Source organism: Malus sylvestris, chromosome 14, assembly GCF_916048215.2.
Source record: "Malus sylvestris chromosome 14, drMalSylv7.2, whole genome shotgun sequence".
NCBI classification, from domain to species: Eukaryota; Viridiplantae; Streptophyta; class Magnoliopsida; order Rosales; family Rosaceae; genus Malus; species Malus sylvestris.
Genome location: NC_062273.1, coordinates 20,712,929 through 20,783,330, shown reverse-complemented (window position 1 = coordinate 20,783,330; position 70,402 = coordinate 20,712,929). Strand labels below are relative to the sequence as shown.

Below are 70,402 nucleotides of genomic sequence, written 5' to 3'. Positions count from 1 at the left end.
GTGAATTTGGATGGATTGTTGTAGGTGAATTTGGGTAGGATTGTTGTAGGTGAATTTGGGTGTATGTTGTAGGTGAATTTGGGTGAAGGTTGTAGGTGAATTTGGATGGATTGTTGTAGGTGAATTTGGGTGTATGTGTAGGTGAATTTGGGTGAAGGTTGTAGTTTTAATGCAATGGTCAACATTTATTTCACTAAAATTTCAATGTTTACAAATGTAATTTTAATGTGATGGCTAACATTTATTTCAACGAAATTTCAATGTCTACAAATGCCCCCACTTCAAGGCGCGTAGTATACATGTGGTTGCCACGTGTAGAAGATGCGTTTTGAAGTCCCTTAATGTAGATGTCGATCCAAGGGTCGTTGAGGCTTGATCTTGAACTGGTCTGGGAGTTTCTTCAAGTGCCGTTAAGGCTTGTTCTTGAATTTTGTTTGAAATTTCTTCAAAGGCCGTTGAGGCTTGATCTTGGATGAAATTGGACCACAAGGAGCCTCACGTAGTAGACGATCCTTGGCTTTGATAATGGATGAATCGGCACGTATTTTGTTGTGCTTGTTGACTTTCCACAGCTTTGATCTTGAACTAGGCTGGAGGAGTTTTCTGGTTTCCTCCAACGGACTTTCCACAGACTTAATCTTGAACTGGATTTGACTCAAGGGTGGTGGACACTTGATCTTGAGTCAGGGTCGTTGAGGCTTGATTTCGAACTTAAACATGACCACGAGCAGTTTCAGGACATGCATGCTTTGAAAGATCAAGGAAGTTCGCAGCATTTTCATATGAACCCTGAGCAGTTTGGTCAACAGTATGATCTTCAAGATTGATGGGCTCTTCTTCCAGTTGGTGACTTGATCTTTAAGGATTATCGAGGCTTTGCTCTTCGGTGACGGTGCCAGCGAAGGGTTGTTAAAGCTTCTCGAGCCTTTTGGTTAGAGCAACGCTGTCCAGCTTGGATCTTTACTTGAACTCATCCGTCTGGATTGTGTGGTTATGCAGGGAAGGGCTTCATGCTTCATGATTTATTCCAGCTCGTTGTATTGCATTCTTCTCTGCTTGTTTCTTTTGCATAGCTGAAGCGGTGTGCAACCTTTTGCCTTTAAATGGTTCTTCGGAGCATAATCTCTCAGCGACTCACCCATGCTTGGCAGCTTCAGTGCAAAGCGCAATGTTAACAGATCCACACTCCTGAAGCATTTGCTGAGGGGATTCGAGACATATCAGCAGTTGAAGATGAGCACTCGAGAGCAACGCTAGGTAAGTAACCAGGCAAAGGTTCCGGGCAATCAGTTCCTGGTCGGACATTTAATTTCAGGTTCCGACTGATTGCATCCTTTCTCCTTGTTCAGCAGGCAAGAGCAAGGGCAAAGGAGAAGATGGGGGAAGAGCATGATATGAGATACCTTTGCTTTCGACCCCAGTGATATGAGATACTTTTGCTTTTGAAGAAGTAGCGGACGATCAGCACATGCATTCGTCGTGCTTGTCTCCATATGCTTCGATGCATCATCTTCATCTGCATCATCTTCACCTGCATCATCAGGAGCTTGAGTGGAGGTTCCGACATATTGCTTTCTTTATCCTTGTCTTCGCAGTGAAGAGGGAGGACAAAGAAAAGGATAGGGAGAAAGCATGCTATGAGATACTCTTGCTCTCAACCCCAATGATATGAGATACCTTTACTCTGGTGTGGCTTGGTTGAAGAGGCGTTTCTAGGGAGGAAGAAAACTGAGTTTTGGTTGCAGATGCCCTCGGCGAGGAAGAAAGGTCAGGCTGGATGTGTTTTCAGGGAGGAAGAAACTGAGTTTTGGTTGCAGATGTCTTCGGCAAGGAAGAAAGGGGTCAGGCTGGATGCGTGTCTTGCTATGGGATGGAGGTCGAATTATATGGTGAGCTCTCAACATCAAGTGGCAGGGCGAGCGTGGCCTTGTCACCCACGCTTGTCGGCAGAAGTGTGGTAGTTGGCATAATGGACCTCACGCGTTTTCAACTTTGTCAGTGATATCTGACAAAGTTGCACGTGATAGCCGAAAGCTGAGATTGTGTCTGAAAAGTGTCGACGGACTTTACGCAGGAAAATCCGGGTTTTGAAATTCGGAGAGTGGTGTCTCTTCGATTTACGAACGAATGGTTGTGCTGCCTCTCATTTTTAAGAGGTGTCAATTGTATTCAACACGCAAAATTTGAAGATTGCCTGCCCGTGAAAAATTATCTCTGCTACTCTTTGCTTCATCCAACCTTTTTCTTTTAGTATTTTTTGAAAATGGCTTCCCCTTTTAACATTTGCTTAGATTTGAGTCTTAGCAGTGACACAGGTGCACCGCGTCAGGGTAATGTATGGCGCCCGTCTTTTTTTTCTTCTAATGGCCCTCTTACAGTTGAGGACTCTGTGATGAGGGATGCAACCACGGCTACGGTTGTAGCTAGAAACCTCATCACTCCTAAAGATAATAGGATACTTTCACGACGGTCCGATGAGTTAGCTGTTCAAGAGTCCCAGGCTCTCAGTGTCCAGTGTGCGAACTCTGTTTCCAACATGGGCCAACGCTTACTTGCTCGAACTCGCCAGGTTGAATCATTGACAGCCGAGGTGGCGGCTCTTAGTCAAGAGATTAGGCAGCTCAAGCGTGAGAATAGAGAGTTGCATGTGCTTGCAAATAGTTATTCGACGAGCATGAAGAGGAAGCTTGATCAGCTGACGGACTCCGAAGGTCGAATTCAAAGTGACCATCGGAAGTTTGTGGATGTATTCCGGAGGCACTTTTTGCCTTCGTCATCTGGAATTCAACCAAGTATTGAGGCTCCGAATAAGCTATCTTCAGTGCCTCCCTCCTTTAGGGTTCCACCGAGTACCAAGGCTCCAAGTACTGAGGCTTCACACAAGTGACATTCGTGAAGGCTTTTTTTTTTTTTTTTTTTCGTGTAATTTCTCGGAGATATTAATGGACATGCCTTATTTTATTCAGTATGTTGTGTTGAAACGCAAACAAAACGCATATCTGACTAAGATGCATTACTTCCCTATGCACCCACTTCCTTTTAGATGGTGACTAGTGCACCCATTTCTTTTTAGATGGTGACTGGAAACATCATTTTGTCATCACCACCCATTTCCTTTTCCATTATTGACTTGCAAATAGTAATACACACTCGTGAGTGGCTTGACGATAGCACAGTTGGTTTTTTTTTTTTGCCTTCCTCACTGCATTGCGTTCTTCTCGCATGCGGACCATCTTTTCACTTGCACAATCACCTTATCACAATCTTCATTGGATGCGGATTGCTTTTTTACACAGTCACTGTATCGCATGCGGATCACTGTTTGCACAGTCACTGCACTACATGCAAACCGGTTTTATTTGCAGCCTGTTGAGACCAATATATATATACACACGCATTCATACACACATGCATACATACATAGGGCATTGCGTAGTCTTTACATAGACACTGTACCAGCTTACTGCCCTGAATCTTAAATGCACTCTCCTGTTTCTTTGCTGCGACGTGCTCTTCTCGTCTGCCGTGTGGTGAGCTCGGTGTTGGACAAAAAGTGGTGCAGCTTCTTCAACCCCATCACCCTGCAGTCGGTCACGTCTATGTTCATCGTGTTCATCCGAAGTCTTCACTGCGGCAGAGGAAAAGCTCACCATCATCAAAATTAGGGCAGCAACAACAAACTTCATTATCCTGCAAGCTTCAGGGAGAGTTGCATGAGAGTATGAGGACGGAAGGATGAAGGACTGCAGCATGGTTGCTACAACCGCTCGGGCTTCCGTTTATCGTCCTCGACGGCGCTGCAAATGTTTCCACCAATGGAGAAGAGGAAGGAGGGCGCTGCCTTCACTCTGTGAGGTATGTTTTATTGCTGAGGACGGTTTGCCGCATATATAAATATATATATATATATATATATTTTTTATTTTTTATATAGTGCTCTGTCAGGCTGAGGTTGCTAAACCGGCGAAGAACCTAGGAAGGCATCAAAAGTCTGCTCTGCTTGACTCGGTCAGAGAAAGTGAATGCGAGTGCAGGTTCGAATGACAAGGCCAAGTTGCTTTCCCCGTCTTCAACCGCTGCAGCTTCATTCTTGTTGCTACAGGTTCGTCTTTGTTGTGGCTTGGAGAGAGAGACGTCGCTGCAAAGGAGAGAGAGAGAAACACCACATCTGGATTCAGATTTTGTGCATCTGCAGGTCTTCCTTTCGTTTGTGGGTGACTGTGCAACTTTTATGAGAGGAAGAAGAAGAGTCAACGGAAAAGAAGGTGTTTGCGGACGAGGTCGCGTGGCTGACTTGGAGGTCCACTTGCTTCGGGTGTGCGCACCATGTGTTGCAGGTGGGGTTTTGCTGTGTAATGCCTTTTGGTCACAGTTTTCCCTTGGTGGTGACGTTGGCGTAGTGCTCACCTTTGTAATATGGCTTTGTAACCAAATCATTTCTTTAAAGAAATAAAATATTCATATCTTGAATTGCTATTTATTCTTCAAAGTGTTTGTGTTTTTGTTGGTGATGTGACTGTACTTGAAGTTTTGAAGTTTCAAGTTGCCTACGTACCCCCGGTTGATGAGGGATCAAGTCATAACGTAGTTCAAATGAACGATGATTTTTTTTTTTTATAGTGATTTTGATGATGATTTTGCCGTACACAGTTTATGCTCTTGCGGGCCAGGAGCCTTGTGCCGTGTGCAGTTTAGGCTCATGCAGGCTAGGAGTCTGGTCGTCGCCTTTTAGGGGTAGTAACGCTTCAAGAATCTGCCATTGATGGGACCGATCTTCAAGCCGTCCTCTGCCATGATTAAGTAGGCGCCGCTTATGTAGACCTCTTGTATTACGTACGGTCCATCCCACTTTGATGTGAACTTGCTTTTTGTCTTGTGAGTTGTGATGATAGGCCTTCGTAATGCAAGGACGAGATCTCCAGTTTGGAAAGACCTTGGGCGGACCTTCTTGTTGAATGCTTTGGATAGCCGTGCTTGGTAGCATTCCAGGTGTTGTTGAGCTTCGAGCCTTCTTTCGTCAAGTGATTCCAACTCTTGAAGGCGCAACTTTGCATTCTCTTCATCAGTCAAACCTTCTTGTATAGCCATCCTAAGTGAGGGGATTTGACTTTCTAGCGGTAAAACAGCTTCCACGCCATATACGAGAGAATAAGGGGTAGCTTGGGTAGGAGTCCTATGCGTCGTCCTATATGCCCAAAGTGCTTCGCTTATTCTTTCATGCCAGTCCCTCTTTGTTCGGCCGATCACCTTCTTTAAGAGGTTGCACAATGTTTTGTTGAATGCTTCCGCGAGACCGTTGGCCGGAGCATGATACATGGAAGACTTGTGCTGCTTGAACTTGTATTTCTCACAGAGCTCGTCTACAAGTCGGTTGGAGAACTGTTTTCCATTGTCCGTGATAATGTAGCGAGGCACACCATATCTGTGGATGATATGTTCTTTGATGAAACGGACAACAGTTTCCTTTTTTACTTCCCTTAGGGGTATGGCTTCAGCCCACTTGGAAAAGTAATCTGTTGCAGCTAGGATGTAGGCTTCTCCTGCAGATGACTTTGGAGTAATTGGTCCCACGACGTCCAGTCCCCATGCATCGAATGGACACGAAGCAGTTGTAGGGTGTAATGGTTCAGGTGGTTGATGTATGAAGTTGGCGTGGAATTGGCAAGCTTGGCACCTTTTGGCATGTTCCAGGCAATCCTTCACCATACTTGGCCAGTAGTAACCCATTCTTTTAAGCTGGAAATGTAGCTTTGGTCCAGATTGATGCGCCCCGCACACGCCTGAGTGCGCTTCTTCCATGGCTTGATTGGCTTCTTCCTCACCTAGGCATCTCAGAAGTACTCATTCGAAAGAGCGCCGGTAGAGTGTTTCTTTGTAGTAGAGGAAGCGAGGTGCTCGTCGACGTATTTCAGAGCGGTGTCTAGGATCATTTGGAAGTTTTCCATACTCTAAGTAGTCAATCAATGGTTGTCTCCATTCTTCAACATCGACTGGAAGTACCGAGATGACATTTGTATCATCTAGTAGCATTTCGGTGGCGAGGGGGATGACCCATCTTTGGCAAACTGGCACGTCTGCCGCTTCGTCTTCTCCTAGTGTCATACTCGAGGCTAGGTTAGCGAGAGCGTCTGCCATTTGATTTTCTTTTCTCGGCACATGTTCTAGTGTTACGGCCTCGAACTTTTGTAGCAGCTGAGTTGCCAGTCGGAAGTACGGGACGAGATCGTCTTTTCTCACCTCATATTCAGTCAAGAGTTGACTAATTATGAGCTTGGAGTCGCCATATACCTCGAGGGTTGTGATTTCCATGTTGATCGCCATTTGGAGCCCGATGATTAGTGCTTGGTACTCAGCGACGTTGTTGGAGCACAATTCGCTTAGTTGGAATGAATAAGGTAGTATTTGCCTTTGTGGCGACATGAATACTACTCCTGCCCCCGCTCCGTCTGCTCTTGCAAATCCGTCGAAGAACATCGTCCATCTCGGGAATATGTCAATGTAGAATACCTCCTCGTCAGGCAAGTCGTCTGAGATTTTCCAATCGGCTGGGATTGGATGATCGGCAAGGAAGTCTGCTAATGCTTGTCCCTTGACGGCTTTAGCTGGGACGTAAATGATCTCGTATTGATTGAGAATCAACGCCCATTTAGCTAGTCGCCCTGTCAAAACTGGCTTGGACATGACGTATTTAACCGGGTCAGCTTTAGCAACCAAGTGGATGGTGTAAGCATGCATGTAATGTCTGAGCTTCTGGATGGCAAACACCAAGGCAAGGCACATTTTTTCTATTGGGGAGTAGTTCAACTCAGCGCCGGTGAGTGTTCGACTCAGGTAGTAAAGCGCTCATTCTTTCTGGAATTCGTTTTCTTGTGCCAAGAGTGCTCCCACTGAACTTTCCTGAGTAGCGATGTACAATATGAGTGGTTTCCCGGGCACAGGCGCCCCCAGGACAGGTGGACTTGATAAATATTTTTTTATGCTTTCAAAAGCGTTGTGGCACGCTTCGTCCCATACGAACGGGACATCCTTTTTCATGAGTCGACTAAACGGTTGACAACGCCCTGCAAGGTTGGAGATGAAGCATCTGATGAAGGCTAGTCGTCCTTGTAGACTTTTCAGCTCGTGCAGGTTTCTTGGCTCGGGCATGTTTTGAATGGCCTTGATCTTTGATTGGTCCACTTCAATGCCACGGTGCTTGACAACGAAGCCGAGAAACTTTCCAGAGGTGACGCCAAATGCACATTTTAACGGGTTCATCTTGAGGTTGTATTTTCGCAGCCTTTCGAACACTACTCGCAAATCCTTCAAGTGATCTGATCTTTTCTTTGTTTTGACCACCACATCGTCTACATAACATTCTACGTTTTTGTGTAGCATGTCATTGAAGATTTTTTGCATTGCTCGCTGATATGTGGCTCCAGCGTTCTTTAGACCAAAGGGCATCACCTTGTAGCAGTAGATACCTTTTGGAGTGCGTAATGCTGTTAGTTCCTCATCTTCGAGAGCCATACGAATTTGATTGTATCCAGAAGAGCCGTCCATAAATGACAGTGCCTCATGGCCAGTGGTTGCGTCCACCATGATTTCGATGATCGGCAAGGGAAAGTCATCTTTTGGGCAAGCGTCATTGAGGTCCCGAAAGTCTACACAAACACGTATTTGTCCAGATTTCTTAAGGACGATGACGATGTTGGAGATCCACTTGGGGTATTGCACCTCTCGAATGAAGCCTGCTTCGATTAGCTTGTCAATCTCTACCTCGATTTGTGGAATGAGCTCGGATCGATAGCGCCTTTGAGTTTGCTTTATTGGTCTCGTTCCAGGCTTAACTGCAAGATGATGTACAGCGATAACAGGGTCAAGGCCGGGCATTTCCTTGTAAGTCCAAGCAAAGACGTCTTTGTACTCTGATAATAGTTGGTAATACTCATCTACCTCGTCTGCACTTAGCAGCGCACTCACGAAGATAGGTTTCTGCTCCTCTTTTGTGCCTAAGTTGAGCTCCTTGAGATCATCGACCGTGGATTGCCCCCATCCTCAAGTTGCGGTGGCGCAGCAGTGACATCTTCTTCGGGGATCTCATCTTCTTTGCCTTCTTGGATCGTGATGTGGAAGACCTCTTGGAATTCCTCTTCGGTGTCATCCTTTCGGGTGTTGTGGTTACGAAAATCTATGTAAGCGCGGAGTTCCCCTGATTTTTTAAAGGCAACATTTAAGTTCCGTCCTGCATCCATGACCTCTTGAATTAAATCGGCTTCGTTTATGTTATCAATCTCAGCTTCATCTATGCTTAAAAGTGTGCTACCAATAGTTTCTTGCCCCCTTTTCGACTGGTGCATTTGTGAATGCGACGTAGGTTTCATGTGTAATTTCTTTGAAGTGACATGAGTTATTCCTTCAACTTCGCTTGACTTGGAGCATGCCCCCAGCGATCGAGGTGGCGATTTTGAGTCGAAAGAGCCAGAAGCGACGTCTTCCTTAGGGATTTCATCTTCTTTGTCTTTATGGATCGTGCCGAGGAAGATGCCTTGGATCTCCTCTTCAATGACATCCTCTTGGGCTTGTTGGCATGAAGATTGTCCAGTGTGGATGATGGTGCGCCTTCTTACTTTCAGTGGTCCGTTTGTGTCCACCTCCAAGATTGCTTGACGCTTCATCCTTGAAGGAATTGAGCTTCGAATATCACATTTTTCTGCTATCATGTCGAGCTTTTCTTCCTTTGACACTGTCCTCCTATTTCTAAAAAACTTCTTGTTGTCTTCAAGTCTTTCCAAAGCTGACTGACGAGGAAGAGAGCTAGTCGTGTTGCTTTGCCTCTTAGGTTTTGACAACCTTTCAAAAACAGAGCTTTGGGATGCTGGCATGTTAAGTCTCTTGAAGACGGAGGTTCGGTTTTGACCACCAATGCGATTAAGTGCTGACATTCTGGGTCTTGAACGATTCATCCTATCGAATACTGACGTCCAAGGGGTGGATTTAGGCTCATCATGATCTTGTTCAATACTCACGCTGATGTGTTGAGTGCTAGCATTTTTCGCTTTGCTTGAGATCTTCACGGGCGCAGTTGGTGTGAAGCCAAGTCCAGCTTTGTTGTTATCAACTCCGTAACCATGCTTCTTCAACCTCTTTTGAGTCTCGGTGAGGTCACGTTCTTTATTGTTAACGGTGTCTGAAATATTTTTTCCATGATCCGAAGAAGAAGCGAAGTCGTAGCCAGCTTTCGACATGAGTTTATAGGCGTTTGGATCAAAACCTTCTTCGGTCCTCTGGGTTGGGAGAAAGCTTGGTTCCACCCCCTTCGGTAGAGCTCTTATGAAGCCTTGTGGTAGTCTTGCAACCTTAGTGCTGCCTAGCTGTGTCAGAGGCAAAACTGCCTTCGTCTTGAGCAACTTTACATTATCCATATGCCGCTGTGCATCGGCTTTGTGTGCTCCAAATTCGAACGGAGATTGACCATTCTTTCTTCTCGACATCGGGATGTATCGGAAGACGGGTGTGTTTGGTCCATTTGAGGGCGTCATACTCCCCTTTGTTGTTGCACGTCTAGCCAGCTCATTATCGTTCTTGCTCGAAGACGGCATAATTTCTTCTTCTTGCTTCTTGGGCATGGCTTGTCGCTCCTGCTTTTTAGGTGTTGCCTTGCCCGTGGATTTGATCTCTTTTGGAAGAGCTTCGGGCACCACGTCTTCGTCCATGTAGAACTTGGCGTCCGCGAAATGTGATTCGGCTTCAGTGAATGGTTTGGTGTCGCCATAGATCACCTTCACTCCTTCTCGGTGGAATTTTAAGCATTGGTGAAGGGTGGACGGTACCACTCCATTCGCATGGATCCAAGGCCTTCCTAAGAGTAAGCCGTAGGAAGTTCTTGCATCAATCACGTGGAATATCGTGCTCGACTTGAGTTCACCAATAGTCATCTCCACTCGGATCATGCCCATCGCTCTTTGTCCTCCTTGATTAAAACCTTGGATTAGTAGACGACTTAGGGACAGCTCATCCGCCTTGATGCCGATTGTAGTCATTGTTGACTTTGGCATGATGTTTATGGCTGATCCACCATCCACAAGCATGCGGTTGACTTTGTGCCCCTTTACATACCCAGAGACGAAGAGAGGACGGTTGTGAGGCTTGGATCCTAGCAGCAAGTCTTCGTCGGTGAAATGGATTGCGTCCTCTATGGCATAACATGTGGCACATTCATGTGGCCGAAGCTTCAAGTCTTCGTTCTTGCTTTCTTGCACTTCATGTTCATTGGGACTTTCCAAGGCCGCTGCTAATGCTATTCGCATCTTCTTTGGTAATCGTAGCGCTTCCTCAATGCTAAAGTGTGTTGGCAGACCTTCTTCGAGCGTGAGAGTTTTTTCTCCCTCAGTGGTGGTATCTTTGCTTTTTGAAGGTTCTTCCGTTTCTACTTCGACCATATGGCATGCAGCGATAGTGCACTGTTGGAAGAAGTCATTCGGGAAGTACTCGCGCAAGGAGACAGGAATGCGTGGCTCTTGCTCCACGGGTTCCCCAGCATACGTTGGCTTATCGACTTTTACGTTTCTTTTAGGCTTCCTACTGTTGCGGCGACGGTGTTTTCTCACTTGTTCCACCTTTGGTCTTGTGGCTTGTGGTTTTGGTTTCCTTGTTTTTTTGTAGGTCACCAATGTCCATCCTTCATCATCATCGGTATACGCATCTTGTTCGTTTGCCCCCGGCGATGGTTGTGTAGAAGGCGCCGTGTAGCTTGCACATTGATAGGAATGGTCGGGTGTTGTTTGGAGAGGCACAGGATCGAAAGATCCGAACGCCACTGTAGTAGTATGTGTTGCGGCTGTGTCCTCAAGGTCTAGTTCGATTCTCCCTTGTTGCGCTAGCTTCATGATGAGTTCTTTAAGGACGAAGCATTTGCCCACATGATGGCTTACGATACGATGGTATTTGCAGTATCTAGGATCGTTCGTTCGATTCATTTCTTCAGGGCGCTTGCACTCTGGTAACTCAATTACCTTCTTTTCCAGCAAGTCATCTAACATTGCATCCACGTCTGAGTCAGGAAAAGGGTACGTCTTTTGCTCCAACTCTCTCAAGGTGTTTTTATACTTGTCTTGGGTGCGAGGAGGCTCACTTCTCTTTGTCTCCTTTGCCTTAGTCTTGGAGGAAATCTTGACAGGCGCGGATGGGGTTTTAATAGGCATGGATGGGGTTTTGATGGGGGTAGTGTTGACAGTAAAAGTTTCCTTGGCAGGCTTTTTTCCGGCCTTGTCCACACTCGGGGCGAACACCTTATCCTTCTTGAAGTGGGTGATCGGCTCATTCTTTCCGTGATTGGCGATACTCAGCTCCATGTCGTGGGAACGCGTTGCCAGCTCCTCAAACGTTCTTGGTTTTATGCCTTGGAGAATGTAATGTAACCCCCAGTGCATGCCTTGAACACACATCTCAATGGCAGAGGTTTCAGAGAGCCGATCTTTGCAATCCAGACTTAATGAACGCCATCTATTTATGTAGTCGACAACGGGTTCCTCCTTCCACTGTTTCGTACTGGTCAGCTCCAGCATGCTTACGGTGCGGCGCGTGCTGTAGAAGCGGTTGAGGAATTCCTTTTCCAGCTGATCCCAACTGTTGATAGACTCAGGCTCGAGGTCGGTGTACCAGTCAAAGGCGTTGCTTTTCAGCGAGCGCACAAACTGCTTGACGAGGTAGTCTCCCTCTGTTCCAGCATTGCTACAGGTTTCAATGAAGTGGGCGATATGTTGCTTCGGGTTCCCCTTTCCATCGAACTGCATAAACTTTGGTGGTTGATAACCCCTCGGCATCTTCAAAGCGTCAATCTTTTTGGAGTAGGGCTTTGAGTATAGTACAGAATCATGTGAGCTTCCTTCATACTGCGTCTTGATGGTGTTGGCGATCATCTCCTGCAGCTGCTGGATAGAGAGAGACCCCATGAGTGTCGCCGCTTGGTCTGGCTTCAGCGTCTCTTCGACGTTCTCCAATGGAGGTTCCTCATCCTCGTCGTTTTCCTTCTTTACTGGATTATCCCCTTGCCTGACTTTCTCATCGGGCTTTGCATCTAGCTGGTTAACGAGTGCTGCGATTTGCAGGTCTTTTTCCTCCACAGTCCTTGTGAGCTTTGCGATTGCTTCATTCATCTGAGCCAGCTGCTCCTCAATTGAAGTTCCAGTAACCATGACTTGCATAGCTATGCCGCTGCTTGAGTCGGCATCGGAAAGTAAGGATTCAGAGTACTTCCTCTGGCTTTCCTCTCTTGGCGCCCTGAGCGAGGCCAGGGTGATCACCGGTTCAAACCTCGGGTGCTCTTGTGCCTTCGGCGGAGTTGACGAAGGGGCGAAAGAGGCGGCGGAAAGAGCTTTTGCCTTGCTTCGAGTTATGATGCCTGAAGTGATGCCCCCTGCCGTGATGACGCTCTTGTTTCTTGCATTGGCAGCGAGAACAACTTGGGCCTTCCTTGACGCCATTTGTGCTTGTTGCGGATTCAAAGATAGAGATGAGAGGTAGAGACTAGTCCCACCGGGCGTGCCAAATTTGTAAACACGGAATTCCTGCAATGAATGAGACAAGAACACGTGTACAAAATAATATTTGTATTAATGATTTAGGGGTTACAATCTCTTCTACGAATTTGGCATCTGATTCTATCTTTGAAACGTGTAGATGTAGTGTTGTTGATCCAGGGGCCGTCGAGGCTTGATCTTGGACGAACAGATGATGAACGATGAACACCTTCTTCAAGGGCCGTCGGGGCTTGATCTTGAATGGGTGGAAGTTCTTCAAGGGGCGTTGGGGCTTGATCTTGAAGGAGGATTTCACGAAGAACGAAGAGGGCTTTCTTGATCCTTCGGGATTCGCTTGAGAGCTTCTAAGTTTCGAGGCTTCAAGGCTTTGGTGTGGTGTGACTTCTCTTCCAATTTGGGAGTAGAGAAAGTGTATGTAAAAAATCCTCCCCTGATTCTTTGATGGAGGAGCCTATTTATAGGCTTTGGGAATGAATCACCACCATCCATTTGTTTTGGTGGATGTTGTAGGTGAATTTTGGTGGGTGTTGTAGGTGAAACTTGGGTGGATTGTTGTAGGTGAATTTGGGTGTATGTTGTAGGTGAATTTGGGTAGGTGAATTTGGATGGAGGTTGTAGGTGAATTTGGATGGATTGTTGTAGGTGAATTTGGGTAGGATTGTTGTAGGTGAATTTGGGTGTATGTTGTAGGTGAATTTGGGTGAAGGTTGTAGTTTTAATGCAATGGTCAACATTTATTTCACTAAAATTTCAATGTTTACAAATGTAATTTTAATGTGATGGCTAACATTTATTTCAACGAAATTTCAATGTCTACAAACTTCTATTTTACAAAATTTGTTTCATATTTTTTATAAATTCCATTTTTTCCTATAACTTCCTAAGTCATTATGCAACATTAAATTAAATTAAGTAACATGAAACAACATTAAACAATATGAAACAACATTAAATAACATTAACCAACATAAAAATTATATAACATAAAAAACATGAAACTTAAACAACATTTTTAAAAACATTTAACAAAATAAAACTTAAACGCCTAAACAACATTTTTAAAAACATTTAACAAAATAAAACTTAAATGCCTACTCCATGCTTCTTTTGACCCAAAGATGTGTAACAAGATCCTGTTATAGGTACTTGTTTGTGGCACGAGAACGTATCATTCTATAGCACCTCATGTACTCATTTATAGAGATACTACCAGTTCTTGGATTGAAAGGCAAATTAGGCCCATCATATATTTTTGCACGAGCCCTTCTTGATCTATTTGGATCTTCTTGGTCGTCATCGAACTCTCCATCAATATACCCATCTCGCTTATCCTCCACTATCATATTGTGTAATATGATGCCAGACATCATGATGGAGTCCAAATTTTCTCGACTCCACCTTCTTGCCAGTTCGCTAATGATTTTCCACCGTGCTTGTAGAATACTGAAAGCTCTCTCAACATCTTTCCGGTATGCCTCTTGGTGTAAGGTAAACAACTTTTCCGCGTCATTCCTAGGGTTTGGAATTGCTTGGACATGTGTCGCCCACTTTGGGTAGATGTCATCTGCCAAGTAATACCCCATATTGTATTAATGGTCGTTGATGTAGTAGTCAATTTGAGGTGCTTTACCTTCCATCAGGCGATTGAAGAGGGGTGAATGCCCAAGAACTGTAATGTCATTGGGGGATCCAGGGACTCCAAAGAAAGCATGTCAGATCCATGTGTCATATGAGGTAACCGCCTCTAGCACAACAATTGGTTTTCTTGACCTTCCACTAAAGCCTCATTGTCATCCAATGGGACAGTTCTTCCAATCCCAATGCATGCAGTCTAATGACCCGTCTAAAATTATCTTATGTGTTCACCGAGTTCGGGTTGAAGTAGTTGTTCATCAGATTGGCATATGTCATCGCTCTGTTTCGTGGTATGTAAAAGCGACCAGCAACGGAGCCACCCCATTGAGGTTGTTCCTTAGCTGGTTGACACACCATGGTCGCAGCAATGGCTGCTGCTCTGTTTTGTTTGTTGCGCCTTACTTGAACTTCTTCATTAGACTCTTCATCTTCTCGTTTCATTTGCGCTCATTTTTCTTCCAATTTGGAATTGGATGAGGACCCCCAGTTGGAATCCGAAGAGGATCAAAAGTTGGAATTCATTGCAAACTTGAATTGAAATAAATTGAAATCAAAGTTGTGTGAATTATAGCCCAATATCCACCCTATTTATAGCAAAAAAAAAAATTCAAATCCAATGGCTAGCTGACGTCAGCATGATGTCAGCTACCAACAGCTAGTTGACGTCATGCTGACATCAATTTGAATTTAAGTGGTAGTTTTTAAATAATAAATTATGTTTGGCCCTATGACCCTTCGACCCTCGATTGGAGATAGTTTTTTGTGACAGGGCTAAAACGAGCTCTATGGCCATTTGACCCTCGGTTGGAGACGGATGCAAATATAGCTATGTACTGTTCATTAAAATATCAATATCTTGGATAGTCAGAGGGCTATAACGAACCTTCTGGCCAGCCCTCGGTTGAAGATGGCCTAACCTTGTTCAGTTAGAGATGGTCTAAATATCTAACCCTCTACCAACTGAAACCTAATCTCTCTCTCTCTCTCTCTCTCTCTCTCTCTCTCAACTTCACAGTTGCGTGTCTACATTGGACATTGTGCCCATTCAGTACCCAGCTCTTTTCTGAATTTCCGAGAGTGAGTGTCTGAGAGTGAAAGCTCACAGCTCTATATATCACTCCTCTCTCTCTCCCCTCACTGCTGCCCCTCTCCCTCCCTCTCTCTCTCTCTCTCTCTCTCTCTCTCTCTCTCTCTCTCTCTACTCATTGTTGCCCAATTTGGAGCTGCTGCAGCTGCTACATTCTTCCCTTTTCAGTCTCCAAGCTGTGCAGTGTACTCCAAAAATGGCGGCCACCACCAGCTTCCCCTACCCCTCTGCAATTTTCCTGTCAGTTCTCATCATTTCAGGTAAACCCAGCTCCCAATTTTCCCATTTACTTCCAAAGTTCCAATCTTTTTTAAAAATTTTGAATTCTGGTCAGCTAATTTACAACATTTTATCTCTGTTTTTGTTTTTTTTTTTTTAAAGGGTTCATCTTTCCAGAAACGGTAAATTCAATGGGAATAAACTACGGCCAAATCGCCAACAATTTACCGTTACCGGACGACGTCGTTCCGCTGGTGAAGTCCATCGGCATCTCCAAGATCAAGCTTTACGACGCCGATCCCAAGGTCCTCAAAGCCTTCGCCAACACCGGCGTCGAGTTCATAGTGGGCCTCCCCAACGGCTACCTCTCCAAGGTCCAGGACCCGGCCCAGGCCCAATCCTGGGTAAAGTCCAACGTCCAGGCCCACCTCCCCGCCACCAACATCACAAGCATCTTCGTCGGCAACGAGGTCCTCACCCTCAACGACACGTCGTTGAACAACAACCTCCTTCCGGCAATGCAGAGCGTCCACACCGCCCTCGTTGGTCTAGGCCTCGACAAGCAAGTCGCCGTCACCACCGCCCACTCCCTCTCCATTCTGGAGACCTCGTTTCCGCCCTCCGCCGGCGCTTTCCGCCGAGATCTGACTAGCTGCATCACTCCGATCCTCAATTTCCACGCCAAAACCGGATCGCCGTTCCTGATCAACGCCTACCCTTACTTCGCCTACAAGTCGAACCCTAAGCAGGTGCAGCTCGACTATGTCCTCTTCCAGCCGAACTCCGGCTCCGTTGATCCCGCCACCAATCTCCGCTACGACAACATGCTCTTCGCCCAGATCGACGCCGTGTACTCCGCCCTGGGCTCCCTCGGTTTCAAGAAGCTCCCGGTCCACATCTCCGAGACCGGGTGGCCGTCGAAGGGAGATGAGGACGAGGCCGGAGCGACGCCGGAGAACGCGAAGAAGTACAACGGGAATCTGATCAAGCTCATTTGCCAGAAGAAGGGAACTCCGCTCAGGCCCGGGTCGGATCTCAACATCTACGTCTTCGCTCTATTCAACGAGAACATGAAACCCGGCCCGAGTTCAGAGAGGAACTTCGGGCTTTTTAAACCTGACGGGTCGCCCGCGTACCCAATCGAGCTCGCGGCGGGCAACATATCCCTTGGTAACTCCAGTTCCAGTTCCAGTTCGGGTTCGGGTTCGAGTTCGGGCCAGGGACAGGTGAATCCGATTAGTAACGGTGGGTCACCGTCAGATTCTTCCGGCACGCCATACTTGTCCATTTCCTCCGCCCCGGCCATGGTAAGTTCCTTCAACTTCACCTTTTACTGTGAAGAATGTCATAGTTGTAAACTGGACAGGTGTCGATTCGTTAGTGGTCGTTCATTCGTTGATAAGATGTAGGAGTGATTTTATAATTACCGGAGACGGTGGTCTCGTTGAATTTGATTGAGGCCAATTTAATAGCGACGTGGCGGTGAATACGACGTCGTCCGGCATGTTATAAAAACGGAGTTATGTTTTTTAATAGGGAACTTTAATGAAAAGCTCTTGATACTGTTCAATCTAATGAAAAATTATATTTTTGCACTAAAAAGTATTATTCACATTACCTGTCTTTATTGTTAATACTCAAAGCTTTTTTCATTAGTTTTTTTTTTTTTAATATTTCGGATTTTTGGTTTTCAGAAGAGATGGGATGTAATTGGTGGGATTCCGATGACGTGGCTAGTGGTCTCGTTGGTGATGAAACACGTCCTTTGAGGTTGGACAAAAGCTGAGAGCAAAATATCTAAAGTTGCTCAAATGGACGGTGGAAAAGAGAAAAAAGAAAAGAAAATAGAAGAGGTTACTTGGGAATTAGGAAAAAGGTAAAACTAACTCACCCTTTTGCTAATGACTCTACTCCACTGTCATCATCATTGGTAATTACCACTTACATCCACGGCTTGTATTGTGAGCCTCATATGCATCCGCAGTTAGAAATCGTTCAACTTATGATGAGTGATTAACTATAATGTACTACTTCAAATTTGATTGCAACACAAATTAGTGATTCCGAACTCTTAATGCATTGTAAACTCTACGTGCACACTAACGATCAAGAATTGGCACTTGTTGACGAGCGATTGATGCTAGCGTAGCTCATAAAATTCGTTTGTAACGCAAAATTCCCAATGATCCCTACACCCTTGAATGCAATTAGGTGAGATTTTCTTGCTGGTCATCAAATAGGTCTTGATTATTTGAGGTAGTGTGGGGCTCACTTAGTGAAGGTGATGATGCGGTGATGATGGTGGTGGGTGGCTTTTAATCTTTTTAGTTGGCAAAGTGGCACTCAATTGGTACCAAACCTTATTTAATAAGTCTTTTCCTAACTTTTCTCTCTTTTCGGCTTTTGCAGGACAATTATTATTTATATACATTCAGTGTCTTAAGAATTCTAGTGGATTAGGGAGGGATGGTGATTAGGGTTTAATCATGTTGCTAAGGATCGTTTTAGAAGGCAGAGGCTAGAGGGGAGGGGACCCCACTTTTGTATTTGTTGCAGTAAATCATATTACCTTTCTGATGTACGTGGAGTTTTTTTATTTTTTTTACTGTGTGGACTGTATTTTACCTCATCTATTCTATATTCTTGCAGTAAAAAAAATATAAGAAAAGAAAAAAATAAACCATATGATCTGACGGTTCATAATCCATTTGGATATTAAATGGAAAAGGGATGGACAAAAACACAATTTATAAGGACAATTTTGCTAGTTTTCTTCCCAATGGTAACTTAAGTCTCTTCCGGCTTCTAGGGTCCTTTTAATGGTGGCTGAAGTGCTTTTAGATGCTCTTAAGCTTGCAAAGTAGAGGAGTTTTTCCAAAATTTCAGTGGAGGGAGACTCTAAGCTAGTTACAGATAATGTGGAAGGAAGGTGTGGTGTCCTTTGGACCTTTGGAGAATTCGAGACACGATTGCGGACATTCATTAGTTGGCATCCTTCTTTTATTGCGTAACTTGAAAGCATATTTATCGATAAGTAAATTTTGTTACTGATGTTGTGACTAATGTAGGTTGATCCCTTTCTAATATGCATATTTAGAATTGTACCCTTCCTTCGAGGGCTATACCTGCTCTTATGTTTGATTGTATAGGTAGACTGGCAGCGGTTGTTCGTGAGGTTTCTCACTTTAAGTAATTTTTTTATTGAAAAAACAAAAACAATCCACTTGGATACTTTGAGATAAAATAACCACAAGAAAAGATACCTCCAGCTAAATAAAGTTAACAGAATAAAAGGAAAAATTTGTAAGCCAGAGGCAATTGCAACATAGGTGAAAACTTTAGATTATCTCGTTTTTATATTTTAGTTTTTAATTTTTTTGAAAACTGTAAACTTAAATACTCTTAGTGTTTATTTTTTATTTTTTAAAATAAAAGTTGAAAACCAAAAGGTGAAAATTCAACGCCAAATTTTGAAAACTCAAGAAAGTAGTTCTCAGTTATTATTATTTTTTTAAATGGAAAAATTTACCAAACAAGATTTTGGTTTTCAAATATATAAACGGAAAATGAAATAGAATCAAACGGTCCCAAGAAAGTAGTAAAACAGTGAAAACAAGAACTGAAATCGAAGTCACTCAGTACTACAGTCTGGTGGTATTCCTCTTCACTTGGAAGTGAGAGGTCTTAATTCGAATCTCGTGGATGACAAATTCGTTACCAAATTAGGCTGCTCATTATGTGACTTTGCTGAACTCTCCCTCCCCTTAATGTAAAAATATCGATGTACTAAAAAAAAGAAATGAAATCGAAATGATTATCAAACGGCACCCCTAAGAATTCACCCTATCGTTATCTTGCATATGCACTTGTGCAGTGTATGTCATGAAATTAACCAAGAATCGTGACAAAAATGACGTCTGGGGGACAAGGCATCGATTGAAAGTATGGAGGGGGAAAAGTGGAATAAGGGCCAACGTCCAAGGGGCATCTAGAGTGCAACGAATAAGTAAAACACGAGGCTCTTTCAACTTTCGTTCAGCGTATTACACAAGTGTTCCAGTACAAAAAAATTTCTGTCTACAATTACACTGCCCTATCATGGCAGACGTTATAACAAGAACATCTTACGGAAGTTCTGAAAATAATTTGCTACCCTTCCCAACAAGTTAATGGCTATTTTTCTTAAAAAAATATTGTACGAGATGGAGTTCTTAGTGCCAACAGCCATGTCATGCAGCTCCGTCCCCTTGTAATAGGCTCTGGTCCACGCCCAGTGTCGTGTCGTGCAATCTGTATGTTCAACCATTCTTGCACCAAGTCGGCTTAACTTGGTGGGAAGCTTCAAAACTCTGCAATATAGCAAGATGCACTAGATCCGCACTCAAGATTCCATATGAGTCCCGGATGACTCCGCCTCTCCGGTGTTCTGTCCACTTTTAACTCTCCGATAAAATAACACATAGGCGGCCGAAGTCTTGATATCAGTTTCATTGACTGGAGATACATGACTGTCATCAAAATGGTACCATCTGTTCTCATCAATCAACTGCAAAATTGAGAGAGTAAAAGTACCTTAGATCTCAAACAGATAACCATTTTGTCTTAACGGCATATGCCAAATTTATAGTTTGAAAGAAGCATGGTGCACGATAGATTAGAGAACTTTTTTGGTAGAAGATAAAACTAGTGAAGAATGTGAATACTTGGCCGATATGCGGTGTAAAAACCGTTCAAATAAAAAATGGTCAGATGCGCTAGAGTTGTCTTACCTTTGCATATGCAGTATAGTGCCCACCACCTAGACCGCCGTAATGGTTGCTAATGGCGTATAGCTCATACAGATGAGCTTTTCCATCCTTGCTTTTCACATATTGACTCAAATTAAGATTATGAATTGGAAAAGTCACCAGAGTATCAAGTTTATTCTTCGAGTATCTGCTGTATGAGAACCGTTTCAGGTGAAAAACAAGAACCTCTGGCAACATCCACAAATCTAGTTTCTTTGTAGCTTGTCTATGTTCCTTGCACTTAGGGCAGTACCTGTATTGCAAAAGTCAAGAACATATGTCAAGAATGATACCTACTTGCCTGAAAATCGTAAATAATGCCATACAGAAACCATTAGAATGGGTATAAGTACAATACCACATATCATCGGGACCTAGAGGTTCTTCCTTCAAAAATGCCTCCAAGCATGTAAATAAGGAAATAGCTTCTTGCCTAGTTTTCTTCGCTGTGAACACATTCTTGTATACCTCAGGTAGATCCATGAGATAGCTAGCATCATATACTTCGTTTTCTTGGTCAGTCCAGTCCACAAATATCTTTACGAGTTTACCAGAACTTAGGGACGAAGACTTTTCAATTGGTTTGCAGGTCATACCCCTCTCATCAGCTAAAAATAGCTGGAAGGATAACTCACCAATTGATGTTTCCCCTAGTTCTATGTTCTCCGTGGGCCTCAAAAAGTGGTTGTTTGATGGTTCAGCAATGGCTTCTGAAACTAATCCATTTTCTTTCGTGCTATGAAGCTTAACTACTCTCTTCAAAGGTGACAGAATTCTAGAAACTGCTCTATCAACATCAACACCACGTATTTGGTCTTCTCCTAGATAGGCAACCAAAGGTGTTCCAAAAAGCTTTCTCTGACCCTTCAGAGGATCTAATGCACATCTGCAAATTGACAATGACTTTTGTTAATAATTTAGCCAAAAAGGAAAAAACAATAATGAAAAAGAGCCCATCCAATGGATACACGCAGAACCTAGGTGATTAAGCAATTATACTTAATGACCTATCTAACAGGGTTTACAAATATAAAACAATTCCATGGGCCTTAGATTTTTCAATGAAATTAGCATTCATTGCTCGTATAAATTAAACCTCAGAAGTACAGGGCCAAAACAGAGTTCACATTTGTAAGTTTACCAACATGCAAACTCAACTGGTAGAGATAAAGGAAGCAGACTCACTTTTCCTGCCGTCGATGAATTATTTCAAGTCTGGTACTGGAAGCTACTTTTTCTTTAGAATACCGATAGGCCACAATCCGATCATCATTCTTAATTGAAGACAATGGTTCAGAAAGGTTGTCCAGATATCGATAAATTCGATGTTCATATACCTGAAATGGAAGTGTTAGACTAATATTTTACCCAAAAACTTAAGTTGTTAGGTGCCACGATAATATATATCAAGTTAACACCCCTTCAACTTGCAGTCCCTATATAATATATTGCATGTGGTCGACAGAGAAACATATGCATGGAGCCTCAATCTATAGTGCATGTAGTTAATTGGGGAATGGGGATGAGAAGTTTCCAACGCCTCATGAGACCATAAATTTGATAACATAATAGGCTACATCTGTAGCTCAAAAAGTTAAACCAGAGGGAATGGTGAAATGAACCAACAAATCATTACGAGCTAACAAAAAGGTTTGATGCTATAGAAAAAACAAAAGGAACTGTCAGTGAACTCCATATTACCTCAGCAAGCAGAAGGGTTTCATCACTCCTCAAGCAGCATGCGGTAGCCAATGCCTCAATAAGATTCTTACAGCATTGATCTTTTATCATGGTTACAGTGTATGGCCTTGGAAGACCACGCCCATCACCATAAAGCACAGTCACCGTCATTGGCCGGGTGACAGTTGAAGGTAGTGGCAATGATAAGTACATAAAGGGATCAAATGTAATTGAAACCTTGCTACAAACTGGACATACCAATGTTGATTTATATTGACCCTGGACATTAGTTAAACCAGAATGTGAGTCAATAACAAAAAGAAAAACCTTGTACATTTAACCAAAATTCCTACATTAAGAAAGAGATTCCTTGTATGACAAAAAGGGAACATCCAACAACACATAGAAGCAAAAATTACTCTTGAAACAAAAAAAAGACAGCTAAATACAAAAGAGCAAGTCCATTTCGATATAAATGGATCAAAATTGGTCAAAAGAATCAAATTGAAACACTCCCAAAGTTGAGAATGTTTGAAATGTATTAGCATAATAAACATAGGATTACTGAAGAGAGAAAAAGAGCGGACATTTAAGGTCTAGCAGTCACAATATGCACACATTGTATGATAAAAAGAATTCTTACTTGGCAAACATCAACAATCAATGAATCATTTCGGGCTCTGTGATTTTTCCAACACTCAATTGCAACTTCGTCATCTGGACGACCATCTGAATCTTTTGTTTCAATGTATGGCTTATTCTTGACACGATTCAAATCTTCATGTAGTCCATCAAGTAAGAAAGCAAGAAGTTCCTGAAAAAAGAAATCACCATTCAGAAAAATACAATAAAATGTAGCTTGTTATAAATACCCTAGACAATCACTCTTGGTGGCTTTTCAAGATCAGTGACTTTTTGCTTTAAAAAGAAACAAGATTGCACATTCAACATTAGACAATAGCATACTATTATATTGAAAAGCCTTAAACAGAAGACATTCAGAAAAAAAATAGTACTAACTTGAGAATCATGTTGATTATAGCCACTAAACTGGGGAGCAAATCGAGAAAGTTTTCCCTTGAAAGCACGTGGTGCAATTGTCGTTCGTCCTGATGACCACAATTTTCTCAACAACTCACCGAAGGCAAGAGCAAGCTCACCCTGCAAAATTACTACATGTCAGATTTTAAAGAAAAAAAAGGAGAATATTCAACAATATCATCAACATGGAGAAGGCGTGAGGAAAATATGAAAAAGATAACCACTTACACGCATTCCTAAGGGATTGTCAGTGTTGATCTCATCAGAGTAATCTTGCAAGAAATACTCAACAAGCGGAGGTGTGTGGACTAAGCACTGAAGTGAACTATTCATAAAACAAGTGTTTCCAAGATTTTGCAATCCAGCCAAACCTCCCCTATCTACTTTTTTCATTGGATTATAAGCATAATATTTATCATCTGTATCTGTTGACGTTGAGCTGCTTAAGGCACTTCCCTGGTGCAAATTAAAACTTTTATAATCCATTGAATGACCATTTGACAAGGAAGGACCCCCTGCAATTGTGATAGATGACCTTGAGGGTTCCAGGGGTACCAATGCTAACTCATTTCCTGTTGAATCCATGGAGAATTGAGAAGAAAAGTTTGCATCAGTTTGCACCTCAAGAAGAATCTGCAGGAAAAGTATCCAGAGAGTCATTAGAGATGAATCAAAATAATCGTCACAACTGACAAATCTGAAGATCCTCCAGAAAGAATTTAGAAGTCGAAGCAAAGTGCTAATACACATAATTCCCAACCCCAAGCTGGAAATAAGAAAGTGTATGAATCACAACCACACAGCAAATTTCTACTTGAAAATGCAGCTTAATCAGTAATAAGTAGACTATAAAACCAACTTAGTATATCTCATGTCAATCTATACCCATTCTATTTGTTCTTTTGTGTAATAATTTATGATAAGCAATCATTCATTTCAAGTAACAAAGAATATCCTAATGAATGATAAATACAGCACTCACTTCTTGATCCATCTGCAAGTTCAGCTGCTCTAGGGTTTGGTTTGAAACCACCAACAATGAATTCTTCTCCATGTTGAAGTAGTCCCAAATACGAGCCTATGATAAAAAAATTAAGAACGAAACAAAAACCAATGTGAATTAACTGAAGTAGAAAACTCCCAAAAGACAGCAAGTGGAGAAACAACAATTATATGTATGTACCTTTTGTTGCTCTATTCCTCTAATTCTGCACACCTTCTCGTAAAGCTCCTGTACAGAAGCCTGCAAAAGACTCAATTTGTTTGAACCTTCATTATATACATATGGTCAAAGTCATCACAACCACGACAGCCATAAGTTTACATATTTCCAAGAATTCAACACCATCAGATAAATAAAAATAATGAAAATACAACTCTAGATGGCAACCCCCCCCCTTTTTTTTTCTCCTCCCCTTACATATCCTTTTCTACAAGTTAAAGAATTTCCAAAACGTATGTGTACGAAGGAAAAGCAAAAGGAAGATGAGTTTACCTTTTTGCTTAACCTTATAACTGTCTGGCTGTTGTCTCTTGAATCGATAATCTTCAGACATAATGGGTAGACCTCCACCATCAGATTCTTGATAAGATCACCCTGAGAAATCATCTTTCTTGGTAATGCTGGGCCTCCTTTGTACCTATAACATTTGATTCTTTAAGAATAATTTTTTTATAAAAAAATATGGAGAACAAAAGATGAAAAAGGTGTCCTTGCACCTAATTTCTATTGCGCTTTGCTATTAAAAACATGCCGTGTATTTTAAAAAGAAAACAGAAGCGGAAAGTTTGTGCAAGTGAAAGTGGTTTGATGAGCGAAATAATTACTTACCAGTCGAACAGCTTTTCCCAAACTTCTTGAGAAACTAAGACATAGTCAAGGTCTTCCAGCAGTGTTCTATGAAGCTGTAAATCGTTTCCCTCAGATTCACTTACAACTATATCAGAATTATCAATAGGTCCAGGCCTAGCTATAATTTTAGATGAGAAAATATCCAAATTATGAGACACAGAATCCTGCTCATCATATAGATGTTCTCCAGCACCTTGCTCAACATACCTCTTCCAGCTTGAGTACCACCTGGACAAAAAGTAGAATGAAGCTAGTTACAAACATGCAAGCATCTTTATTATTGAAACAATCACCAGTAACCCCAAAGTACAGTCAAGAAGTCTTCAAGGTAGTGTTACTCCGATAGTAGTATAGGTGTTTATAGTGCAAGTAATGTTAAATTTGTTCTACAAAGTGTACTGAAAATTTTACCCTACTAAAAACTGAACCAGATATTGGCCATACTGAACAATGTCACAACCAAATTTTCTAAAAACAACAGACTAAAACCCCGTTTAGTAATGCTTCTGTAAAAGTAGATGGGAGGTGCTCCTCTAGAACACTAAAAAGAACTTTTAGAATACATAAATACTATTTAAGCTTTTATGTCAAACAATACCCAAAACACCTCAGGTTTTCAGATTGTGGATTAAGCCATCCTGAAAGCAGTTTCAAACAGGTCCTAATGAATGCTTGGGAGACTTGGGGGAATCCTGTTTGTATGGTTTTCCATGCCTATTTGCACCAGCCTTGGTCCATGAAGGAGGCCCACAAGTTAAAACGGTTCTAGCCTTAGCCTATTTAAAAGGTTCCCCCTCTCATAGTAACTACCTCCAAGTACCTTCACTCTCACTCTCAAAAAAGGCTCTCAAGCCTTCTAAGTAAATGCAACACTTTCAGTTAAAAACCTATCCAAATCGATGTGGACTTGGTGTGAGTTAGGTGAACCACAGCACACCGCTTCCCTCATGTTTTTGGTGCGATTTTGCGATTTCACAGACTTAATTCCTTGAGCTAAAGTTTATACTCAATGTAAAAAGCAACCATATGACTGACACAAAAGAAGAGAAACAAACTTAATCAAAATACCCAATTGCCCAATGCAGAAGCATAGCATAAATGTATAGTTTTGGCTTAGAAAGCACGTAAAGCCCAGAAGAAGCTAAAAACCCAGAATTAACCAAACAATTACGATGCGAAAGCACTTCTTAATAAAGATTCAAAACAAAGGCAACACAAACATGCAATAAGATGGCAGCCAATGCAAAGATAAAACCTTTAGCATTAAATTCAAAGAAATAGGAGCACACACCCATTGGAAACAGCATAAAACAAGTTGCCTTCTTTGACATTGGCCTCCGATTTTCGGGCCAATTCATCGACGATCCGCTTCTCCTCCTCCGGCGTGTTGGGTAAGCAACTAGCTCCGTTTTCCATCATGAAACCCAAATCCGGAATCGTCATGACTGGTGATTCACACAAGCTAACCAATCAACAAGTTAAATTAGAAACAAACAAAGATCCCAAATTCGAATCCGACCCAATTCAATCCATACCGCAATTAAATAAAACCCACAAGCAACAAATTAAACATACAAATATCGAGCAAGACTGAGAAATTGGACGAACCAGATCGCGTCGGAGAGAGAATGTGAGGAAGCAGCAGCAGCCGCTGGACGGCGAAGGAAGTGTGGAGGGATTGCAGTTGGTAGTTGGTGGAGGTGTGGAGGGATTGCAGTTGGGGGTGGGGGGACTTTGAGAGGGTGAGAGAGAGAATCCAGAGAAATCTCTTACCGTCCTTTTCAACGATTTGTCCCTTTTTTTGTTTGAACTCGTTTGAGACTCCGAGTCCCTTTTTTTATATCCAGAGAGAGAGAGAGTGAGAGAGAGAGGAGACTAGGAGAAGGTAAAAGGCCCAACTCCACAAGAGAGAAATTGAATTCCTCAAGACTCCATGGTGTTGGTGGACGCAACGGTCACCATTTTTAACGAAATGAATTAAAGGTTAAAAATGTCGATCAAATATACAATAGTTTGTTGTAAAAATTGTGGGAATGAATGTTTACGTGCTTTAGCTAAATGTGAGGAATACTTGAGACTAGTAGTGTTATAGTTGTTATATGATGTTTTTCAAAAAGGCAATCATTTTTTTTTTTGGTTCTTTACAGATGTGGCTCTATATAAAGAGCACTTCGTATGTGATCACAACACACCGCAAATAAAAGAAATGAAAGCAATAATATCAATATCTCTATCTTCCTCTCTTTACCTACGATCCTTATGTGTTATAGTTACGAAACTAAACAATATGATACATTGCAACCACTTCGCTTCTGTCCCTAGCAAATGTTATATCTCTAACTTTTGCCTATTTATAACACGTTATCAGCACGACTCTTTAACCGTAACCAGCTCTCATTTCCCTTCGCCGAAAAATTCTTCCTCCAAGGATCTTACTGTTTTTCTTCCTCACCTGCCTCACCTACTTGATGTACCTTCATCAAGATCTGCTAGCACCATGCCTTAGCCTAGTTCTCAATATAACAATTACTTATATTTTTTTTATTTCTTATTTGGTATAACTCTTAATTACTGACTCAGTGTTTATTTATTTTAATTTTACTTCAATCAAAGATGGTGCGGTACAATCACTCATCTTGAACTGCAGATTTAATTTTATAGCAATTGTAGGTGGTGCGTTATAATCGCCCACCCTGCTCTGCATATTTAAATTTCTTGTTGTTTGAGTGGTGTGGTATAATCGTCCATCCTACACTATATTGTTTCAATGAGAGTGGTATAGTACAATCGTCTTCCTCATTAATTATGTAAATCTCGAGCTTGAAATTTCGAGTGCTTATCATTTTGGTCTGAACATCAAAATGAAAAAAAAAAATTGTAAGAACCAGAAGTTTTAACACTACATTCATCCATAATATATATTATTGCAAGTTTTTACACATTTCATTTTTCTTTTAGAAAAATGGCGAACTTGGCAAAACTTGATTTTGTTGCCCTGGATATTACTGGGAAGAACTACCTTACCTAGGTAGTGGATAACAAGACCCATCTGAAGGCAAAAAATCTTGGAAAAACCATCAAAGAGGGAAACAGTGCATTTTCTCAAGATCGAGTGAATGCCATGATCTTTATCCGTCGCCACTTTGATGAAGGATTGAAGAGCGAGTACCTAACGATTGAAGATCCATTAGCCATTTGGAAGGAATTGAGAAATAGATACAATCACCAGAAAACGGTGATTCTCCCAAGGGCTCATTATGAATGGACACACATGAGGATTCGGGATTTCAAGTCGGTTGCTGAGTACATCAGCAATATAGAGAGCGAGGCTTTACTAAGTACAACTAGCTGATACCGATGCTCCTTGTGGCTGAACAAAATAATGAGCTCTTGATGAAAAATCATCAGTCCAGACCTTTTGGACGGCGACATTCCCAAAAATGAATGATGATTCCCTTGAAGTGAACATCACATCCTCTCGTGGTAAAAATTACAAACGATGACGAGGTCACAGGCGGGGCTAGTGGAACTAGAAAGGCAAGAATCATGGATGTCTCAGACTTCATTGTGGAAAGATGGAATAAAGTGTATATGTCCGATTGAATCATTTTTGTTTGATGTACTCTTATTATCTGAACTTGTAGTTTAAAGCTCGCATTTCAATTCAATAAAAGTGACATTTCAATTTCTTTTATTATGAATAAATTGCTTTTAACTATGATTCCTTTACTCAGAGAATGGATAAAAACTATGGTTATTCTCAAAACAAAAGCAATGACAGAGATATTTGTCTTGCAAACAGCGCAACCACACATACAATACTTCGAGATCGAAAATATTTTCTCAAGCTTGATGCTTACAAAAGTAAAGGTAACAACAATATCAGGTCAATTAGATATAATTGAAGGCTCAAGAAAAGCTCAGATTATGTTACCAAATGGAATAATATTGTTCATACAAAATGTGTTGTATGCTAATCGATCTACTCGAAATTTGTTGAGTTTTAAAGACATACGTTTAAATAGATACCACATTGAAACAAAAAGTGCAGAAAATGTGAAATATCTATGCATTACCTCTAATGATACCCAGAAGCGTACATTGGAGAAGTTGTATGATTTTATCGAGTGCATTGTATTATACATAATACATAAAGACAATTGAAGCACATACTATTATGAACCAAAAGTTCATTATCCAAAAAATTACATGCTTGGCATGACCGTCTGGTTTTCCAGTATTCACCATAATGCATAGAATCATTACCAACTCTAATGGACATCCATTATTGAGCAGACACATTGCTATATCAAATGATAACCCTTGCAAGGCTTGTTCTTATGGGAAGTTGGTATTTAGACCATCAAAATTAAAGATTAATGATGAATCCTCATCATTTTTTCAAATAATTCAAGGGGATATTTGTGGGCCTATTCAACCACCTTGTAGATCTGTAGACATCGAAATTTCGGTAAATAAATGTTGACCGATAAATCAAAGTGTCAATGCTCATGTATTGCATAAATTTTACACGTAGCATGTGACTCAACGAAAATTGAAATGAGTTGGAAAAGTCATCAAATAAGACACGTGTCAACACCTGGCAGAAACGACTTATTTCATCTGGGATATTATATTCAAAATTAGGCCTTGGAAAATTCTATAAATACAAGCCCATTTCATTCATTTGAGAGGGAACCAATTCATATTACACCTTGAAGCTCTGAAGCTCTGAAACTCCGAAGCTCTCAAGCATCCAGGTTCCCGAAGAATCAAGAAAGCTTTCTTCGTTCTTCGTTCTTCGTTCTTCCAAGATCAAGTGCCACGGCCCTTGAAGAAAGTGTTCTTCGTTCATCGTTCTTCCAAGATCAAGCCCCAACGGCCCTTTGGATCAACAATCATCCACCAATTCAAGATCAAGCCTCGACGGCCCTTGGATCAACCATCCACCAATTCAAGATCAAGCCCCGACGGCCCTTGAAGAAAGCACCATCGTTCATCATCCGTTCATCCAAGATCAAAGCCCCAACGGCCCTTTGGATCAACAACGTCGACAAATCCATACATCCAACCGTTCTTCAAGATCAAGCCCAAAAGCCCTTGAAGACCCGTTCATCACTGTTCTTCAAGATCAAGCCCAAAAGCCCCTTTGAAGATCCGCTCAAATCCACCTTCAAAGATCAAGCCCACGACCCTTTGAAGAAACTTCCAACAGTTCATTCAAGATCAAGCCCCGACGGCCCTTGGATCAACGAAACATCCACAATTCAACACCTTACGGAGATCGAATCAGAGGATCAAAATAGAGAGAGATTGTAACCCAAAATCATCAAATACAAATATTTGTTTGTGCACGTTTGTTCTTGTCTCTTTCGTTTCAGGAATTTTCCGTGTTCACAAATTGGCACGCCCAGTGGGACAATCTCTGCCTCTCATCTCTTTCTCCGTTCAAGAAATTCAAGCGCACTTCCAAAATTAATGGCATCAAGGAAGGCTCAAACTGTTCCCGCAACCGGCGCAAAGAACAAAAGCGTCCTCGTCGCAACTGGTGTCACTTTGGGCATCACAACTCGAAGCATGGCAAGAGCTACTTCTGCCGCCTCTTTCGCCTCTGCATCAACTCTGCCAAAGGAACAAAAACACCCAAGGCACGAGCCTTTGATCACCTTAGCCTCACTAAGGGCACCAAGGGGGGAAAGCCCAAGGAAATACTCTGAATCCATGCTCTTCGATGCCGATTCAAGCGACAGTTCAGCCATGCAAGTCATGACCATTGGAGCAACTTCAATCGATGAGCAGCTGGCTCAAATGAATGAAGCAATCGCAAGGCTAACCCGAACTGTGGAAGAAAAAGACTTGCAAATTGCAGCACTAGTCAACCGACTGGAGGCGCAGGATGGCGATAAACCCGACCCAGAGGATGATCCACTAAAGGGAGGAGCTGGCGGAGACGAAGAACCCCCGGTGAAGAAAATCGATGGGAAGCCGGAGCCAGACCAAGCAGCGGCACTCATGGGATCTCTTTCTATCCAGCAGCTGCAGGAGATGATCACCAACACCATCAAGGCACAGTACGAAGGGAGCTCACATACCTCCTTGTTCTACTCGAAGCCCTATTCCAAGAAGATTGATGCCCTAAGGATGCCAAGGGGTTATCAACCACCAAAGTTCATGCAGTTTGATGGAAAAGGAAACCCAAAGCAGCACGTTGCACATTTCGTCGAAACTTGCAACAACGCAGGGACAGAAAGAGACTACCTCGCCAAGCAGTTTGTGCGCTCGCTGAAAGGAAATGCCTTTGAGTGGTACACGGACCTAGAGCCTGAGTCCATCAATAGCTGGGAGCAATTGGAGCGGGAATTCCTCAACCGCTTCTACAGCACCCGCCGCACTGTGAGCATGCTAGAGCTAACGAGCACAAAACAGTGGAAGGATGAGCCAGTCATTGACTACATCAACAGATGGCGCACTCTAAGCCTCGACTGTAAAGACAGGCTCTCGGAAACCTCTTCAATCGATATGTGCATCCAAGGCATGCAATGGGGTTTGCAATACATCCTTCAAGGCATTAAACCACGGACTTTCGAGGAATTGGCCACTCGCGCCCATGACATGGAGTTGAGCATCGCCCATCATGGGAAGAAAGAACCGATCGCCGACTACAAGAACGACAAAGCTCTTGGGATAAAGGTGGAAAAGGCTGCATGGAAACCCACCAAGGAAGTGATGACGGTTAACACATCTCCCGTCAAAATATCCACACGAGGCAAGGCAATTCAAGCCGAAGGCTTTCGTGATCAAGAGATGCGTAGACGCACTTTGAAGGAGCTCGAGGAGAAAACTTATCCATTCCCCGACTCTGATGTGGTTGCCATGTTAGAAGACTTGCTGGAAAAGAAGGTGATCGGCTTGCCTGAATGCAGACGGCCAGAAGAAATGAATCGCACCGACAGTCCAAGGTACTGTAAATTCCACCGCTTCATCAGTCATCCGACAGAAAAGTGTTTCGTGCTGAAAGATCTCATCATGAAGCTAGCTCAGAAAGGAATCATCGAGCTAGATCTCGACGATGTGGGGGAGTCAAACTGTACCACCTTCACTTCTGGCTCTTCCGACTCAAAGTTTTCACCTCAACCACTGGGGGCATCCTCCAAGACAAGCAAAGTAGAAGGATGGACTCAAGTCACTTCTAAGAAATTGCACAAGAAGCATACGTCTCCTCCACAAGACCGCCAATCGGAAAGGGGGCAAAGCAGCTCTTGTCAACCTTCAAAGCAACGTGAACTTGTTGAAGATGATGAAATTTCGACACATAGATCGTCCATCCCCATCACGATGCGCGATTTCTTGCCCGAAGACTTCTTCAATCACGCGGTCAAAGCTCCTTGCTATGAGAATTGTGAGGAACGCCTCTCCCGGATTGCTTGACAAAATTCACAAATTCTCCTCGCCCGCACGAGTCTAAACTGCATGGCACAAAGCTCCTTGTCTGTAAGAGCCTAAACTGCAAGACACAAAGCTCCTTGTCTGCAAGAGCCTAAACTGCAAGACACAAGGCTCCTCGCCCGCACGAGTCTAAACTGCATGGCACAAAGCTTCTGGTCTGCACGAGCATAAAAGGCAACATCAACGCTCCTGGTCTGCACGAGCATAAAAGACAACCCCAACGCTCCTTGCCTGCACGAGCTGAAACTGCAACACGGCACCAAATGCTCCTTGTCTGCACGAGTTGAAATTACAAACGACACCAACACTCCTTGCCTGCATGAGTCAAAACTGCAAACGGCACAAAAAGAAAAATACCAAAAAAAAAAATGTATGCATTTGAACTACGTTTTGACTTGATCTCTTTCTTTGGAAGTGTACGTAGGCAGCTTGAGCATTCGATTTCGAGTTCAGTCACATCAAAAAAAAAAAAAAAAAAAAAAAAAAAAAAGGATTTGATTAAAGTCTCATTGGTGAAGGTCAATTTTATTACAAAATTACTTGCAGTTTTCTTGGTACAAATTAAATTACAGTTTCTTTAAAAATAAAAAAAAAATAATAATAATAATAATAATAATACATATGTTATCTAAAAAGAAAAAAAAATGTATATATATATATATACATGTCTGAGCCCAGCTACAAAATCAGGCCCGTCTCTTTAGACCCAAACCATGAGCCCAACAAAGCTCAGGCCCGGCTCTCAAAGCTCCAATCCGAGTTTTCTCCTCCATCCGTGCCTTCGACTTGCAGCAACACCATCACCTTGGCTACTGGAGACGGGTCTGCACCGGCGATACGACCTGTAGCTCGGCAACAAAGGCCAGAAGATCAGTTCCGTATCAACTCCCCATCAAACACCTTCGCTCTCCACCACTCTCTCGGCCGCCGCTTCGTCGTCTCCGCCAATCCCACATTGTCCAGCACATCCTGAAGACCAAACTTCCCCAACTACCAAAAAGGCGAGACCTTCCGCACCACCCTCGCCGACCTCTTCCCGACGGCATTTTCAACGCCGATGGAGATAACTGGAAGTTCCAGCGCCAAGTCTCCAGCCACGAGTTCAACACCAAGTCTCTGCGTAAATTTGTCGAACAGGTGGTCGACCCCGAGCTTTCCGACCGCCTTATTCCAATTCTCTCCGCCTCCGCCGCCAGCAGTTCAGTCCTGGACTTCCAAGACATTCTTCAGCGCTTCGGTTTCGACAACATCTGTCGAATTGCTTTCGGGTACGACCCGGATTGCCTCCTGCCCTCTCTGCCCGAAGCCAAATTCGCAGTGGCTTTCGACGAAGCCGTGCAAATCAGCAGCGACAGGCTCAGATTGCTGCACCCAGTATGGAAACTCAAAAGGGCTCTCGGAATCGGGTCCGAAAAGCGCCTCCGTGCCGTCGAGTCAGAAGTCCGCGAGTTCGCGAAAGCCATTGTCAGAGAAAAGAAGCGGGATCTGAGCGAGGCGAAGGTGTTGGGATCTGTAGATCTGCTCTCCCGGTTCTTGAGCTCTGGCCACACCGACGCAAAGTTCGTCACCGACATCGTCATCAGCTTCACCCTCGCAGGCCGGGACACCACATCGGCGGCTCTAACCTGGTTCTTCTGGCTTCTCTCGCAGAACCCATGTGTAGAAAACGAGATCTTGAGGCAGATCAACGAAGCGGCGTCGTCTGAGTTAGCAGCGGGAGGAGTTTTACGACGAGGTGAAGGAGATGGTGTACACCCACGCGGTGCTGTGCGAGAACATGAGGCTGTACCCACTGCAAGCCCGCCGACAACACCAACATCGCCTCCAGCCCCACCCACGTTGGCTGGCGTGGCAAATCGGACGGCGACGGCATCTCCCTCTTCGGCGCTCGCAAAATCTGGATCGACCACTGCTCCCTCTCGTTCTGCGCCAACGGACTGATCGACGCCATCACCAAGCATCTGGAAATTGGTTCCTATCGTGAGTGGTCTGAAGAACGCCGTCAGGAGTGGCTTTTATCTGAATTATGTGGCAAGCGCCTACTGTTTGGTCCTGATCTTCCAAAAACGGAAGAAATCTCTGATGTTTTGGACACATTACATGTGATATCAGAACTTCCATCTGATAACTTTGGAGCATACATCATCTCAATGGCGACTGCTCCATCTGATGTGCTCGCAGTTGAGCTCCTGCAACGTGAATGCCACGTGAAGAAACCACTAAGAGTCGTTCCACTGTTTGAGAAGCTTGCAGATCTGGAGGCTGCTCCTGCTGCTTTGTCACGGCTTTTCTCGATTGATTGGTATAGAGAGCGGATCAACGGAACGCAAGAAATCATGATTGGGTACTCAGATTCTGGTAAAGATGCAGGGCGTTTCTCTGCAGCCTGGCAGTTATACAAGGTACAGGAGGAGCTTATCAACATTGCTAAGAAATTTGGTGTGAAGCTAACTATGTTCCATGGTCGTGGTGGCACTGTTGGAAGGGGAGGTGGTCCCACCCATCTTGCTATATTGTCTCAACCACCGGATACAATTCATGGTTCACTCCGTGTCACTGTCCAAGGTGAAGTCATTGAGAAGTCGTTTGGAGAGGAGCTCTTGTGTTTTAGAACACTCCAGCGTTTCACAACTGCTACACTAGAGCATCGAATTTCTGACGAGTTTGCTTCTCAAACATTACTTGTAAATCTGCTGTCTTTTGTTTCTCGGACAATAAACTCATATTGGGGAACTCAGCAACGGATTGATCTTGCACGCTTTACTGGACTGCAATCTCGGAAGAGTGAGTCATCCTCTCACCAAATGCCAGAAATGCCCGATTCTACTAACCAAATGCCAGCACTGGATGATAAGATAGCTTCTGTAGCTGAAGCACCTGGAAAGGTTGAGACCCTGGAGGTTGGGTGAGCTGCGACACCACGTCCGACAGCTCACATGAGCTCAAGTTTGGCGATACGGTCTTTGACTCCACCATGAACAGCAACGGCTTGGCAAGTCCCTTCATGGAGGTGGATTTCGAGGATCTTGTGGCAACGCTTGGGGGTCTGGTGGGAAGTGCCCAGGTTACAAATATGATCCCTTCCTTTGCGACGGCAGGCAGTACAGCGGCTGTGCAATGGCGGCAGTGTAAGGTAGCAATAATGCAGTGGCGGAGCAATGGTTGTGTAGTGGCAGTGGCAAAACGTCAAACGGCGGAGAACTTCAATAACCGCCGTCAAACGACTAGCCGGTCATGAAGCCTCAACTGCAGCATCTCCGTCGTCTTCATCCTTCCCTACAAATCCCTCCGCCAAGCATCCTAATTTATACAGAAAGAAATACAAAAAAAAAAAAAAAAAAAAAAAAAAAAAAAAAAAAAGAAGAGGTGGTGGTGCATCTGGCACCACGTGAAAAAAAGAGGAAAGAGGAATGGTGGATCAAAGATGGGGTACAGCCCCATGGCAGATCAAAAGTTTCTGGTAATGCATGGGCACCATGTGCAAAAAGAAAAAAACAAAAGAAAAAAAAAAAAAAAAATGATATGGAACTTGGTGCATCCAGCACCAAAAGAAAAAGATAATTAAAGGCAAAATATATATATAAAAAAAAAAAAAAAAGGGATCTTTGGTGCGTCTGGCCAAAAGAAAAAGATAAAAAAAAAAAAAAAAACAAAAGAGTATATGTACATAATATATATATATAGCCAAAAAAAAAAAAAAAAAAAAAAAAAAAATTGCATTGAGAGAAATAAAGTCCACTTTATTTATTTTTCTGGGAATTTTTACATAAAATTGCATTCTACATACCAAAAAAAAAAAAAAAAAAAAAAAAAAAATTTACAAATGTGCAAACAAACGGGAGGGAGTCTTTATTGCTCAGGTGGTATCTCAGTACTCGGCGGAACTCCAGGAAGAAGAGGAGCCAAAGGTTGATCATTCGGAGCTTCACTACGCGGTACAGCCCCAGAAGACGAAGGCAAATGTTGTTGGAACAAACCCACAAACCTCCGATGATCAAGTAAAATCTGACCATCAGATTCCTGCATCTGGTCAATTTTCCTCTTCATGTTTGTGGCATAGTTGTGTGCGAGCTTGTGCAACTGTTTATTCTCATGTTTGAGCCCTCTGATCTCCTGTTTGAGACTCATCACTTCAGCCGCCAACGATTCAACTTGACGGGTTCGAGCAAATAGGCGTTGGGCCATGTTGGACACAGAACCCGCGCACTGCACACTAAGGGCCAGAGACTCCTTAACAGCCAACTCATCAGACCGCTTGGAAAGCAGTCTGCTATCTTTGGGAGTGACAAGGTTCCGGGCCACCACCGCAGCGGTCATATCATTCTTCATCACCGAATCCCCAACGGTAAGAGGACCAGTAGGGGATATGAAGGATGGGCGCCATATGTTGTCTGGAGAAGGCGGGACTGCCTCTTCACCAAGAATCAAGTCAAAACGACGGTCGGAGGGTCCAGACATTTTCAAAGTATTGAAGAAAGAAGAGATCGGACAAATCAAGATCTTAGAAGTGCAAGAAGGGAGTTTTCACAAGTGAAAATTCAAGTGTGCTTTGAAACGAACAGCGTGCCTCTATAAAAAATCAGCACTCGATGGGATTTCAGAGATCGAAGAGGCGAGCTCAGAATTCGAAGAGGCCATTCAAAAATCGAAGAGGCAAGCTCAGAAATCGGAGAAGCATCTTGCTTTTCCAGACGCGTCGGCACCCGTCACACGCAAACTCAGCTTTGCGAAAATCACGGGCAATTTGTCGAAGCACCGATCCCAGATATCGAAGAGGCGCCAGTCTTTTTCAGCCACGTCATCACCCATCACACGCAAACTCAGCTTTGCGGAAATCACGGGTAATTTGTCGAAGCGCCGATCCCAGTTATCGAAGAGGCGCCATCCTTTTTTCAGCCGCGTCAACACCTGTCACATGCACACTCAGCTTGGTAAAAATCACGGGCAATTTGTCGAAGATTTTCGGTGAAGGAGAAAGCACGTGAAGTATACTGTTCAATCATCCAACGGTTGCCGACACGAGTGAAAGAATAGTACATCTACAGGTGTTAAAGAACTTCCTATAACTGTCCATCTTCACCTTCCATAGCAAAGCAGACATACAGAACCTTTCTTCATCTCTGAGAATGCCTTCCCAACGAAGCCTCTTGAGTTACCCAGTGTTCCTTATTCCTTGGGGTACCTCTGCAAGCCAATGACTCCAAAGCAAAAGTATCTCATATCACCAGGGTAGAAAGCAAGAGTATCTCATATCATGCGTTCTCCCTGTCCTTTCCTTTGTCCTTGTTCTTACCTACAAAGACAAGGATAAAGAAAACAATATGCCGGAACTTCCACTCAAACTCGGGTAAGGAACCGACTGCTTGGAACCCTTCCTTGATTGCCTACCTAGCACTGCTCTCGAGTACTCGCCTTCCACTGCTGCTGTACTTTCAAAGAAGCTGCCGCATCTGCCTGAAGAACAGATAAGGCAAGTGAAAATGATACCATGCAGCATGTGGAGACAAGGTGCAGAAGGAACAAGCAGAGAAGAATGCGGTCTGCACGGTCAACTCAGCAGAAGGAGTCCGAACTGAGGAACTCGAGAAGCTGCCATATCTACCTGAAGAAACAAGCAGAGAAGAATGCAGCATGCACAGTCAACTCAGCAGAAAGAGTCCGAGATGAAGAACTCGAGAAGATGTCGCATCTGCCTGAGGACAGTGAACTTGTTTTGACCCTCAAATTCTTGGGTCGACTTACTAGGCGTTGTGGGCTGCATGTGCCGTTTCACCACCCTTGGATCAAATCCTTAAAGATCAAGTCACCAACTGGAAGAAGAACCCCTCAATCTTGAAGATCATACCGTTGACCAAACTGCTCAGGTGTGAATTAAAAAGATTGAACAAAGCAACAAGCCGTCACCTTCACCTCGTGCCTGCTTGTCATGTGTTCAAGTCAACCTTCAAGGATCAAGCCCTAACGGCCCTTGAAGAAGTTTCCAACCAAATTCAAGATCAAGCCTCGACGGCCATCGAGGAAATCACAAGTCCGATTCAAGATCAAGTGTCTACCACCCTTGAATCAAAACCTAGTTCAAGAATAAGCTGCGGAAAATCAACAATTGGAGGAATCCAGAAAATCCTCCAACCCAGTTCAAGATCAAAGCTGTGGAAAGTCAACAAGCGCAACAAAATACGTGCCGATTCACCCACTACCAAAGCCAAAGATCATCTACCACATGAAGCTCCTTGTGGTCCAATTTCAACCTTCAAGATCAAGCCTCGACGGCCCTTGAAGAAATTTCAAACAAAGTTCAAGATCAAGCCTCAACGGCCCTTGAAGAAATCTCAAGCCCAATTCAAGATCAAGCCTCAACGGCCCTTGAAGAAATCTCCAGCCCAATTCAAGATCAAGCCTCGACGGCCCTTGGATCGACATCTACAGTAAGAGACTTCAAAACGCATCTCCTACACGTGACAAGCACATGTATACGACGTGCCTTGAAGTGGGGGCATTTGTAGACATCGAAATTTCGGTAAATAAATGTTGACCGATAAATCAAAGTGTCAACGCTCATGTATTGCATAAATTTTACACGTAGCATGTGACTCAACGAAAATTGAAATGAGTTGGAAAAGTCATCAAATAAGACACGTGTCAACACCTGGCAGAAACGACTTATTTCATCTGGGATATTATATTCAAAATTAGGCCTTGGAAAATTCTATAAATACAAGCCCATTTCATTCATTTGAGAGGGAACCAATTCATATTACACCTTGAAGCTCTGAAGCTCTGAAACTCCGAAGCTCTCAAGCATCCAGGTTCCCGAAGAATCAAGAAAGCTTTCTTCGTTCTTCGTTCTTCGTTCTTCCAAGATCAAGTGCCACGGCCCTTGAAGAAAGTGTTCTTCGTTCATCGTTCTTCCAAGATCAAGCCCCAACGGCCCTTTGGATCAACAATCATCCACCAATTCAAGATCAAGCCTCGACGGCCCTTGGATCAACCATCCACCAATTCAAGATCAAGCCCCGACGGCCCTTGAAGAAAGCACCATCGTTCATCATCCGTTCATCCAAGATCAAAGCCCCAACGGCCCTTTGGATCAACAACGTCGACAAATCCATACATCCAACCGTTCTTCAAGATCAAGCCCAAAAGCCCTTGAAGACCCGTTCATCACTGTTCTTCAAGATCAAGCCCAAAAGCCCCTTTGAAGATCCGCTCAAATCCACCTTCAAAGATCAAGCCCACGACCCTTTGAAGAAACTTCCAACAGTTCATCCAAGATCAAGCCCCGACGGCCCTTGGATCAACGAAACATCCACAATTCAACACCTTACGGAGATCGAATCAGAGGATCAAAATAGAGAGAGATTGTAACCCAAAATCATCAAATACAAATATTTGTTTGTGCACGTTTGTTCTTGTCTCTTTCGTTTCAGGAATTTTCCGTGTTCACAAGATCATTTTGATATTTTATGGATTTGGTTAATGCATCTCCCTTAGGCCTGGCAATTCCTGACCTGACCCGATAACCCGACACGACACAACACGAAATTAACAAATGTTTGGGTCGACACGATAACGAATTGGGTCGTTATCGGGTAACCCGATAAGCACCTGTTAAGATAACGGGTTAATTCGGGTATACACGTGGGTAACACGATACACGATAAGCAGAATATTAATTTTATAATTTTATAACCCTAAAAAAATGCTAAAATAATTATATATATATATATATATTAATTTAACAATTTTATACCCCTAAAAACTATAATATATATATATATATATATATTAAATTAACTATAATAATTATATATATATATATATTAAATTTTATAAAAACTATAATAATGATTAATTAATATGCATCCATTGATTCCTTAATTCCATTCCATTCATGCCGCACCCTTTGAAGAAAAAGAGAGGGAAAATGAAAATTATAAAAAAAGCTGAAAAGGAAACAAAAAAAAAGAGGGAAAAATGGGTAGACTGCTGCCCTTTGAAGAAAGAAAAGGGAGAGAAAAATGAAAATTATAAGAAAAGCTCAAAAGGAAACAAAAAGGAGAGGGAAAAATGAAAATTAATAAAAGTGGTGAGAAATTTTATTTTTTTTAAGTTATTAACTTTTTATCACACATATGACATATCTCACTATTTTTATAATAACACGTGATGTACTGCTCCATGTACCGATCAATTATACGTACAAAATAAATACATTTAAATCTACTTAATAAATATATATATATATATATATACACACACACCATCGAACTTGATGGGATACGAATTATACAAAACTAATTTCAACGATCCAACCGTTAAACTTGTTTGTATATGCTTCAAGATCGTATCAGCAAAAAATCGCAAAAAAACAAACATTCAGAGATCAAGTAACCAAACAAAAATTTCGATGGTTATAAAACGAAAAATCACGATTTAACGGTTATTTTAACTCTGATTTTGATTATTTTTTATAGCTACACTCCTTAATCCTATATGAATACAATGAATGAATTTGATCTTCAATTTAAAATATTTACACTAGTGGATACCACAAAATCTTATGTTATACTTAATGAAAGTATGAATAAACTCTTAAGTATTAGTGAATCTATTGTTTTGATGGGATACTCATTCTACGAAACTAGTTTCAATGATCCAACCGTCAAACATGTTTGTATATACTTCGAGATCGTATACGCCAAAAATTGCAAAAAACAAACATTCAAAGATCAAGGAACGCAACAAAACTTTTCGACAGTTATAAAAAGAAAAATCACGATTTAACGGTCATTTTAACTCTGATTTTGATGATTTTTTACAGCTGCACTCCTTGACCCTATATGAATACAATGATTGAATTCGATCTTCAATTTAAAATATTTACACTAGTGGATACAAAAAAATCTTATGTCATACTTAATGAAAGTATGAATAAACTTTTAAGTGTTAGTGAATCTATTGTTTTGATGAGATACACGCATTCTACGAAACTAGCTTCAACCATCTAACCATCAAACATGTTTGTATATACTTCGAGATCGCATACGCCAAAAATTACAAAAAACAAACATTCAGAGATCAAGTAAAGGGACAAAACTTTTCTACGGTTATAAAACGAAAAATCACGACTTAACAGTTATTTTAACTCCGATTTTGATGATTTTTTTACAGCTACACTCCTTGACCTTATATGAATACAAAGAATGAATTCGATCTTCAATTTAAAATATTTACACTAGTGGATATCACAAAATCTTATGTTATACTTAATAAAAATATGAATAAATTATAATAATTATATATATTAATTTAACAATTTTATACCCCTAAAAACTATAATAATTATATAATATATATATATATATATTAAATTAAATTTAAAAATTGATGACCATTGGATTGGTTGAGATCAAGCCAAAGTTCCAATACAATTTCATGATGATCGATGTAAATCGAGGATTTTGTAAATTGAGGTTTAAACTTTTGAGAAAGACTTCACAACCTTGAAAACAAAAACTTTTTCATTTTGCATATCCTTGCACATTTAATATTTGTAATAGATTAGTAGTGTATGTATTATTTTTTTATTAGGCACTTATTTTCGAGTGTAGATGTAGTACTTAAACGACAAATATGTTTTAATGTTTTGAAGTAATATTTATGTGGCAATGTGTGGTATGTGCAAATTTAAGAAAAAAAATATTGTTCTTAACGGGTCATAACAGGTCGAGTCATTTTACCCGTTGGGTAAAGTGACCCGCCCGACATGTTAAGGACCCATTAAGATAACAGGTGTGACACGACACGACCCGTTAAGATAACAGGTGTTACATGTTTGACTCTTGTCTACTCGAAATTTAGCTTTTACGAGACTTCTTGCTCAGATAATAAAGTTGCGAGCACAGTTCCCAGATTACCCTATTAAGTCAATCTGACTTGATAATGCTGGTGAATTTACGTCTCAAACCTTTGATGATTACTGCATGACACTAGGCATTGATGTTGAACACCATGTTCTTCATGTCCATACTCAAAATGGTCTAGTAGAAACATTTATCAAACGACTTCAATTAATAGCTCACATTCTGCTCATGAAATCAAAATTGCCAGTTTCGGCATTGGGACATGCCATCTTACATGTTGCATCATTGGTTCGATTGAGACCTATAGTCAACCACCAATACTTCTCAGTACAACTCATGTTTGTGCATCAGCCAAACATTTCACATTTATGAGTTTGGTTGTGCTATTTATGTGCCTATTACACCGCCACAATGCCCTAAAATAAGATCTCAGTGCTTATTTGGAATTTATGTGGGTTTTGATTCACCATCTATCGTTAAATATTTAGAACCTTTGACAGGTGATATATTTACAGCTTATTTTGTGGATTGTCACTTTGATGAGACAGCCTTCCCGTCGTTAAGGGGAGAAAAGACCGTTCCAGAAGAATGACAAAAACTGACATGGGTTGTACCCACCTTATCTCATTTTAATCCATGTGAAAATGAAGTGAAAATGATCATTCATCTTCAAAGTATTGATAATCAAATTGCCAGATGCATTTAATAATGCTACGAAAGTGACAAAATCGCATACACCAGCTGCAAATGCGCCTGCAAGAATTGATGTCCTTATTGGATAATAAAGTGGCAGCAAATGATTCATCTGGTGCACGCCTGAAGTGTGGTAGACCCCCAGGTTCAAAAGATTCAGCCCCTCGAAAGCAAAAGATGAGGGCACAATTGAATCCAAATGAAATCAATTAGGAAAAGAAAATGAATAACGAATCCACAATTCATGATTCTGTACTTTCAGAAGAAAAAAAATGTTCTTGATGAGACACATGTCCCTGAAGAGACAGAAGTACATGAAAGCAAAGAAATCTCCATAAATTATGCATGTATTAATGAATTGTGGGATCAAAATGAAATTATGATCGACAGCATGTTCGTATTCGTAGTAGCCACTAAAATCATATTAAGCGATGATATTGAGCCCTGCTATGTTGATGAATGTAAACAGAGACAAGATTGGCCTAAGTGGAAAGATTCAATCCATGTAGAATTAAATTCCTTGGAAGGATGAAGTATTTTTGGACTAGTAGTCCAAACCCCGCTTGGTGTAAACCCCGTGAGTTACAAATGGGTATTCACAAGAAAGTGAAATGAGAAAAATGAGATTGCAAGATATAAAGCATGACTCGTTGCACAAGGTTTTTCACTAAGACTTGGAATTGATTATGAGGAGACATACTTTCCTGAAATTTTTAGAAAAGCTTGATATGCAACTTATGGATGTCATCACCAAGTATCTATATGGAGAATTAGATACTGACATATATATGAAGGTCCTATAAGGACTTAAGTTGCCTGTTGCATGAAACGACTAACAAACCACAAGGTATGCTCTCAATCAAATTAAGGCAATCATTATATGGGCTGAAACAATCTAGACAAATGTGGTATAATTGTCTTAGTGAGTATTTGATCAAAGAAAGATATACCAACAATGTCATTTGCTCTTGTGTGTTCATTAAGAAATAAAATTCTAGATTTGCTATAGTGGTAGTATATGTCGATGATATGAACTTAGTTGGAACCCTTGAAGAGCTCAATAAATTAAGGTATTGTTCTTTCTAATGGACCCGTCGATGTCATCGCCAGAACATGCAGAAATCCCAGAACATGACTAGGCTTAATTTCAAGCTCAATTTCGATGGAATTTAACTATAAACTTAACTAAAAATCATTCCAAAGGATTAGTAAACTCACCCAAACTCGGTTGAGGGAAAATGAGGGTTGAATCTTCACTGGATTCAATAGAAATTCGTCGGGTTCCTTCGCCGGCTTTTGGAAATAAGCACAGAGAGCATGCATGGTTAAAACCTTGGGTTTTCCAACTTAAAACCCACATGCAGATAGAGAAATGTTTACCTAGGATTGGTTCTAGTTGGATTCGAGCACCACCAGTCCCAAACTCGACGGAGTTTGCTAGGAGATTACATAAGGAATTGCAGGGGTTAAACCCCTCGATTTTAAGCTCAATTTGAACCACATATTATCGCAAAATCATGAAAATTTCAAGGATTTAAGGGTTTTTAATCAAGAATCTCACCTGGGTTCGAAGTAGAGCTCAAAGCTCTCGGATCCAATGGCAGAGCACCTCACGGTGCTCCGATGGTACATGCAAGACCGCCACTAGTTTCCTTGTGTTCCATAGGTCACGAATATGGAGGTTTGAGGTTTGATTTGAAGGAAAAAGGTTGAAGGTGGTGATGGTTCGTCTCAGTGACAGAGAGAGTGCAGAGAGAGAATGAGAGTTAAAGAGAGAGTGAGAGTTACAGATATGAGGGAATGGGAAAGAGACGGGGTGAGTTAATCCCACTTAATAATTTTCTCTATTGGAAATTACTAAAATGCTCTCGATCAAAATTTGTTTGGTCAAGCCCCCAATCAATTAAATTTTGTAACTTAACTCTCGTAATTCAAATTCTATTTCCGTATTTGCCTACACAATTGTGAGTACAAAAACAATTTAAAAACTAAGAAAATATGAGAGATTGAGATTTAAGCTTGAGGTTCAAAAATTACTTAAGACACCCAACCAGGGACATCTTGATCATTTCACATGGTTCAAGAATAAAATATAATATTTTAAAGTACAGGGTGTAATAGTATAATTACGAGTGAATTGAAGGAATGATCCCTGAACTATGGTTGATGTAATACCCTGAAAATTTTAAATATATAAATATATGAATTGAATGTCAAAATTATGATTATGTGAAAAAAATTGAGAATTTATATTAATTCACTTGAGTTTAGTTTAAAATTAAACTAGTTACGAAGTTTAAATTTTGGAAATTTATAAATTAAAAACCGTAGACCTTTTGAGGTCATAATTTATATATTTATGGATAGAGCTCGATCTCACGAACACGTAGGCGCAAACCGTTCGTGAAACGGAGTTATAACGAAAGAGTTATTAACGTTTAAAGTCAAGGACATTTTTGTAATTTTGGCTATAATTAGAAGGCTCCAGATTTCTGAAGCTATTATTGTAATGCCACGTGTGTGGCTGAGATGAAAAGGAAAGGATAGAAAAGAAGGGAGATGGATGAATCAGAGCGGAGGGGGAAAAAAAGGAACGAATGGGGGAAAAGGAGGAGGGAAAAGAGAGAAAGAAAGAAGTATGGGGAAACCGGGTTTTTCCCCAACATGTGACCCGACCTGGCCACCTTTCGAATTTCCGGCCACCTTTGACGCCGGAAAAGGTGCCAAAATGACCCTCATGTTATTTCCATTCGATCTCCCTCCTAATTTCTCTCTAAAACCGTTAAATTTGGGTTTGATTTTATGTAAAACCCTCAAAGAAGGGTGTGGCGGTTTGGGTGGTGTTTCACCAATTATGAAGCTAACTCCTCCAATTACTACTACCAAAACACTCTCCTTAAACCCAGGAACAAAGCCCATGATTTGGTTAGGGCGTCGGAGTTGTTTTGGAGCCGAATCAAGAACACCCAAAAATAAGGGTTCCGACGGTTCGTGGGCAATTTGAGGTGTTTCCCAGCCAAATTGGCTTTGGCCACAGGTATGAAAGTTGTTATACTCATTAAGATCTACTTAACTGTAAAATTTGGAAATTTTTGGAAAAAGTTTATTTTTCCGGCGAGTCGAGGTGGCCGACCGCCACCCGCGGCGACTCATGTCGCGGCGCCTGGCCAGTGGGCCGACTCTGCCATTTTTCATGCTAATTTTGATGTTTTGAACCCATAATTTATCTTCACATGTTGTGATGAAAATGTTTGGACTAAATTTGTGATTGTTGGTCACTAAGATGTTAAAGTTAATGAATTGGGAATTGTATGTGAACTATGAGAGGCTTGATCCCGCTCAAGGGTATGTAGGCAGTCTAACAGTGTTAGATGTAGCCTTAAATAATCGAGAATGTTATTTTAGTTGAGAATTATTCTTAGATCGTAAATTTATTTAAGTGCAGTAAAGGTAGTAAATTGATAAATAAATTGTATTATGCTTTGTTAAGAGAATTAAGGTTATAGAACGTGTGGAATTAAGGAACTTAATTAAAGTGTCGTGAAGATTGGCAGCTAAATAAATGAGAGTTTAAATTTTTGGGCCTATCACCGATAATTATTTCCGAAAATAAATATTTTCGGGGCGGGGTGTTACAAATGGTATCAGAGCAAATGGTCATTTTCTATGAGATGTACTATTCTTGAGACTTGTTGGTATGTGAAATACATACATGTTGAAAATCATCATGAAGTGAAATGAATTAGATTGACATTATGTTATGTTTTATAGAATATTATTGAGATGTGGGTGTGAATTATAAATTATATTGATATTGCATTATTTCATAAGTTCTATGAGTATGACGGAAATTATGTGAAATGCTTATGTTGTAAATTATTATGCTTTGAATGGAATTGAGTGTTAAAATGATGGTGGAATGGTGACAAGTAGAGGGAAGAATTGTATTATACCTGTGCTAGTGAAAAATATTGTATGGGCACAAAGACCCAATGGATGTGTATCGGGCACAATGACCCGTGGATGTGAAATTGGGCGAAAAAAGCCGTGGATGTGTGAATTGGGCAAAAAGGCCCGTGGATATGTGAAAAAAAAAAGTGTGATGTGTGTTGGCCAGGTATATTACAATATTTTCCAGTCTACTAATCACTATTTGGAATCAAGGGAAAAAAATGATGAAATCATTGTTCAGTTAATAATGACTATGAATAGAGATTTTAAAACCTTATAACCAAGGATTACCATGGTTGAGAATTTTAATAGTTACGAAAGTGGTGATGGTTTATAGTAATTTATCGAAAGGAAATGGAATTATAAAATGTGGTTGTAGTTTGCCCATTAAAATTAGATTGATGGGTGGACTTGAATGAACCTGTGGAATGAAATTGAGTTCATTTAATATAAATGATTTGTTTCAGCTAAGTTTTTTTTTCGTTAGATGAAAATAATTGATGGGAAAGGTTTGTAAATTACAAATTTGATTGGATTGGTTTGGTTATCATAGTCATGAGATATTATTGTTAGATTTGATATTGCGAACAAAACTGATTAAGAACATATATTTTCGTGGCAATGTGATTCGTAAGGGTTAATTTTGTTGACCGTTAGAGTTGTGATATGTGAATTCTCTTATTTGGTTGATGAAATGTAATTAGTGTGGGAGGTGTAACTCACTAATTTACACGAGCGGTGGCTATATTTGAAAGCAATTTAAAAGAGAACAAATTGAAAGGAAGAAAAAGATAAAGTTTTTAAATTTACTATGGGTAATTTTGTTTAATGGTGTATATGTATTAATTGTGTTATTGTTTCATTAAAGGATAATTGCTCTGTGGTCCTTATGACCAAGAAATAATTTTTTAACTATGGGGTGCATCATGTTATTATCAAAGTTATTACTGCTCTAAACTTTGGTTTTTCTACCATATGTTACTTCTAAGCATTTTAGAGCATATTTTCGTAGTTGGACTTCCTAGCAGTGGATGTAAATGGTTGATGTGGTTTGATGTTTGGTATTTATCTAGCCAACGAGACTTATGCCTTAAGGTTGATATTATTTTGCCAATGAATGTGGTGGTGAAATTTGTGATAATCGTTTTAATAGTGATGTGTATGTTATATTTATGATGCGAGTAGTTATTTTAGGTCATGAGAATTGTGGTTCGAGGTGGCTATTTATTTTGCCAACGAATGTGGCTAGAAATTTTGAGGAAAAATCGTGGTTACGGTTACGTATAGCCAATGATGGTGGATGGTTCACCAATGATTGTGATTATTAAGTTAGTATCCATATAACCAATAGTAAATGTGATCTAATAATTTGATAATTATTTTAAGTTATGAGGATTGTGGCTTGATGTAAGTTCTTATTTTGCCCATGGGAATGACTAAATTTTTTTATATTTATTATGTTAATAAATGTGACCTGAAACCTGAGACTATGAGTAATCATTATGATTTTGTCCCGTACAAATAGAACGATGGGATTAGTTCTAAATCCCTTTTCGTTATTCGATGGTTAAATCTCGGGGACGAGATTTATTCTAATGGGGGGTGAATGTAATACCCTGAAAAATTTAAATATATAAATATATGAATTGAATGTCAAAATTATGATTATGTGAAAAAAATTGAGAATTTATATTAATTCACTTGAGTTTAGTTTAAAATTAAACTAGTTACGAAGTTTAAAGTTTGGAAATTTATAAATTAAAAACCGTAGACCTTTTGAGGTCACAATTTATATATTGGATAGAGCTCAATCTCATGAACGCGTAGGCGTAAACCATTCGTGAAACGGAGTTATAACGAAAGAGTTATTAACGTTTAAAGTCAAGGACATTTTTGTAGTTTTGGCTATAATTAGAAGGCTCCATATTTCTGAAGCCATTATTGTAATGCCACGTGTGTGGCTAAGATGAAAAGGAAAGGATAGAAAAGAAGGGAGATGGACGAATCAGAGGGGAGGAGAAAAAAAGGAACGAATGGGGGAAAAGAAGGAGGAGGGAAAGGAGAGAAAGAAAGAAGCATGGGGAAACCGGGTTTTTCCCCAACCCGTGACCCGACCCGGCCACCTTTCGAATTTCTGGCCACCTTTGACGCCGAAAAAGGTGCCAAAATGACCCTCATATTTTTCCATTCGATCTCCCTCCTAATTTCTCTCTACAACCGTTAAATTTGGGTTCAATTTTATGTAAAACCCTCAAAGAAGGGTGCGGCGGTTTGGGTGGTGTTTCACCAATTATGAAGCTAACTCTTCCAATTACTACTACCAAAACACTCTCCTTAAACCCAGGAACAAAGCCCATGATTTGGTTAGGGTGTCAGAGTTGTTTTGGAGCCGAATCAAGAACACCCAAAAATAAGGGTTCCGACGGTTCGTGGGCAATTTGAGGTGTTTCCCAGCCAAATTGGCTTTGGCCACAGGTATGAAAGTTGTTATACTTATTAAGATCTACTTAACTGTAAAATTTGGAAATTTTTGGAAAAAGTTGATTTTTCCGGTGAGTCGGGGCGACCGACCGCCACCCGCGGCGGCACGTGTGGCGACGCCTGGCCAGTGGGCCAACTCTGCCATTTTTCATGCTAATTTTGATGTTTTGAATCCATAATTTATGTTCATATGGTGTGATGAAAATGTTTGGACTAAATTTGTGATTGTTGGTCACTAAGATGTTAAAGTTAATGAATTGGGAATTGTATGTGAACTACGAGAGGCTTGATCCTGCTCAAGGGTACGCAGGCAGTCTAACAATGTTAGATGTAGCCTTAAATAATCGAGAATGTTATTTTAGTTGAGAATTATTCTTAGATCGTAAATTTATTTAAGTGCAGTAAAGGTAGTAAATTGATAAATAAATTGTATTATGCTTTGTTAAGAGAATTAAGGTTATAGATCGTGTGAAATTAAGGAACTTAATTAAAGTGTTGTGAAGATTGGCAGCTAAATAAATGAGAGTTTAAATTTTTGGGCCTATCACAGATAATTATTGTCGAAAATAAATATTTTTGGGGCGAGGTGTTACAGTTGAATTGTAGTTTTAGTCCCTGAACTAAAAATCCATTAAATTTGGTCCCTAAACTTGATAAAATGTGGAGCATTGGTCCTCTGATGTCAATTTTGTTAGATTTTCCGTTTGAGTGGCAGGTTATGGGCTCCACACTTAAATAATTCAGTGCTACCTGGATTAGAAATATGAAGAAAAAAATAGGAAAGATAAAACTAAAAACAAAAATTTCTATAGACCCCGCACTTCACCAACTCTTGTAGTCCACCCCTTCAACTTTGAGTCTTTGACCAACTCCCCAGCCTACCTCCCACCTCCATCTACCAATCCCCACAACCCAGCTGATCCCCAACTCGTAGCCCACAAAGTTCTGACCTATGTGCGGTGAGGGTTTCAATTATAGGTGGTGGGGAACTAGAGATTGAGTTGTCAAGGCAGCAGCATGGACTAAGGTGCTACAAGGATAGAGGTCATTGTGTGAAGTCATTCGAAAAGGAAGATTGTGTTCTAAATTTAGATTGGAACTCTTCTATGGTTTGGTTATTGGGAGAGTGTTACAATGGCGGTTGGGTTTGGATAAGGAGGTGGACGGAAGGAAGATGGGAGAGAAAATTAAACCATTTTTATTTTATGTATTCTCCAAAAACATGGTAATGTTTTAATGCCATATTTGATCATGGTCTCTGTCACATCCCGGGCTCGAAAATATTAATTTCGGGAAATGATATCGGTGATAGACCCAAATTTAAACTCTTATTTATTTAGCTGCCAATATTCACGACTCTTTAATTAAGTTCCTTAATTCCACACGTTCTTTAACCTTAATTCTCTTACCAAAATGTAACAATTATATTTTCAATTTACTACCTTTACTTCTCTTAGATCAATTTTCCAGTCTAAGAATAATTCTCAATTGAAATGTAATTCTCGATTATTTAATCTTACTTATTGTATGGTTGCATCTAACATCTCGTTAGACTGCCTCTGTACCCTAAACAAGGATCAAGCCATTCGTAGTTCACATTTCCAAAATTGAAACCAAATTCAGATATATTCATTTAATCCAACATATACCACAATCGTATTAATATTCAAACCACAACAGTTAAGTCTCAAAAGCATAATTAGAATAACGAAATTCTCATAAAAACACAATGTCGGCTCCCTGGCCGTGCATCGTCGCACCCACCCCTGCCGATGGCGGTCGGTCGCCTTAGCTCGTCGAAAAATATCAACTATTTCAAAAAATTACCAAATTTTACAGGCAAGTAGATATCAATAAGAGGAACAACTTTCATACCTGGGCCGAAGCTTAGTTCGGCCGGGAAGTGGCCGGAAAAACCCACGAACCGCTAGAAACCCTAGAAATGGGTATTCCCCAATTCGTCAAAATCGTAGCTCCGCCGCCCCAAATCTTGTTTGGGCATTGCTCCAGGCCTCAAGAGGAGTTGAACAAGGGTGGTGGTGGACGGTATCACCTGCAAAAACAGCGGAATTTCCACTGACACCCATAAATCTCGTCGGGGTGTTTCTCACCAAAATAAACCCAAATTTCTTCTAATTTTAGGTGTAAATGGAAGAGGGAATGCTAAGGAGTTGTTCCTAGGTAGTGGTTTTCCTTGATTTGCCCAAAAAATTACCAAATTTGGCCATGGTTCTCATCGGGTCGCGCGGGTCAAGGGATGACCCGTTTTTCCCTCTCTCTTTTTTCCTTTCCTCCTTTCCCTCATTTCCCTTCTCCCATTGGTCACCTTCCCCTCCTTCCTTCTTCCTTCCCTTCCTTTCTATTCTTTTCTTTCAATCTCAGCCGTCCATTATTTATTTTCCTTTCATCATAGCCACACACGTGGCACAACTTATTGCTCCAGATTTATGGAGTCTTCTAAATGGAACAAAAATTACCAATATACCCCTGACTTTAAATGTTAATAACTTCTTCGTTATAATTTCGTTTCACGAACGGTTTGCGCTACACATTCGTGATATCGAGCTCTATTCAAAAATATAAATTGTGACCTCAAAAGGTTTATGGATTTTAATTAATTAATTCCCAAATTCCAAACTTCATAACTAGTTTAATTAAAAACTAAACTCAATAAATTAATATAAATTCTCGATTCTTTCCACATATTCCTAATGATGAATATGTAATTCATGTATTTAAAAATTTTAGGGTGTTAGGATGTGACAAAATGGTATTAGAGCAAATGATCTTATTCTATGAGATGCACTATTCTTGAGTCTTGTTGGTGTGAATTATGACATGCGTTGTGGTTGCATTAATTCATATTTTTAGGAATAAAGTGGCATTCATATTTTATATGTGAATACATATATAAATTGTATTATGATTGTGGTGCAATTTCCTTGGTAAATATGAAAGTTTCGTTAATGGGAATTGTGATTTGCGTTTATATTGCATTATTTCATAAGTTCTATGAGTATGACGGAAATTATGTGGAATGCATATATTGTGAATTATGATGCTTTTGAATTGAATTGAATGGGAGTAGGAAAATTTTAAAATATCTTATTCATGTTATAGCTTCGAAGATGAGCATTTGATTAAAGTTTTGGATTAATCTTGAATTGAATCGATATTAGGTTATGCATTATGAAAATGTTGAATGTTAAGGTGATTGTGAGGTTGTGATAGATAGATGGAGAATTTGTTTTATACTTGGCACATGAGAAATTGAATTGGGCAAAAAGGCCCATGTATATAAGGGTGGATATGTGAATTGGGCAAAAAGGCCCTTGGATATATGGGTGGATATGTGAGATTGGGCGAGAAAGGTCCGTGAATGTGAAATTGGGCGAGAAAGGTCCGTGAATGTGAAATTGGGCGAAAAAGGCCGTGTATGTGAAATTGGGCAGAAAAGGCCCGTAGATGTGAAAAGAAAGAAAGAAAAAAAAAAAAAAGAAGAAAAAAAGAAAAAGAAAGTGTGATGTGTATTGGCTAGGTATATTACAATCTTTTCTAGTCTACTAGTCGCTGATTGAAAAAAGAAAAGAAAAAAAATGATTTGGCCAGGTATATTACAATCTTTTTCAGTCTACTAGCCACTATTTGGGGCAAAAGGAAAAAGTGATGATATCATTGTTTTGTCAATGATAAGTATGGCTAGAAATTTTAAAAATCATTTGGCCAACGATGTTTATGGTTCGAAATTTTAATATTTATGGAAGATATGGTGATTTATCGAATGGGAATAAAATTATAAAATGTGGTTATAGTTTGCCCATTATAATTAGAATGGTGGGAGGACATGAATGAAATTATGGAATGAAATTTTGAGTTCGTTTAATATAAATGATTTTCTAGTTGAGTTTTTCTGTTTGATGAAAAAAAATTGACGGGAAAAGTTTATAACTACAAATTGGATTAGTTTGGTTTGCCATTAACGAATTATGGCCGGAAATTCTGATACTTTGTTAGCCACAATAGTTATGGCTTGAAATTTGACATTTGATTTTGTCAATGTGAGAGAAAATAATTGGACCACTATTAGATTAAAAAGATTCATTGGTGCTCCATTTTCTGCACAATTTGTTGTCTCTTGACATGTCAAAGTGCATTATGTGATGTCATGACCAATTTTGGGTGCATGGAATTCCACGAGCCTTATGCTCTTTTACTTCTTTTTATTTTCTTCTCAACATGAAGGATGTGGAGTAAAAAATAATCACAAGGCGACACGTGGATTTTTAGTAAAAAATGACCAAACTACCATTGAGACACACTGGGATTCCTACATGCGAGCAGCAGAAAAAATGCTCCAAAAAAGGTAACAATTCAAGATTCATCTCATCAAATCCCCTTTTGCAAGGTAACCTCCAAAATATTCACTCCAAAATTATGTTAATTGGTTAATTAATGGATTAATCCATTAAATATCAATTAAATCATCCAATTAACCACAAAATACATCCACTTTAACCCCAAAGCTAGTCAAAGGCCGGCCATCCCTTTGCTCTTTACCTTTTTTTATCTTTTTCCACTTTATTACCCAAATTAAGTTAGTCAATTAATTCTATAACCCCCCCCCCCCCGTTTGTTTCTTTCATGTTTAATTAGCCAATAAATTGGCTAATTAAACCAAAAATTAAACCAAAAACCCATCAATTGGCAGGCCACTTTCTCTCCAAAGTGGACCGGCCTAGCCCTATAAATAGGCTCCCATTTTCACCCAGCACTCTTTCGAACACTCTTGCAAAAATCCCAAAATTCTCTAAACACTATTTCTCTCTAAATTCTAACTTTGGCATCAGAGGTTCTTCGGCCAAAGCCCCATTCATTGTGGGCGCGTGAGGCTCTTGGCATTGACCAAAGGTGTTAATTGTTTTGCAAGTGCAATTTTGTCCAAGATTGTCCAAGATCAAGGAAGAAGAAATTTGCATCCACAAATTGGTGCTTTCATTGAGAGTTGAAATTCACACTTGTAGAAGACTCTTGCATAAAAAAGGTTTTTTCTTTATTTTCTAGTCCATTTGAATATTTTTTATACGTTCTTATTATTAGAATTTTTTATTTGCAAAGGTTCTTTGATAAAACGTATAAGAAAAATATAATGGCTAGAAATTTAGAAAATTCCATAAGTGAAAATTCCAAAACTCAAGTAATGGGATCGCCGAGATCCATAAGGCAAAATGCGGTCGTAAGCAAAGTGGCACCATAACTACAAGGTTCCATCATGGCCCAAGCCATGCCATCTAAGCTTGCACGGGCCCGAGCTCAAGCCTCGCATTCGCATGCACCATGCATTGAGCAGCCTGCTCCCGTGACCCAGCTTGCTCCCGCAGCCCGTCCTGCTCCTGCACCCCAGCCTGCTCCCGCGACCCAGTCTACTCCTGTCATCCAGCCTGCTCCCGCAGCCCTGCCTCTCATGGTTTCCCAAGTAGCTTAAGTTGGCCCAAGAATATCTCAACTATCTGGAGCAACCATCAAGCCGAGGGTATTTTCACCATATTTCTCCGCGGATTTGATATTTCCCAATTCAAATCTTGCACCTGGAGTCTACCACACTTCCACTGCTCAAGGAGGCACATTCCTTCCAAGCTCTTCCAATCCAAATGGCGAACAACACTTGTCTCGACAAGTCATAGAGTTGACAAGCGCCCTTGCACAATAGACAACCTTGGTGAATCAACTCTTGCAACGCACCGAGATCCAACGTGCCTCAGACGAGGTGTCCCGAAGTAGGACAAAGGCAGACGAACCTATCCACCAGTGTCCTGGAAAACAGCCCCTTAACCAGCCACGTTCCAAGAGTTCTGGCAGTTTACGCTCTCACCTGGGTCCTTGGGATAGCGTATACTCTCGTCTTAGCACGCGGAGGAGCGTGCATTCCCAATCAAGCCCACATATAAGCATACGTTCATGGTTGAGGTCACACTCCGATTATCAACATGGACAACCTTCCAGGCAAAATGTTCATTCACAACTAGGCTCGCAAGGAGCATTCTCCACCTCATATCGGAGTAGGTAGCATGGTAGATGAAGAGAAGCAGTCACTCAATCTGACTCAAGTTCAACTAGCAGCCTGCGAACGGTCCGTTCGCCTGTCAGGAATATGCCACATGCATCGTAGCCGTGACATGGACGAGTCGAGCATAGGGAAGAGCGGTCTAGACCCATAGGTCACGATTGGAGGCAGTCGAAAGTTCCACTGCCTCAGCATAGGCAAATTCAAGAAGAAGTTGAGAGACTCATAACCAAACGATTGCACAATTTCCAACATAACGAGGTTGCTAATGATGCGATTGGACGAGACATAACCAACATAAGCATGTCACCATTCACGAATGAGATCGAGCGGACAGATCCACCTCGCGGGTTCACTATGCCTCACTTCATTCCGTACAAGGGAGACGAAGATCCAGATCGACATCTCAAGCACTACCGCAGTATCATGATTCTCTACAGGAACAACGATGCGCTTATGTGCAAAAATTTTACCACAACTCTACAAGGTGAGGCGCAAGATTGGTTTCACATTCTACCGCCGCAGTCGATCTGGAGTTTTAACGAACTTTCCTTTGTTTTCACTAAGGAGTATTCATCTAACCGCTCAATCAAAAGGACATCCGACCATCTCTTCAGCATCGTAAAAGACCATTGGGAGACAATTTGTGACTATGTCAAGAGATTTAAAGCGGAGAAGGCCAAGATTGTTGGTTGCAACGAAGACATAGCAACGGCAGCATTCAGAAATAGACTTCCCACCGAACATCCTTTATTCGGAAAACTGATCATAGGAGAAGAACTAACCTTAGTAGCTTCGTATGCTTTAGCAGAAAAACATGCACTATGGGACGAGGCCAAGCAGTCTAACAAAAACGAGTCAGAAAAAAAGCACATGGAACGTTCCCCAACCAGAAAAGACTCAACGCCTGAAACATTCACCAAATTCACAGTTCCAATTGGCCAAATTATCCGCAAGCTCAAGAACGAACCTTGGTTCGAACTGCCGCCACCCATGAAAGGCGATCCTACCAGGCTGGATCATACAAAGTATTGCGCATTTCATCAAGGATCAGGCCACAATACCAATGGCTGCCTGAAGTGGAATCAGTATCTTGATAAGCTGACAAATGAGGGCCAATGTGACGAGTATCTTGACAAGTCAACGAAACGGCCTACGCAAGCAAGGGAAGTCTCCATCACCCCTAAACCTTGTTTGGGTTTTTTCCAAATAAGTTTGAAGTCTCAAGCAGCTCGACGAACAAGGCTTCACAAGCCGAAGATTATCTAGTTTGTTATGCAGTTTCTGCCTTCCAAAACAGTAGATTTATTTCTTTATTCTCAATGAAGATTCAAGAAGTTATTCACAAGCATGGCTCAACTGCTGTCCACAACGACTGCTAAAAACCCAAAAAGGTTTGCTCTCCAGTGCGAGAGGATAAACTAATTGCTCTACAATGCGATAGGGTAAACTAATTCCCCGACACCCAAAAGGGTCTAGTCTCTAGTGCGAGAGGATAAACTAATTGCTCTCCAGTGCGAGAGGGTAAACCAATTCCCCGACACCCAAAAGGGTCTACTCTCCAGTGTGAGAGGATAAACTAATTGCTCTCCAGTGCGAGAGAGTAAACTAATTCCCCGACACCCATATGAGTTTACTCTCCAGTGCGAGAGGATAAACTAATTGCTCTCCAGTGCGAGAAGGTAAACCAATTCCCCGACACCCAAAAGGGTCTACTCTCCAGTGCGAGAGGATAAACTAATTACTCTCCAGTGCGATAGGGTAAACTAATTCCCCGACACCCATATAAGTCTACTCTCCAATGCGAGAGGATAAACTAATTTTTCTCAAGTGCGAGAGGGTAAACCAATGCCCTAACACCCAAAAGGGTCTACTCTCCAGTGTGAGAGGATAAACTAATTGCTCTCCAGTGCGAGAGGGTAAACTAATTCCCCGACACCCATATGGGTATACTCTCTAGTGCGAGAAGAGAAACTAATTGCTCTCCAGTGCGAGAGGGTAAACTAATTCCCCGACACCCATATGGGTTTACTCTCCAGTGCTAGAGGATAAACTAATTGCTCTCCAGTGCGAGAGGGTAATCCAATTCCCCGACACCCATATGGGTTTACTTTCCAGTACGAGAGGGTAAACTAATTGGTCTCTAGCGTGAAAGAGTAAACTAATTGCTTTTCAGTGTGAGAGGGTAAACTAATTCCCCAACACCCATCTGGGTAAGCTCTCAAGTGCGAGAAGGCCATATAGCTTAAAAGATTGAATGCTTAAAGATCAACTAGGCAGCAAATGGTTTGGCGGCAGCAGCCACTTTCGCACTTAACAGTTTGCTCATTCGACACTTCATTTACAGCAGCTCCGATCTTGGCAGCTCTACCATTGACTGCTCCATCTACGACAGCTGAGAAATCAAACTCAAGCAGTTTCCTCATTTTTTGCAAGCAGCCCAGACGTGGCAGCCCAAACCCTTTGCCTATGCCACGCCACTTCCTCGGCCCATGCCGAGCTAATCCTTGGCTTCAATCAAGCCGAGCAGCACAAAAGCAATGGCCCTTGCCACACCACCTCCTTGGCCCATGACAAGCAGACTTATGGCCCCTGCCAGCTGATGTGCCGTACTATCCCGACGGCTGCCCCGTGGCAGCACCTCTCAAGAAGAAGACAATGAGAGTTAAGTTTTCCTTACATCGGTGCGGCGCGGAGAAGAAGAAAAAAGCAACGAAAGACGGTCATTTGCACGGGCAAGTGTAGAAGATTGTTAGGGGAGGGGAAACAAATATCCTCTAAGCTTTCTCTCTCTTGTAGGGTAGAATAAATTACTCTCAAAAGTTGATTTAATAACCCACTTAAGGTTGACTTAAATAGGCTTTGAGAGAAATTTATTTCCCTTTCCTATAAGGATATAATTTCATATTAAAAAGGGAATCTACATCAAAACAGGAAGCAGTCTTAAGCTTCATAGAGCAAGAAGATCTCTACACATGCTACCATTTCCTACGAGCAGCCCAGCAGGTGTAGGGACATTTATGGAGCCAAAAATAATCACAAGACAACACGTGGATTTTTAGTAAAAAAGGACCAAACTACCATTGAGACACACTGAGATTCCTACGTGCAAGCAGCAGAAAAAATGCTCCAAAAAAGGTAACAATTCAAGATTCATCTCATCAAATCCCCTTTTGCAAGGTAACCTCCAAAATATTCACTCCAAAATTATGTTAATTGGTTAATTAATGGATTAATCCATTAAATATCAATTAAATCATCCAATTAACCACAAAATACATCCCCTTTAACTTCAAAGCTAGTCAAAGGTCGGCCATCCCCTTTGCTCTTTACCTTTTTTGTTTTTTCCCACTTTATTACCCAAATTAAGTTAGTCAATTAATTCTATAACCCCCCATTTATTTCTTTCATGTTTAATTAGCCAATAAATTGGCTAATTAAACCAAAAATTCAACCAAAAACCCAACAATTGGCCGGCCACTTTCTCTCCAAAGTGGACCGGCCTAGCCCTATAAATAGGCTCCCATTTTCACCCAACACTCATTTGAACACTCTTGCAAAAATCCCAAAAATTCTCTAAACACTATTTCTCTATAAATTCTAACTTTGGCATCGGAGGTTCTTCGGCCAAAACCCCCCATTCATTGTGGGTGCGTGAGGCTCTTGGCCTTGACCAAAGGTGTCAATTGTTTTGTAGGTGCAATTTTGTCCAAGATCAAGGAGGAAGAAATTTGCATCCACAAAGGATATTTGACACTTTAATCAAATATACATTATGGAAATGAAGGTTTAGACTTGAATGCGGAAAGAAAAACATTGGCTCTAATCAATATGATTGTGCTTACATGTGTATTGTTTGGATTTTGTTAGAGAATTATTTCGTATTATTTGCACAAATGGTTAATAATAAAACACATACCATGTGTGTGTAATCCCGGATGCTCTAAGTTCAAATGTAATAGATGAACATATTCTTAAGTCCAACCCATGCCTTGATTGGTTGATACATGTTAATTTCAAGCATTGGTTGCTTTATAATTAGGGCGTTTGGTTGTCCTTGAATAGCTTTTGGAGCTCTCTGTCTGATTCATGCTCACATGTGGGAAGCTCTTCTAGAAAGAGCTCAAGAGCGTACACATATTTAGTTTCCATGCCCATTCATTAAACAACAGGGAGGAAAAAGAAATAAAAGAAAAGACAAAGTTTTTAAATTTGCTATGAGTAATTAAGTAAATTGCGGATACAAGGGAAATCAAGGAATGAGATTTTGATTTCATTCCATGATAATAAAAATTGTGGATCATTATTTTAATATAGTGGCGAGTAATGATGGTTGAAATTTCAATGATTTTGGTTGAAAATTTTGCTAATTGATTTGCCAATTCTAATGGTTTGGCTTGAAATTTTTGATATTCGCTTAGCCATTAATGATCATGGCTTAAAATTCTGATATTTAATTGGTCGAAGGTAGTTATGGTTGGAACTTATGATAATTGTGGTCATTATGCTAGTATTTATCTAGCCAATGGTAGATGTGGTTTGATGTTCTGATATTTATTTAGCTAACGAGAATTATGGCTTGGCATTTGATATTATTTTTGTCAAGGTGTATGTCTAGAAAGTTGGATATTTATCCTGCTAGTGAATGTGGCTGGGAATTGTGAAGGTGGGTGGAAATCACGATGATTTATTCATTGATTTCTTTATTTTAAGTTGAAATAAACTTGTAGATGGGGGTTATACTTTTATTCATTAAAAAAGGAATGGTGGGAGTAAATCAAATCCCTTTTCTTTGTTTGGTTTAATATTTGGTGATGGAAGAATGAAAGAAATAATTGTGACCTAGCTATTGTGTCACTCCGATAACTATTTCCTAACTGTGTGTAAGATATGTGTAACATCATTTTTCTATGTTGGTTGTTGATTGGATTCGTTATTGTGTCAGAACTGATGACGCAAACATATTCTATGGTTATAACTGTAGGGTTACATCAAGGCTCATCCTTAAGTCTTTACCTTTTTGCAATGGTAATGGATGAGTTAACAGGACATATCCAAGATGGTATTCCTTGGTGTATGCTTTTCGCAGACAATATAGTGTTGATAGATGAAACTCAGGAAGGGGTAAATGCGAAGCTTAACCTTTGGAGAGAAGTATTGGAATCTAAAGGTTTTCGCCTAAGCCGATTAAAAACAGAATATATGGAGTGCAAGTTCAGTGCAAATGGAGGCCAAAATGAGTTAGGGGTGAGGATAGAAGATCAGGAAATACCAAAGAACGACCGCTTTCGCTACCTAGAATCTATCTTGCAAAAGAACGGAGAATTAGATGGAGACCTCAACCATATAATACAAGCTGGATGGATGAAGTGGAAGAGTGCATCCGGCGTGTTGTGTGACCGCCGTATGCCACTGAAGTTCAAGGGAAAATTTTATAGGACGACAATAAGGTCGGCGATGTTGTATGGCACAAAATGTTGGACGATGAAGCATCAACACGTACATAAAATGGGTGTATTGGAGATGAGGATGCTTCGTTGGATGTGTGGGCACACGAGAAATGATAAGATTATGAATGAGGATATCCGAGGTAAAGTAGGAGTAGTCGAAATTGAAGTAAAGATAAGAGAAAACCGGTTATGGTGGTTTGGACATGTGCAAAGAAGGTCTACTGACGCTCCGGTTTGAAGATGTGACTACGGGACAGAGGTTCAAGGCCGAAGGGGTAGAGGAAGACCTATGAAAACTTTGGAAGAGACCCTAAGAAAAGACTTAGGGCTGGTTTAGTATTGCTGTGCTTTGAAAAAAAGCTGATGTGAGAATAAGCGGCTGTGCTGTGAGAATAAGCGGCTGTAAAATAAATCAGCAGAGTGTTTGGTAAACTTTTTTGTAAAAGTTCTTTTGGAAAAAAAAGCAGTCTGATAGTGGGTCTTTTCATTAAAGGAGCACTGTAGCTATGTGTGCTTTGAAAAAAAGCCAGTTTTCCAAAGCTGCAAATAGCAGCTTCAGCTTTTTCCTTTGATTTCAGCTTATTCTCACAGCAGCTTCCAAAATAAGCCTTTTTTTTTTAGTTTACCAAACATCTAAAACCCTCACAGCTTTTTTTCATGGGTGCTTTTTTTTTTAAGCACCTCACTCCCAAACCACCCCTTAGAGTACTTGGATCTAATGGAGGACATGACACAGAACCGAGTGCAATGGCGTTCTAGGATTCATATAGCCGACTCCACTTAGTGGGAAAAGGCTTTGTTGTTGTTGTTGTTGTTGTTGTTTGGTTTCATGTGAGAATATGAATAAAATCCTAGAATAAGATTTTGATTTTGTTTAAGGGTAACAGTACTGTGGATTGGTTTAAAATCCCTTATCCTTACGCAGTGATTGAAAATCTCGGGGACGAGATTTATTTTAACCGGGGGTGAACGTAACACCCTGAAAATTTTAAATACATGAATTACATATTCATCATTAGGAATATGTGGAAAGAATCGAGAATTTATATTAATTTATTGAGTTTAGTTTTAAATTAAACTAGTTATGAAGTTTGGAATTTGGGAATTAATTAATTAAAATCCATAGACCTTTTGAGGTCACAATTTATATTTTTTAATAGAGCTCGATATCACGAACGCGTAGGCGTAAACCGTTCGTGAAACGGAATTATAACGAATAAGTTATTAACGTTTAAAGTAAGAGGTATATTGGTAATTTTTGTTCCATTTGGAAGACTCTAGAAATCTGGAGCAATAAGTTGTGCCACGTGTGTGGCTGTGATGAAAGGAAAATAAATGATGGACGACTGAGATTGAAAGAAAAGAATAGAAAGGAAGGGAAGGAAGAAGGAAGGTGGGGAAGGTGACCAATGGGAGGAGGGAAAGGAGGGAAAAGAGGAAAGGAAAAAAGAGAGGGGGAAAACGGGTCATCCCTTGACCCGTGCGACTTGATGAGAACCATGGCCAAATTCTATCATTTTTTTGGCAAATCAAGGCAAACCACTACCTAGAAACAACCCCTTAGCATTCCCTCTTCCATTTACACCTAAAATTAGAAAAAAATTGGGTTTATTTTGGTGGGAAACACCCCGACGGGATTTATAGGTATCGGCGGAAATTCCGTTGTTTTTGCAGGTGATATCGTCCACCACCACCCTTGTTCAACTCCTCTTGAGGCCTGGAGCAATGCCTAAACAAAATTAGGGAATACCCATTTCTAGGGTTTCCGGCCACTTCCCGGCCGAACTAGGCTTTGGCCCACGTATGAAAGTTATTCCTCTTATTAAGATCTACTTGCCTGTAAAATTTGGAAATTTTTGGAAATAGTTGATATTTTCCGACGAGCCGAGGTGGCCGACCGCCACCCGCGGCGGCGCACGGCCAGGGAGCCGACATTGTGTTTTTATGCGAATTTCATTATTCTAATTATGCTTTTGAGACTTAACTGCTGTAGTTTGAATATTAATACGATTGTGGTATATGTTGGATTAAATGAATATATTCGGATTTGGTTTGAATCTTGGAAATGTGAACTACGAATGGTTTGATCCCTGTTTAGGGTACGTAGGTAGTCTAAAAAGACGTTCGATGCAACCATACAATAAGTAAGATTAAATAATCGAGAATTACATTTCAATTGAGAATTATTCTTAGGCTGGAAAATTGATCTAAGAGAAGTAAAGGTAGTAAATTGAAAATATAATTGTTACGTTTTGGTAAGAGAATTAAGGTTAAAGAACGTGTGGAATTAAGGAAAATTAAAGAGTCGTGAATATTAGCAGCTAAATAAACAAGAGTTTACATTTGGGCTCATCACCTATATCATTTCCCGAAATTAATATTTTCGGGCCCGAGATGTGAGAGTCTCACTCAGCATACTCTCATTCAATTTGTAATTTTAATTTCAAAATAAAAGATCAATCTTTCCAACAACATTGCCAAAAATCTCAAATTCTATACACATTTAGCAATAATTAATTGTCGTTTGCTTTACTACTATATTTAATCTTTACTTTGAATCCAATACCCCCGCAATAATGACTCAAAAATCACCCGTCACGCACCATTAGACCAATAACAAGAAATTATTATTTTTTATTTTATTTTCTTCCAATCTAGTGGACCGTTTGCCAACTACAAAATAGGAACAAATTAAATTAAAAAAATTAAACACAAAAAATGTGGAATTATGTACCAATAATTCATATCAAGGGAGCATATTCTTATAAAATTCAAAATACCATCTAATCTAAAGCCCAAAAGTCAAATTACAAGCCGAATGTCCTTTATTTTTTCACCACCAGCTAAATTTGTTCTATCAATATATTAAATAAAACATTACTGAAAATCCTTAACAATAAACTTTCGAGTGCAATTTAATTTAATTTTTTACAATTTTAATCAATTGAAGGATAGTTCCTTAATTTCGTAAAAAATTCAGTAAAATTGCATGACACTACATCCGATGTAAGCGTGCGTCAATTTACCATTTTACATATTATTTTTTATTGTAGTTTTATTCTTTTTATTTTTGTTTGAAATATTTTATCTATTTTTATTTTTAAAAATTAAAGGAATAACCTGTCCACTAAATTATTTAATTTTGATATCATAACTAAGAATGGGTATTTTTTTTTTGAGATTATGAATGATTCAATTTTGTTTACTTATGGCTTTTATTTACCAACATATACCACCTCACGTGATAATTTTGTTAAAAAAACTTTTGATGAATTCCATAAATACCTCTATACGTCTTTTTGACATTCGGAACGATGAACTATCATGGTGGAAGCCATCAATTGGTTCTTCTTCGTAAGCTGAGCTTTACCCAAAATACATGAACTAAAATTCAAATTGGTCCCTTGGAATTTCACGAAAATGACGAAACAACCCTTATAGTGACAGGTACTTGGGGTAGAATTTGGTGCAGTTACTGTTACTCCGGAGAAGTAAAAAATGAAGGCCTCCAATTAAAATTATTCAACACGATCGATCGCCTGCCCGTCCTACTGTACCTCCAGTCGTGACCCGCCACGTGGCCACATATTACCTATGGGAATGATCTGCGATCATCATCGTCATCATTATCGAGAAATTTTTAGTTATGATGGAATAGCAAATAGTACACCACGTATCTTAATAAGAATAATATAAAATTTTATTTTTTAAATTATTAACATTTTAATACACATATCTCATCATTGTTTAGTGACACGTGATGTAGCATTTCGTGTTGAAAAATTTCTCCACCATTATGATGGGCGGATGCGCATGCATGTATGTACGCATGTCAGACGATCAAATAAAGAGAGTGCAGTTGGGGTTGGGAGAGAGGGAGAGAGAGAGAGAGAGAGAGAGAGAGCAGAATCTGAGTTGAAGAGCTCTCGCCATTCCTAAGACGATGTCGTATTGGAAGTGAAGACGATCTTCACAACAGAGAGAGAGAGGTTGGATCCAAATCCAATCCGAAAAGGAACTCCTTTTTCGGTTCGTCACTCTCCCTCACTGATAAAATCAACAACAACGCAGAGAGAAAAAACAAAAAACCCCAAAAATCACTACCCGAATTTTCGAATCGTTTTTGTAATTTCCGGGTCGTTTTTAAAAACTATTTTCATTTCGTTTTCTCCGTAGTGATCTCGAGGCGCGATTGTTCTTAGGCTCTCTCTGTCTGTTGATCGACCCATCTAAGAATTAATTTTTAATTAATTATTTAAAACAATCAATTCAGAAAAAGGGAAGAGAGAGAGAGAGAGAGAGAGAGAGCTATGGCAGTGGTTGAGAATGCAGGGGTGGAGCTTGGGAAGAGCGTGGGGTCGAACTCGGCGAATCGGAACCCGGAGACTTCGACGACGCCCCAGAACGGCGGTGCTGTTGCCGCACCCAACGATCAGGATCTGTCCAAGCTCAGCAACGCCGCCGCCCCTTTACGGCACCGCATCGATCAGAGCATGTACGTGGTGGTCACCCCTCCCCCCAACGGCAACATCAACGGCAACGGCCAGGTGGCGGCGGCTCAGCGGGGGAGCTTTGAACACGTGGCGAATCATCACCATCAGCGGCAGAGATCTAACGGCGGAGATTTTCAGATGAGTAATGGGGATCATCATCACGACGTAGACCGGGACATGAGGGAGCTGAGGGAGCTCTTCTCGAAGCTCAACCCCATGGCGGAGGAGTTCGTGCCGCCGTCACTGGCTAACGGACATGGACTCAATGCTGGGTTTGTTAACATGGCACTGATGATGCAGAACGGGAACAGAAATGGACAAGCTAATGGCTTTCCTGGTCGACGGGTATGTATTAGACTTGGGCTTTTCAGGGTTCCTTTTATTTTTATTGTTTGTTTGGTTGCTGAGAAAATGAATGGGAAAATTCTGTATTGTTTGGTATTTTTGTGTTGGTTTAGTTTTTGGAGAAGAATTAGGGGACAAAATTTAATGGGTGTTTCTATTTTTGCTTTTCTGTTTGTTTGTTTTTTTTGTTTTTTTGTTTTTTTTTATCAGAGAAACAATCAAGGGAAACGGAGAATCAATAGCAGGACTAGTCTAGCGCAACGAGAAGATAGAATCCGAAGGACTGTGTACGTGTCTGACATTGATCAACAGGTACAAATGATGCCATTTATCTCCTTTGGTTTTTTATTAGCATTTTGGTGCGAGACTAAAAGTTGTGGTCTTTTTGGGACATAGGTCACTGAGGAACAGCTTGCAGCTCTCTTTGTTACTTGTGGGCAGGTAATGATCTTCGTTAAGAGGTATGTGATTAGTTGATTGTAAATTTTGTTTTTGAATAATTTCTCTTCTGTTGATGAAGGTTGTTGACTGCCGAATTTGCGGTGATCCTAACTCTGTTCTCCGTTTTGCCTTTATCGAGTTCACTGACGAAGGTAATGTAGATGGTGTATGCTGAAATTATGTGGCTGTATAAGCTTGAATGGTTATTTTTCTGTGGTTATGATATGTGATTGTTACTGATTGATTGATCGGCTGGTGGGTTTTCATTATGCAGATGGTGCACGAGCTGCTTTGAGTCTCGCCGGGACAATGCTTGGATTCTACCCCGTTAGGGTGCTGCCCTCGAAGACAGCTATTGCACCTGTTAACCCCACATTCTTGCCTAGGGTGAGTCTAGCTCTTTTGTGACAGTTGCAAAATTCTGAACTGGAGGAAGTTTTAGCCGTTTGGAATCTATATTTTCTTGGATAGTAACTTGTTTATCCATTTGTATTATGTTTCAGACTGAAGACGAACGTGAGATGTGTGCAAGAACTATCTATTGTACAAATATTGACAAAAAGGTAATTTTATTAATGGTTTGTCATTGATGTGGCCGAAGTTGTGATTTCAGAAACGACTGTTTTTTGGATTGATTTGTGCAGGTTACTCAAGCTGATGTCAAACTCTTTTTTGAATCTGTCTGTGGAGAGGTTTGTGATTTCATTGGAAGTTTGTATTTTACGTTGCATTTTATGGCAACAATGCTATTATGTCGTGTCCACTCCAATGTCTTGGACTATTTATGAGGATACCTCTTCTGAATCTGATGCAGGTTTATCGTTTGAGGCTGCTAGGGGACTATCACCACTCGACTCGCATTGCCTTTGTTGAGTTTGTGATGGTAATTACTTCTTCCTCTATACTCTGCATGCTGTTTTATTATTTTCCTATATCATCATTTGGTTTAGCTGTTAGGCCATGACGACAAGCTAGGTATATGCGTGAAACTCTCTTGGGGGCTGCCGTAACTCTGATAGAGGGATAAAATTCTTTGAAAATCTGTGTTAAGCCGTTAAAGTCCATTCGTCTCTATCCTTTCTGTCATGAAGTGATTTGATAGGATATTTTTAGGGCTTTAGTTTCGCAAAGGCAATTGTATGGGTCATTCATGGTTAGTTTTAGATTGCCAACAATTGTTGACAAATCCCAAGAACTTAAGCCTCATCGGCCTTAATGCTTTTGGGAACAGTGAAAGCAAATTTTATCATGATATCAGTGAGGTAGATACTGAATTTGAAATTTCTTGCAAAGGCTACCTTCTAATAAAGTTAAATTTTACCAGGGTCATCTAGTGGTTGAGAGAGGCCACAAATGTGACGTAGAAGTTTAGACTAAAAATATTAATACATTTAAATAATTAAGTTTTCGGGTACTATGGCTTTTCTCTATGCCTGGGTATAAAGGGAGATGAATCATGCTAAAAGTGGAAGCAAATTTATTAGATCCTTTTTTTTTTGGGCTAAGAATTTATGGGATCTTGATTTTATTCGAATTGGTCAGACTTGAAATCAGAAACGTCATGTGGTAAACTGCCAGAAATTTCAAACAGAAAGATTGTCTGAGGAGAGGTTGTCAAGGCCATGTCTCATCTCTTGTGCTTGTATTTTTGTGTCTAAGGTGGTCACTTATCAAGCGTGGCTCCTTCTCCTTCCATGTTTCTTAAACCCCCTTTTCGGTTTTGATAAGGATATCTTACTTACCTTCTTGCCTTTACTTTCCTTTTTGGCCATAGTTATACAACGTTGTTCTTGCATGCCTCTTCAGCCCATGGGTTTAATATGGAGTAAGCTTATTTTTGCAGTACCTATCTTGTGATATCCCAGATAGTGTCTTGGGGGTAAGTTTTTTTAAGGTCTTATCAATTTACTTATGTTTCTTTTTCTTAGAGATTAAATTTCTTAGTGTCTTGGAACGTACTATAATAATCAAGTGTGAACCTTGGTTCCTGCTTAAGAGAGTATATTTGGAGAGTGGCAGTGTTTCCAGCGTCTTCTTTTTGTTGGCTTCTGATTTCAGCCGACGGACCTGGCGAAGATGTAAACAGCTATTTCGAGTTGGATTTAATGTCCAACTCTGATGTTGAAATGTGTAATACCTTTCAGCTCGAAAGTATGAAACAAGGAATCCCTGGTTTCTGTTTTAAACTTCTGGAAAAATCTTTGTTGGGTGATGCTAGAGTTAATGGTAGCTTTGTTGGGATGGAAGGTATAGGGTGGGAGGAATTGTGCTGCTTAAGTGTTGTTAATATTTTGCATTAGAATATTTAGTGGCTGTAAAATTTGGAGACATGAGAAAATGCGAGGACCTGGAAACATGCATTTCTTAGGCACACTACCTGATTTGTATAGCAACAGATGAGTAGAAGTAGAGCTAAAGGATTTGTCAAGTGGCTCGGATCATGTATGCAATCCAAAGATATGTCTTTGATGAAGTTGGATTGCAAAACATTAAAAATAGAGCTCCAGATTGATTGCTGCAATTCATAAAAGTTTAATCGGAATGTAGTTTCATTCTGCAGGCTGAAAGTGCAATCGCTGCTCTCAACTGTAGTGGTGTGGTTTTGGGATCATTGCCAATCAGGTTAGACTGCATGCTGTTTCATTTATCTTCCGACTGGAGTTATCTTTGTTTTCCCCACCCCTTTGAGTTATAGAATTTTGAGATAAGCTTCATTCGGTATATTAATTTATGGCGTCCTGTACAAGCAGGGTAAGTCCATCAAAGACGCCTGTTCGTCCACGCGCTCCTCGCCTTCCAATACATTGAGTCATCTTCGGCATCCCAGACTGATTTGCGGTTCCAGCTGAAATACCCTATATTTAAATACACATACAACTAAGTAAAGATGTTCTCTGTGCCTCTCTGGCCGTTGCGTTTTTTCTTTACTTGCCCTTGGCTTTCATGGCCTTGGATCTTTTGTTCTCGTTAGAGTTCATTATGATGTTCTGGAATATAGAGTCGAACAAAGGGACCTTGAGGCGTAAAAGATGATTCCATGTATTATTCCTTTTGGTTTGGTCTTTTCCTGGGACTAAACGCCGCAAACTAGTTCTTGACGACACATGAAGACCCCCTTTTTAACAGCCCTTTGTAAGTTCAATGGAAATGTGCTTCATTTGTTAATTGCTGGTTGCCTGGATTGGATGTGCTCGTATTTTATGGATTACTCTCTTTATGTTTCATGCATACACTCGTGTTTGCGCTTGCGAGCTCGCGAACAAACGCGAGGCACGCCTCAACTGCTGCATTTTATTGGATGTGTTGAAGAATGAGGATTCTACCCCATATTTTGTTGTCTTGGGACAACATCAACAATGCTTCTTAAAACACTTTGTTTTTATGAATTGTATTACCTTACTGTTCTTTGTATGCAACGGGGGGACTCTAGTGTAATTGGAGAGGCAGAGTGGTCTCGCGTGCTCACTATATATGGCATTTACTATATTCATCAATGGAGATTCTAGAGGAAATTATAGCAATGATTCCTCAATTTTAATTCAATTGAAGTAATGGTCCATCAACTAAAAATTCATGACTATTGGTATTTTAACTCGTCAAAACATGCATTTATGATCATTCTTGTCAACTCTGTTAGAACTAGGGGTGGGCATGGGTCGGGCCAGGTCCAAATTTGAAGGAATTGGACTGGACCCGTTAGAGAATGCAACGGGACGGGGAGGGGTTGATGGTCATATTTTCAAAACGGGAACTAGACATTACTCGGCCCGTTTGAAACGAGCCGGTTCCTACAGGTCCTATGGTATCCCGTGTCAAGCTTTTATACCATTCCCCAAAAACACTTGTGTCAAGCTTTTATACAGATGCACACAATCTGCTTCCCAGAAGAAATCCAACAATTTTCAAGGATTTCTCATGCCCCAACCCAAATCCCCAAATAGAACAAATTAATTTAAAAAAAAAAAAAAATCTTCGAATACAATTTCGAATTCATAAAAGAATACAATAAAACTGAATCCCTAACATTTTTGATGAATTTTTCAAACAAATTAACTAAATTCATAATTCCTAAACCCCCAAATTCGAATTCAGAATAAAACTGAAATTAGATGTCGTGAAGAAGAGAAGTAGAAGCCTATGAGGTGGTGAGGTCAGAGGTTCGGTGGAGTATTGAAAATTGAAGCAGTAGAAGGAGGAGAAGAAGAAAGCGGCGGCGGAGGACTTATAGGAGGAGAAGAGGCAACCACCGACGAACACGCGAAGCAACAAACTACAAGATCTAACGATCTAGCGACTTTAGCTAGAGCTCGAGGGCAGCACAACTGCGAGTGCATTCGTCGTCGGAAACTCAAGTTG

General features: G+C 40.8%; 4 protein-coding genes, 3 long non-coding RNA genes and 1 pseudogene across 13 annotated transcripts in view; 7 read left to right on the top strand and 1 right to left on the bottom strand.

Annotated features, from left to right (window-relative positions):
• LOC126599317 (uncharacterized) overlaps positions 1 to 255 on the top strand; it is a 420-nt gene extending 165 nt beyond the window's left edge. Inside the window, exons 1-2 of the long non-coding RNA XR_007615068.1 lie at positions 1 to 95; positions 165 to 255. The exon at positions 1 to 95 is cut by the window's left edge and continues 165 nt beyond it. This is a non-coding gene — a long non-coding RNA (uncharacterized LOC126599317). The remainder of the gene's footprint in view (positions 96 to 164) is intronic.
• Positions 256 to 3,483: 3,228 nt separating this feature from the next.
• On the top strand, positions 3,484 to 4,476 carry LOC126599318 (uncharacterized). Of its 2 annotated transcripts, none has more exons than XR_007615070.1 (2): positions 3,484 to 3,855; positions 3,946 to 4,476. It is a non-coding gene; the product is annotated as an uncharacterized LOC126599318 (long non-coding RNA). The 2 variants fall into 2 exon arrangements; XR_007615069.1 differs by having other exon boundaries at positions 3,935 to 4,476.
• An 8,476-nt stretch (positions 4,477 to 12,952) lies between these two features.
• On the top strand, positions 12,953 to 13,325 carry LOC126599319 (uncharacterized). Its single transcript, XR_007615071.1, has 2 exons — positions 12,953 to 13,031; positions 13,080 to 13,325. It is a non-coding gene; the product is annotated as an uncharacterized LOC126599319 (long non-coding RNA).
• A 1,846-nt stretch (positions 13,326 to 15,171) lies between these two features.
• On the top strand, positions 15,172 to 18,584 carry LOC126599316 (glucan endo-1,3-beta-glucosidase 11-like). Of its 5 annotated transcripts, none has more exons than XR_007615067.1 (4): positions 15,176 to 15,503; positions 15,625 to 16,769; positions 17,160 to 17,338; positions 17,872 to 18,043. XR_007615067.1 is itself a non-coding variant. In XM_050265672.1 (3 exons), exons 1-3 carry the CDS (start codon positions 15,440 to 15,442, stop codon positions 17,229 to 17,231), a joined length of 1,284 nt encoding a protein of 427 aa, XP_050121629.1. In that variant the 5' UTR covers positions 15,179 to 15,439; the 3' UTR covers positions 17,232 to 17,530. The 5 variants fall into 5 exon arrangements, 2 of the variants coding, with proteins under 2 accessions (XP_050121627.1, XP_050121629.1); XR_007615066.1 differs by lacking the exon at positions 17,872 to 18,043 and adding an exon at positions 18,272 to 18,584 and having other exon boundaries at positions 15,179 to 15,503; positions 17,157 to 17,338; XR_007615065.1 differs by having other exon boundaries at positions 15,180 to 15,503; positions 17,157 to 17,338.
• An 881-nt stretch (positions 18,585 to 19,465) lies between these two features.
• Positions 19,466 to 26,709, bottom strand: LOC126599315 (ubiquitin carboxyl-terminal hydrolase 9-like). Of its 2 annotated transcripts, none has more exons than XM_050265669.1 (14): positions 26,431 to 26,709; positions 26,114 to 26,267; positions 24,802 to 25,050; positions 24,466 to 24,610; positions 24,154 to 24,213; positions 23,953 to 24,048; positions 23,199 to 23,603; positions 22,950 to 23,090; positions 22,573 to 22,743; positions 21,951 to 22,208; positions 21,435 to 21,586; positions 20,608 to 21,135; positions 20,232 to 20,502; positions 19,466 to 20,008 (listed from the first exon to the last, which is right to left on the bottom strand). In XM_050265669.1, the coding sequence occupies exons 2-14, from the start codon at positions 26,263 to 26,265 to the stop codon at positions 19,844 to 19,846; spliced, it is 2,793 nt and encodes a 930-aa protein (XP_050121626.1). In that variant the 5' UTR covers positions 26,266 to 26,267; positions 26,431 to 26,709; the 3' UTR covers positions 19,466 to 19,843. The 2 variants fall into 2 exon arrangements, with proteins under 2 accessions (XP_050121626.1, XP_050121625.1); XM_050265668.1 differs by having other exon boundaries at positions 26,114 to 26,284; positions 26,431 to 26,708.
• Positions 26,710 to 32,932: 6,223 nt separating this feature from the next.
• LOC126599101 (cytochrome P450 94A1-like) lies at positions 32,933 to 34,252 on the top strand (annotated as a pseudogene).
• A 21,368-nt stretch (positions 34,253 to 55,620) lies between these two features.
• Positions 55,621 to 56,586, top strand: LOC126599100 (uncharacterized). The gene has a single exon (XM_050265448.1). The coding sequence runs from the start codon at positions 55,621 to 55,623 to the stop codon at positions 56,584 to 56,586; it is 966 nt and encodes a 321-aa protein (XP_050121405.1).
• Positions 56,587 to 64,618: 8,032 nt separating this feature from the next.
• On the top strand, positions 64,619 to 69,211 carry LOC126599919 (polyadenylate-binding protein-interacting protein 11-like). Its single transcript, XM_050266393.1, has 10 exons — positions 64,619 to 65,605; positions 65,816 to 65,917; positions 66,002 to 66,046; positions 66,126 to 66,198; positions 66,321 to 66,433; positions 66,550 to 66,609; positions 66,691 to 66,738; positions 66,861 to 66,929; positions 68,607 to 68,668; positions 68,797 to 69,211. Exons 1-10 carry the CDS (start codon positions 65,078 to 65,080, stop codon positions 68,852 to 68,854), a joined length of 1,158 nt encoding a protein of 385 aa, XP_050122350.1. The 5' UTR covers positions 64,619 to 65,077; the 3' UTR covers positions 68,855 to 69,211.
• Positions 69,212 to 70,402: the final 1,191 nt, after the last annotated feature.

What these genes read in the sequence shown, in the direction of transcription:
- LOC126599316 (XM_050265670.1), top strand. Translation starts at nt 15,440, where the DNA reads ATGGCGGCCACCACCAGCTTCCCCTACCCCTCTGCAATTTTCCTGTCA. An exon ending in GTCAGTTCTCATCATTTCAG is followed by an intron (nt 15,504 to 15,624) that starts GTAAACCCAGCT and finishes TTTTTTTTAAAG; the next exon opens with GGTTCATCTTTCCAGAAACG.
- LOC126599315 (XM_050265669.1), bottom strand. Translation starts at nt 26,265, where the DNA reads ATGACGATTCCGGATTTGGGTTTCATGATGGAAAACGGAGCTAGTTGC. An exon ending in GAGGAATAGAGCAACAAAAG is followed by an intron (nt 24,049 to 24,153) that starts GTACATACATAT and finishes TTTTTATCATAG; the next exon opens with GCTCGTATTTGGGACTACTT. An exon ending in AAACCCTTCTGCTTGCTGAG is followed by an intron (nt 21,587 to 21,950) that starts GTAATATGGAGT and finishes CTTCCATTTCAG; the next exon opens with GTATATGAACATCGAATTTA.
- LOC126599100 (XM_050265448.1), top strand. Translation starts at nt 55,621, where the DNA reads ATGTCACCATTCACGAATGAGATCGAGCGGACAGATCCACCTCGCGGG.
- LOC126599919 (XM_050266393.1), top strand. Translation starts at nt 65,078, where the DNA reads ATGGCAGTGGTTGAGAATGCAGGGGTGGAGCTTGGGAAGAGCGTGGGG. An exon ending in TCTTTGTTACTTGTGGGCAG is followed by an intron (nt 66,047 to 66,125) that starts GTAATGATCTTC and finishes CTGTTGATGAAG; the next exon opens with GTTGTTGACTGCCGAATTTG. An exon ending in CCTTTGTTGAGTTTGTGATG is followed by an intron (nt 66,930 to 68,606) that starts GTAATTACTTCT and finishes TTCATTCTGCAG; the next exon opens with GCTGAAAGTGCAATCGCTGC.